Source organism: Trachypithecus francoisi, unplaced genomic scaffold (genome assembly GCF_009764315.1).
Source record: "Trachypithecus francoisi isolate TF-2019V2 unplaced genomic scaffold, Tfra_2.0 Lachesis_group1, whole genome shotgun sequence".
NCBI classification, from domain to species: domain Eukaryota; kingdom Metazoa; phylum Chordata; class Mammalia; order Primates; family Cercopithecidae; genus Trachypithecus; species Trachypithecus francoisi.
The window spans coordinates 86,746,203-86,818,291 of NW_022681454.1; the positions used below are offsets into that span (position 1 = coordinate 86,746,203).

Sequence of the window (72,089 nt, forward strand, 5' to 3'; positions counted from 1 at the left end):
ACATACAAACTTTCTGGGTACCCTTTACTAATATACATGAGCTCACTCACGCTGATCCACATTTCTTCAGTTTCTACTTCTAGCACCAAGATCCTCCAGATTTTTACTGACTTCTCATCTAGGGACTTACAAATGTTTTCAATTTCCTTTTACATAATTCAGACAAGAAAAATGAAATATAAAGTATTAAGAAAGACATTAACTTTAAATTTATATGAAACTTCCAAATAACATCTTTCTATTTTTATTTCCTGAGAAATTTGAACTTGATTCCATGAACACAGTATTTTTCAACCAGGTTTTATTCTTAATACAGTTACAAATAATTGCTGATAATGACGTTTTAAAAGTTATTTAAGATTTAATAGTCACCCTTTACAGAGAGCAAACAAGTTGTAACAACTAGCAGAAGAAAATACATTGCTTTTTTACCAACCACAGCAACTCATTTTTCAGCATTAGACAGAATTTGGATAATGAGATTTTATTGAATTGTATTTGAAGGGGTCAACCATTCTTTAAATCCAGCTGAGATCATGCATAGGGATTTGATTTACCCTCTTGACTTACTAAGGAATGGGACAAAATGTATGAAACAACATATTTGAAAACATTGGACACTGGGCAGTGAAGGACAGAGATTCCTAAGTGATGGGGAACAAAAAAAGAGCCCTAAAATTGTCTTAGATTAACGTCTACAGAAAGTTTCCATGTTTTAGTATAGGGCGAGGAAACTCAAACAGAGACCCACTGTCTCTCTGTTAAGAGGACAGAACTGGGAGTCCACGAAAGCCAAGGTGGCTAAGTTTGTGAGGCAAAGAACCAAGAGGAGAGAACTGTACAGAAAGAGAACTCTGGAGATCTCTGCACAGAAAGAGAACTCTGGAAGAGTGTTCCCCTGGACTATTCAGCTGAGTATTGATGAGCACAAGTATGTGAGGAAATTATGTGAGTCTAGGGAGACAGACACTTGAAAGGTTAGAGAACAGTATCTGAGGCACATATAGGGAAAGACATATTGTCTTTTCCCACAACTAGAAGAGAAAACACCATAATTCATGAAGTAAAGGTTAAAATACTAAGAAAGTTCTTACTACTGTAGTGGGGAAAGTTAACCCTAGAAAAAAGCCCTGCTCTAATCCTACCTAAAGACGCATAAAAACAAGACTGAAATGGACCAAACTATTTCCTAACAGTTCTAAGTAACTTAGCCATATCCTAGAACAAATCTCAAGGATATTTTTAGGAAAACAATAATATCCAGCACTCAAAAAGGTAAAATTCACAATGTGACTATCAAATGGAAAATCACCAGTAAGGCAAAGAAGTAGAAAAGTATGAACAATAAGAGAAATAAAAGTTGATCAATTGAAAGATAATCAGAAATAACACAAACGATAGAATTAGTAGATAAGAACATAAAAACATTTATCATAACTCTGTTCCATATTTTCAAGAAGTTAAAGAGAAAAATTTCCAAAGGAAAACCTAGCAAACTTTATCAAAATCAACTTTTTCAGAACTCTAGATATTAACAAAAGACTGGCAGAAACCTAGGGATGACTTATTTAATAAAAGTGGCTAAATATTAGTAAGAACAGTAAGTTCTGTCGTGTTTTAGCATACCCTAGGCACATCCTCACGCCCCAGATCAGTGACAGAAACAGGGCTGCAGCACTTTCAAAGCCTCATTTCCAAAGAATAGCCATACTTAGCCTGTGTGTTTAAGACAGAAGAACTCTGGAAGAATCTACTGAAAGACTTGTCTTTATTTTGCTCAACTCAGAACTCATCTAGTGATAAAGTCACTACCAATAGGAAGGAGACATTTGTCAAAAATTCTTAACAGGCAAACTGTTTAGTTGCTGCTAGCTGAGTTGATGGTTAATACTTGGGGTAAACAATAGATCAACCAAAACACATGGAAAGGCTGGGGAATAAGATATCATTGGAAACTTGAAAACTCCAACATGTTCTTTGGAATCTAGAATGTCAAACACATGCATAGGTTGATGTACATGCTCAAGAAAGACCCGAGAGACCCCAAGCTCTCACCCATGGCTAACCTATAGGCTCTGTTCAAGGAGGAAGTAAAGGCTAAATCAGAGTTGTAAACTGCCTGTGTTGCAGGTGTGTCCCAACACACATACACACACACACACACACACACACACATACAATCTCTCAGCAAGGACTGTGGAATTATTCAGACATTTAAGGGAATCTTTGTGTAATCATTATCTGATCATTAGGTTAACAGAACAGAGATTTCAGTGGCGACACACATGAAAGAATTTACTTGTGACTTTTGTGCAGAAAAGTCTCTAAACAAACAAACAATAACTACAAACATCAACAAAAAACTTCGTGTGGAAACTAGTAAAAGAAGAGAAACCTAAAGCCGAAGCAAGCAGAAGGAAGGGAATAACAAAGAGGAGAGTAGAAATAAAAGAAATAGGAAATAGAAAAATAATGCAGAAGAATCAACAAAATCAAAAGTTGGTTTTTTTGATTCAGATCAACAAAACTGATAAATGGGGAAAAACAAATTATTCCAATAACTAAAATCAAGAATGAAAGACAGGATATTTCTACCAACCTCACAAAAACTAAAAGGATTAGAAAGACTGAATGATTATATGCCAACAAACTAGGTAATCTAGATGAAACAAATTCCTAGAAATGCACAAACTACCAAAACTGACTCAAGAAAGAAAATCCAAATAGATCAATAGTAAGCAAAGAGACTCAATTAGCCATCAAACAACTTCTGACAGACAAAAAGCCCAGGAACAGACCATTTCACTGGTAAATTCTAGGAATTAACACCAGTTTTTCTCAATAAGAAGAGGAGAATGAACTTTCTAACCCATATTACTCTGATACCAAAGCCAGACAAAGACATCAAACGAAAAAACTACAGATTAGTAGCATTATGAAGATAGATGTTAAAATCCTCAACAAAACACTAACCAAATCCAGCAACATCTAAAATGAATTGTACATTACCAAGTGAGATTTAGCCCAGGTATGTAAAGTTAGTTCAATATAGGAATATCAGCATAAACACCACTTAATAGACTAAAACAAAAATCCCAATAGTTATCTCAACAAACACAGACAAGTAACATAATTCAATACACTTTTCTTTAAAAAAGCACTCAGCAAACTAAAAATAGAAGGGGACTCCCTTAAACTGATAAATGGCATCCATGAAAAACACACAAACCTCATGCTTAATGGTGAAAGACTGAAAGCTCTTCTCCAAAATTAGGAACAAAATAAGGATGTCTTGTATTAAATATTGTTGTGGAGGTTCTAGCCAGAGCAAATAGCATGAAAAAGGAATAAATGTCACTCAAATTGGAAAGGAAGTAAAACTATATATAATCTTACATATAGAAAATCCTTACACACACACACAGACACACACACACACACAACCATTATAGCTAATAAGCTACTACAGCAAAGTTGCAGAATACAAGACTGACATTTAAGAATCAATTGTTTTTTGTCTTTATTTTGCTTATTAACCCAGTCCTGGCTTTATTTTTATTTTTTAAACACAGTTTAATTGAGAAAGGAATTATTTGCAAATCTAGAAGTACTGGCTTTATGGATTGTTTTAGGCACCATGATCTTTGATATATGAGTATTTTCATTTTGTTTTGCTTTCCTTTTCTTTTTGTATTTTGTTGTTTTTAAAATAATTTTACTTATTAGATTAAGGGGTACATGTGAAGGTTTGTTATTTGGGTATATTGAGTGACACTGAAGTTTGGGGTCTGAATGATCCCATTACCCAGTAAGCATAGAACTCAATAGGTAGTTTTTCACCCCTCCCTCTCCCCACTAATAGAACCCAGTGTTTATTTTTCCCACCTTTTTGTCCATGTGCACTCAAATGTTTAGCTCCCACTGATAAGTGAGAACATATGGTATTTGGTTTCTGTTCCTGCATTAATTTGCTTAGGATAAAGGCCTCCAGCTGCATCCACGTTGCTGCAAAGAATGTGATTTCATTCTTTATTATGGATGCCTTGTATGCCATGGTGTGTATGTACCACATTTTATTTATCCAATACACCATTGATGAGCACCTAGGTTGATTCCATGTCTTTGCCATTTTGACTAGTGCTGTGGTGAATGTACAAGTGCATGTGTCTTTTTTGGTAGAAAAATTTAATTTCCTTTCAGTATATATGCAAGTAATGGGAATGCTGGGTTGAACAGCAGTTCTGTTTTAAGTTCTTTGAGAAATCTTCAAACTGCTTTCCATACTGGCTGAACTAATTTAAATTCCCACCAACAGTGTATCAATGTTCCCTTTTCTCCATAGCCTTACCAGCATCTGTTATTTTAAAAAAAATTTTAATAATAGCCATTCTGACTGGTGTGAGATGGTACCTCATTGTGGTTTTGCAAAATCAGTTGAGTTCTTATACATTAGCAAAGAACAATGCAAATATGAAATTAAGAAAACAATTCCCTTTACAATAGCATCAAAAAGATAGGAATAAACATAACCAAAAAGGCTCAAGACTCATATGCTGAAAACTGCAAAATGTTGCTGAAAGAAATTAAGAGCCAAATAAGTGGAAAGATATCCTGTGTTCATGGACTGATCGACTTAATATAGTTGAGAAGGTAATACTCACCAATTGATCAATATATTCAGGATAATTAATATAAAATTCCAATGGCCTTTTTTTTTTTCCCAGAAATGGTCAAGCTGATCCTAAATTCACATGGAAATACAAGGTATCCAGGATAGCCAAAACAGTCTAAAAGAAAGACATGGAGGACTCACATTTTCTGATTTCGAGCTTTACTACAAATTGATCTCAATCAAAATAGTGTGGTACTGGCATAAAGATAGACATGTAGCTCAATGGAATAGAACTGACAGCCCATGTTTCTGCGGTCAACAAGTTTGCCAAGACCATTCAAGGGGAGAAAGAACAGTCTTTTTAACCTATGATGCTTTTACAATTGAATATTTATCTGTAAAAGAATGAAGTTGGACCTCTACCATATACGATACATAAAAATTAACTCAAAGACTTAAATGTAAAAGATAAAATTATAAAACTTTTATAATAGATCATAGGTGTGAATCTTCTTGACCCTGAACATCGGAAGATTTGAAGTCACCCCTTCCCTTTCCTCCCCAGTTAAGGGAACAACTCCCACAGCAGTTGCTCATGACCTGTTCCCTGACTCATCCCTTCCACCCTCGTTCCCTCGGCACCCTGTTTTGGCAACTGTGTAGGGCCACAAACATACCCTAAATATTATCTAGTGTAAACAGGATAGGTCTCAAAAACAGCACTTATCAAGCTATCTGTGGTGAAAGATAATTTTTTTTTTTTAATTTTCAATTTGTCACAAACCAGTGCTTTGGTAAAATACAATAAAAATGAATAACTGGAAAAATAAAAGGAAAAACAACACAAAATACAAGCCCAAATTTTTCTAGTTACATAGCTAGCACATCAAAATCATGACATCTGAAGAAAAAGTAGATGAACTGAACTTCATCAAATTAAAAAATGTTTTTCCTTCCAAGGACAGTATCAAGAAAGTGAAAAGATAAATCATAAAATGGGGAAATATTTCTAAATCATATATCTGACAAGGATCTACTATTGAGAATATATGAAAACCTCCTATAATTCAACAATAAAAAACCAAATAGCCCAATTTAAAAATCAAGAAATGATTTGAATAGACAGTTCTCCAAATATCAAAAGTGCAATAATCACATGAAAAGATGCTCAACATCATAAGTCTTTAGAGAAACGCATATTCAAATAATTTCATACCCACTAGAATCACTATAATAAAAAAGATAGAAAATAACAAGTGTTGGCAAGGATGTGAGAAATTTTTAACCCTCATGCATTTTTGGTGGAATATGAAATGATACAGTTGCTGTGAAAACATTTTGGCAGCTCTTCAAAAAGTTAATCATGTAGTTACCATATGGCTGAGGAATTCCACTTCCAGGTATATATCCAAGAGAACTGAAAATAAATGTTCACACAAAAACTTTTGTTTAAATGCTCATCGCAGCAGGAAACAATCCAATGTCTATTAACTAGCAAGCAGATAAACAAAATGTGGTATATCAACACAATGGAATATTACTCTGCAATAAAATGTGACGAAGTACAACATGGATGGAGCTTGAAAATATAGTGCAAAGCGAAAGAAACAAGACACAAAAGGCCACATGTTGATTCCATTTATATGAAATATCCAGAATAGGCAAATCCACGGAGAAAGGAAGTATACTAGTGGTTGCCAGGAAATGAGGTAGGGGAGGGAGAATTGGAAGAGACTGCTAACAGGTGATGAGGTCTCTTTTGATGTGGGGGTGGGGGACAGAAATAGAAAAATACAATTAGATAGTGGTGATGGTTACACATCATTGTGAATATACTGAAAGTCACTGAATTGTATACTTTAAAAGCCTGAGTTTATAGTATGTGAATAACATCTCAATGAAAATTATGTAATAGATAACCTGAATAATCCTGTATTTATTCAGGATATTGGATTTGTAGTTAAAATTTTTCAAAAAAGAAAACTCTATGTACATATGGCTTCTCTAGTGAATTCTATCAAGTATTTAACGAGTAAATTATATTATTACAATTCAACACAAATTCTTCCAAAACATTGAAGAGGGAAATTTTCCCACTCAATTTATGAGTTTGTTATTACTATGATACTAAAACTAGACAAAGACTTCACACACAAATAAAAACTACCAAACAAAAAAACCTATGGACTGATATCCCTCATACATATAGGTGTAAAATTTTTAAACAAAATTTTAGAAAATTGAACCCAACAATAAATGTATAAGAAAGACCCTGACCAAGAAAAACAATGACCAAATCGAAATTTCCCCAGCAATAAAAGTGTACTCAACATTGAATTCACCAACATATTAAAATGGAAAACCATACAACCATTTCAATAGATACACAGAAAGTGCTTGACAAAATTTAACATCCATTGTTGATTAATAAAACAACTATCAGCTATTAGTGAAATGCCTGATACCAAGGCTGGGCAGGAAAAATACAAGGTACACTCAGAGTAGTTCTGTGTTGGAGTCTTCCTACCATACGGTCATGCACCACTTAATGATGGGGATACATTCTGAGAAATGCATCTTCAGGTGATTTCATTATAGTGTGAATGTTATACAGTATATGCACACAAACCTAGTATATGTACACAAACTACACATATGTGGTATAGCCTTTTGCTCCTAGACTACAAACCTGTACAGCATGTTACCGAATACGGTGAACAATTATAACACAATGGTATATATTTGCATATCTAAACAAATAAAAGGTACAGTAAAAAAGTATAAAAATTAAAAAATATTAACAGTACACCTATATAGGACATTTACCATGAAGGGAGCTTGCAGGACTGGAGGTTGCTCTGGGTAGGTCAGTGAATGAGTGGTGAGTGAATGCGAAGACCTAGGACATTACCGTATACTACTGTAGATTTTATAGACAATGTACAGTTAGGCTACACTAAAATTATAAAACAATGGTTTTTTTCTTCAATAATAAATTTACTTTAGTTTCCTGTAGCTTTCTTACTTTATATTTAAATTTTTAAAAAACTTTTTGGCCAGGAGTGGTGGCTCATGTCTGTAATCCCATAACTTTGGGAGGCTGAGGAGTGGGGACCACGGCGTCAGGAAATCAAGACCATCCTGGCTAACATGGTGAAACCCCGTCTCTACTGAAAATACAAAAAATTAGCCGAGTGTGGTGGCATGCGCCTGTAGTCTCAGCTACTCGGGAGGCCAAGGCAGGAGAATTGCTTGAATCCGGGAGGCAGAGTTTGCAGTGAGCCAAGACTGTGACACTGCACTCCAGCCTGGACAACAGAGTGAGACTCCATCTCAGACAAAAAAACTTTTTGACTCTAGTAATAACATTAAGGTTAAAACACACATTGGAGAGCTGTCCAAAATATTTCCTTTCTTTATATCCTTATTCTATAATTTTTTTTTTTTTTTTTTTTTTTTTTTTGAGACGGAGTCTTGCTCTGCCGCCCAGGCTGGAGTGCAGTGGCCGGCTCTCAGCCCACTGCAAGCTCCGCCTCCCGGGTTCACGCCATTCTCCTGTCTCAGCCTCCCGAGTAGCTGGGACTACAGGCGCCCGCCTCGTCGCCCGGCTAGTTTTTTGTATTTTTTAGTAGAGACGGGGTTTCACCATATTAGCCAGGATGGTCTCGATCTCCTGACCTCGTGATCCGCCCGTCTCGGCCTCCCAAAGTGCTGGGATTACAGGCTTGAGCCACCGCGCCCGGCCAATTTTTTTTTATTTTAAAATCTATTTTTAATTTTTTTTTCCTGTTAAAATTTTTTTGTTAAAATGAAGACACAAACACACACATTAGCCTAGGCCTACACAAGGTCAGGATTATCAATATCCCTGTCTTTCACTTTCACATCTTATCCCACTGGAAGTTCATCGGGGCAATAATACACACGAAGCTGTCATCTATAATAACAATGCCTTCTTCTGGAATACCTCCTGAAAGACCTCCCTGAGGCTGTTTTACAGTTAACTTTTAAAAATATAAATAGGGCTGGGCGCGGGGGCTCATGCCTATAATCCCAGCACTTTGGAAGGCTGAGGCAGGCAGATCACCAGGTCAGGAGTTCGAGACCAGCATGGCCAACAAATGAAACCCCGTCTCTACTAAAACTAAAAAAAATGAGAGGGGCTTGGTGGCAGCCGCCTGTAATCCCAGCTACTCGGGAGGCTGAGGCAGGAGAATTACTTGAACTCAGGAGGAGGAGGTTGCAGTGAGCTGAGATTGTGCCATTGCACTCCAGCCTGGGCGACAGTGCAAGACTGTCTCGAAAGAAAGAAAAGAAAGAAAGAAAAGAAAGAAAAGAAAGAGAGAGAGAGAGAGAGAGAGAGAGAGAGAGGGAGGGAGGGAGGGAGGGAGGGAGGGAGGGAGACAGAGAGAGAGAGAAAGAATATACTCTAAAATAATGATAAAGAGTATAATATAGCAAATACATATACTAGTAACATAGTCATTTATTATCAAGTATTATATCCTGTACATAATTGTATGTGCTAGACTTTTATGAGACTGGAAGCACAGTAGGTTTACACCCATGTAGCCACAAACATGAGTGATGTTACTCTACAGCTTTACATTTACTACAATGTCCCTAGGTTTTCAGTTCCGTTATATATATTGCCAAATATCCAGTCCATTCCTTACCTAAACTTCCTTATGTGGTACATATCTGTAATTCAATCTCCACCTTTCTACAGCATTCTTTCTAAAACACGTATGTTCTAGTCTCTTATCTCTAATTCATAAAGCTTAAGTGACTCCCTATTGCCTACAATACAAAGCCTAAATTCTATGCACAGGCTACAAACTACTTCATCATTTTACCTCAATCTTTTTTGTAGAGACAGTGTCTGGCTATGTTGCCCAGACTGGTCTCCAACTTCTGGGCTTCATCCATCCACCCGCCATGGCTTCTAAAAGTACTGGGATTACAGGTGTGAGCCATCAAACCTGGCCAAAAATCGCTTTTGCAAACTTACTCAAGGCTATAGTACTAACAAAGCTATTATCAGTATGTGAGCAATGTTGCTGTTTAAAGCTAAATCAACGAGAATGTAACATCCTGCTCTTGACTAAAGGATGCACGAGGAGTCATTTCATCCAAAGAAGCAGGCTGGAGTTACAATCCAGGTGAAGAACTTCATATAACGAGTTTGAACACAGCGTTTTACAATTTTTTAACTTGTAGTTTCCACGGAAATAGAACCTAAAGTCGGCTAGGAGTCAAGATTATATTGTTCCTAATAGAACTCTAAACAGTGTTCTTAATGGAACAGTGTTTCTGGTGGAATATGGTGAAGATACAGCAACCTTTTCTCCTTTTGAATGATTGCTGCTTTCTTTATAATAATTTCCAAGCGCTACTTCCTTCCCACTCCTTTATAAACATCTGTGATACCCAGCTCAAAGCTGATTCCAGCTTCCTCTATCCGTTTCTTAGACTTATTCAGCAAAAGCCGGTACCCTATTATAGTCTCTGTTTTCTCTTACTGAGACGCTCCCGATTTCCCATTGTACTGTTTGCCCTTTTGCAAACTTGACTTTGATGAGTTTTTTGACACAAGACGCTTATCTGTCATTGCATTTGCAAATATGCATTCAATAACTTGGAATAGAGAGAGAAATGTATTCATAAACGGCAAATGTATTCATGTTGCCAAACAGCAACATAAGCAACAAAGTATGTATGAGCACTACGGTACTACACATGAAATCTCATAAGCCTAAAGAATCTACTGCAAATCCCTCTCTGAAAGATGGCGGGGGAAAGTAGCGGTAAAGTGATGCCCTAGAAACTGCGGTCTTCCAAGCAGGAAGCGCGCCTCGCTGCACCTCACTCGTACAGACCTCCTAGCGTCTCAGCTCAGGCGCCCAAAAGGCAGCGCGCATGCGCAGCGCCTACCGGCTGCGCCGTCGTTCCTTCCTGCGCCTTTATCTGCATCCGGGTCCGTGGGATTCGCGCTCCACTGGTTCGCCGGGGTCGCTCGCGGGTGGTTGGGTGTTGCTTGTTCCCGCTGTTCCAGTGTCGGAAGAGCCATTGGATCTGCCGGTAAGCTTAAAGGCGGGGGGACTGAGGGAGCGCCTAGAAGGGGACTCGGGCCAGGGGACCCAACGGCGACTTCGCCCTGTGCGGGCTTTGTGCCGAGACGGGGACGCTGGGCCGGGGCGGAATGGGGTCTCAGGAACCTCGAGGCTGGGGGCGCGTGGGGTCCCCTTCCTGCCCGTCGCGGACCTGGTTGGCCTCTCAGGATTTGTGCCTACGGGAGGAGGCGTCCCTGTCCTCTCCTCTCTCGCGGCTTCCTCCTGACACCTTTTCCTATACTAGTTAAAAATTCCTAACAGTCATCCTCATTTGCGTTTGCTGTCGTTTGCCGAGTGAGGGCCAGGCAAAAGCGCCGCTGAGGGTATTTACAGTCCCCGCCTCCCGGGCTGGACCCACAGCCTTCTCTACTGTCTCTCGTCCCTCCTCTGGTCGGTCCCACACGCGCGGCCAGGCCACCCTTACCCGTTGAGGTTAGGTCAGGTTGAGTAAGGAAAAGCTCGGTGCAGAGGTTCTGCAAGTGTAGATTCTGGTCCTGGCCCCGCCATTAACTAGTTGTGTAACTTCACGCGTGTGGAAGTTGCCATCCAGCTTTGAAGTTTTGCGATTTATATTCAGCAGCCCTTTTTCCTAGCGATGCACATCCAAAATGAATCAGCACCTGAAGGAAGACGAGGGAAAGGGTGGTGCTCTGTTGGGTTTTGATGCTGTCTTGTCGTGATGCCAGGGAATTGCATAAGGCCATAGTAATTTGGACCTCTGAGGATTGGCAAAAACGGGAAAAGTCAAATCTTAAAAACTTAAATAAGTGTGAAGAAATTCTTCTTTCTTCTGGGTGAAGGGATTCATTTGGGACTTTTGGAGATGACTCTGCGCCCTCCAGAGAGTTCAATAAAACAAAAAGTTGCCTGTACCTTGGTCTGAGAGACTTGCTTGAAATTCGTTTCAGTGAGGTGTGTGGTGTTCTTAACATATTTCACCTGATTATGAATATCACCTGTGATAATTTGCAAAAGCAGAGATTCCTTGAACTTCCAAATCTTTGCAACACTGTCTAGGGAGAGGGACCTGCGAATCTATATTTTTAACTAGCATCCTAAGTGATTCTCAACTGATAAGACATCTTTGGCATATGGGTCTTTGAGTCAGATACACTTAGTTTTAAAGTCAATTCCCTGGGCCACTTTTTAACGTCAGCAATAAACTTGTAGTTGCAGTTTTCTGTATCTGAAGAGTGAGAATAATAATTTCAATCTCAGAGACAATTAAGTGATACTAAGCACTTTGACAATAGGATTCTTAATCATTTTTGTGTCTACAGAACCTAGCAGTGCTTAGTATATAATAGGTCTTCAAATGTGTGTTGAAATGAGAAAAATAACATGCCCAGGACGCAGAAGACATTGAAAAGCTCTAATGCTTCTCGTCCTCCTTACCTTACTTTTTCCCCCCATTTTATTAACAATTAGCTTGCCATATATTCTTGTTAGAAGTAAATGTATCTTGATGGTCATGACAGCCAATAATTGCTTCTGATTCTTTGCTTAAAGTCTAAAATTGTTTTTGACATTAGATGATGGATATATTTAAGTGGAGGCTGAGTCCATTTGCTGGACTGAATTTATGACTTACTATGTAATTTATTTTCTGTAAATAAATAATTGTTATTGGGCCAGAATTCTAGATCATGGTGACCATAATATTTTGTTGTGTGTCAGAATTCGAAACTGTTATCTTCTTAAAGACATTTAGATTCCGTACAGTTATTTTAATAAGACCTTTAATCTCATTAATTTAGAAAATTTGACTTATTACTGTATGTAAAGTGTGTGGGTACAAAAGTCAGGAATGCTGAAACCATGTTATAAAAAGCTTCGTATTGGTGACTGATGCATTTACATATAAAACTAAGAATTAAAAATCTAAGGATTATGGGAATTGTTATAGAATGTTGAGTAAATGTTATAAGGAGACGTTTATAAACTATTGGTGGTAATGTCAGTTAGTTCAACTTCTGTAGAAAAGAGTGTATGAAGATTTCTCAAAGAACTGAAAATAGAACTACCATTTGGCAATCTCACTACTGGGTATCTGCCTAAAGGAAAATAATTCATTATATCAAAAAGCCGCACTCATTTTTATCTCAGCACTATTGACAGTGAGGCAGTAGAATAGGGTCTGGAGGCGGGGAACTTAAGGCCAATTCGTGCTGACTTCCTAAAGCTGAATCAAGGGAAAACACCAAGGTCTGGAGGCAGGAAATTTAAGGCCAATTTGTGCTGACTTCCTGACAGAGAAAACACCTGCGTGTGGGGGCAGGGAACCTAAAGCCAGTTAACCAATTAACGGAAACTTCCTAAAGCTGAACCAAAAGGGAAAAACCCATCTCCCCATACCCAAGTAGCAAAGGACCAAAGGCTACTCTCCCTACAATCGACTACCTTCCGCCACCTCTCAGGTGGAAGGGGAATGTGCCTTGGATTGGCGGTGGACTGAGCATGGGCCATCCCTTCATCTGCATAGGGAGCCAATTCACCTCAGCCTTTAATTAGCCACGGACCAAATCCTTCATGCAGATACGGTGTAACTGTTAAGGGACCTCAAAAGGAATACTTAAAACCCAGAAAACTTTGTAACCGGACCCTTGAGCGGCTTGCTTGGGCACACTCCCACCCCATGGAGTGCTTTTCTTGCTTCAGTATCCCTGCTTTCGCTGCTTCATTCCTGTGTTTCCTTCTTTTTGTGCAGTTCTTTGTTCAAAATGCCAAGGAGTTGGACACCTCACACTTACGACCTTCCTTCCATTAACAACATTAGCAAAGATAAGAAATCAACCTGAGTGTCGATCAATGAATGATTGGATAAAGAAAATGTGGTATATATACACCGCGAAATTCAGCCGTTGAAAATGAAATTGTGTCCTTTGCAGTAACATGAGTGGAACTGGAGGCCATTAACAACTCCAAAACAGAAAGAAAAATACCACATGTTCTCATTTATAAGTGGGAGTTAAATAATGTGTACACATGGTTGATGGAAAGCAGACTGATAGATATTGGAGGCTCAGAAGGGTTGGGGAGTAGGAGTGGGTAGATGATGAGAAACTGCTAGGATCAATGTACATTATTCAGGTGATAGATACACGAAAACCCCAGACCTAGTCACTAAACAATATATCCGTGTAACGAAATTGCATTTGTACCCCTTAAATTTATACCATTTTTTTTTAAAAAAAGGAAAACAATATGTCTTACAGATATCAGAAGCTGTGAGTTACTGTAAGAATGCTGATTTCCACATCTTTCATGGTATTAACCTACATTGTGTAAAATGGAATTATGTAGCTTTTAAGTGACTGATCTCTTAATATATGTATAATTTTCTTAACTTTAGAACAATTTTTGAGGAACTAAAATTGCTTTTTGTGAAGAAATTTCTCTTCCAGAGATCAGTTTATTTTGTTCACTTTGTTTTCTTTTTTTCTGTTGAATTCTCTTATTAAAAATAACATGTCTAGTGTGATCCCATTGTTACAATTTGAATTCTGACCTTGTTGCTTAACTACCTGTGTGACCTTAGTCAAATCATGTGAGTCCATTTCCTCATCTACAACTGGGCATTTTATTTACTTCACAAGATGGCTGTAAGGATTAATATATGTACACTTGTCCCTGGTATCTGTGGGTGGTGTCTGTTGGTATCTGTTAGGGATTGATTCCAGGATCCCCCTTCAGATACCAAAATCCACAGATGCTTAAGTCCCTGAAATTATATGGCATAGCACTTGCATATCACCTGCACACCTACTCCCATATACTTTATCTCTAGATTACTTATAATACCTAATACAATGTAAATACTATGTAAATAGTTGTTATACGGTATTGTTTAGGGAATAATGACCAAAAAAAAAAGTCTGTACCTGTTTAATACAGATGCAAACATCTTTTTCCCCTGAATATTTTCAGTTCTTGGTTGGTTGAGTCCTCGAATATGGAATCCACAGAAGGCTAACTATACTTTTAAATGACTTAGCCCACTGCCTTAAACTCCGTGTCTGCTCAAAAGAGAACAGCTATTATTACTATTTTTAAAATTCAGATTGTATATGTGCATGTCGTTCTTCAGTAATGTACTTTTAAAAATCATCACTATATTCTGTTTCAGTGCTCTATTTATTATTTACATCTTTTAAAAAGTTATTAAATTTAAATTATCTATTTATTATGTAAAGTGTTCTAAAATGGACTTTTCTCAGGTTTGAACTTCTTGTTCTGGAAGCTCTGCGTCGCCATAATGAGGCTTGTAATTCTTGATAACTATGACTTGGCTAGTGAATGGGCAGCCAAGTACATCTGTAATCGCATCATTCAGTTCAAACCTGGACAGGACAGATATTTTACACTGGGTTTACCAACAGGTAATTAACTACTTTTTCCATTTTATATTCTGATGTTACCCACATTTAATTCTGGTGGAATTGAAGGGTTTCTCTTAGTAAGATACTTTCCCCATTCATTTTTGCCATATCACTAATTGAACATCGTAGTATAAATGGCTAGAAAAATGCATGTATATAAAATCTACTATCTATAGTGTGTTACTAGGTCTTGTGCCAAAGTTTAGTCTCACCTATCACTCCAAAATGCAATAGGATATATTGTAACTTAAGTGTTGTTCATATTTTTTGTACATTTTTCCAGTAGTCCTTTGTTTTGGGGAGCATTGCTTTTATCATTCATACAAGTTTTTAATTGATTGGCTTTCTTATTAATCATTAAGAGGTACCTAAGTTATGTACTGTTGCCTTTTAATTTAACTTCACCTGCCTTATAAATCTTTATTAATATAGAAGTTATATATTATGTAATGCTTATTAGCCTTTTACTATTTATGTTGCTTCTATTATAGATATATTACAAGTGAAAAATATGTCTTCATCACAGTTTAAGGAGAAGCATTAATTACATATTTTATTGAATTAAGTTTTCCATTAAGCATGCTCTTAAAAAACAACCAGGTCGTGTCATTTGATCTTATGACACTTTATTTGACCCATGATTTTCACAGAGTATTAGACCTGGAACTAAAGTTGCTCCTTATTGACTACAAGGCATTTGTTCTATACCCCTAAGCCTTGGTTTCCTTACCTATAAGAAAGATATGGATAATAACTTAAGATGCTGTTTTGAGAGTCAGCTAAGATAGTGTATGTGTAAGTCCCTTGTATACTGTAAATAGTCTATAAATTTATAGTTTCTGTAAGTATTTTATTTAAACAGACTATTTTCTCCAACTCCTCCCCTCATACATGCTAATTACATAAAAACTACAATTGTAATTTTTTCCCACTTGAGTAATTTCCATGAATGGTACCCTTCAAGCTGATTGTTTTGTTTTGCTTTTTCTCTTTTGGTCCAGGGCAGTAGATCTTGGTGAGAATGGCAAAAGGTGACTTTTTTTCACTGGACACACCAGTACTACACCCCCAGCACCCTCAGTTCTGATATGTGAGCCCTTGGGGTTGAATGTGGTTTCTGTATAGTTTCTATGCTGTTATCCTTAGTTGCACTCCACCTACCTCTGTTAATGGCATTGTGTTAATTATGATGCAGAAAAAACAGTAATTTGAATGGGGACAAAAAGATTTAGAGAGTCTTAAATGTCATCAGCGCTAAACATCTTTTTGTGTATTTAGATCTACAGCTTTGCTTTATTTTGGATAGCATAACTGCTAGTAATATACCTGCCAAGGGAGTATCTCTGGAAAACCTTGTTGAAATTTTCCATTACTCTCCTTCATTGACCATTGACAAGGTTAATTATGTCCCCTTCCACCACAGCTTTTGAGACTTGAACATACATGTCAGTAATTGCTAGTACCAGGCTGTATTGTAATTATCTCCCCATCAAGCTCAATTTCTGGGCAATATCTGTTCAATTTTATATTTACTCACGTGATCTTAATGAGGGTGACATTTAAAGCCTGTATGCTGTGAGCCTGATCTGCTTCCCAAAACTTATTCCCACCATTTCCTTACCCAGAACTGGGCTAGGCAGATTTGACTGCTTGCAGTTCAAGAATAGGCTTGAACTTGCTGGCTGCTTTGCTTTGCTTTCACTCATATTCCTCGCGTGTTATTTAATGGAATCTGTATGAGCTCTGGCACCAGACGTATCTAGATTTGAATCCCTGGTTTCACAGCCATATGATATTTGGCAAATTCCTTAATCTTTTTGACCCAGTTATTCTGTCTTCAAAATGGGAAAGATAATGCCAGTTTCTCAAGGTTGTGAGCTTTATGTGAGGTAATATATAAAAACATCAGCACAGCATCTAGCCACATGGTAGACAGATGTCATCATTGAATCTCCGGCTCCATCTTTGCTCTGTTCTGAGTTAGTTTCCTCTTTGTCGAAATTGTATCCCTTCATCAAGACTGAATTGAAATGCCATTTTCTTTTATTGTTCTTCCAACTAGCAAGATTGTAGTCTTTTTTATTTGATATTCTGCAATACTCAAACTTCTTTTAGATTATAGCGTTTTTCCTGTGTTACCGCTATTTTGTACTTGCTTATCCTTATATTGTGAGTCCTTACAGGAAAGAAAATGTCTTAATCTTTGTTTTATATAAATCATAGTAGGTACTTGCTAAATTGTGTTAGTAATGACTATTACAAAGCAAATATTAAAATTGTTTCTTTAACCAGTTATTTTTTCTTCAGTCTTTTAGCCACGTTGATTACAAAATAGAAAATGAATTTTTTTGTCACCTCAGTTGTGACAGATCACCTTTTTATTCATATATCCTTAAATTGAGAGAATCCTATAACTCGTCTCTTGACACTAAAAGAGAGAAGAGATTCATTTATCCTTCCAGAAAGGAAGAGGGAAAGCATATTTATCCATCTTTTAGGCAGGTTTCATGTTAGTGGGCTATAGCTTATTGAGAAAGAAATGTAAAATTTTACTACATAATTTTTAAATTAATAATTGTAATCTAAAACAACATATGTGCTAAGCTTTTAGAAAATCTTTTATTCTTCTGTTCTGTGAACCTGTGTGGTATTTATTTATAGCCTTGTCTATTCTGTCATCTCAAATGAGAGGCAGTCTTTTTACTATTCTTGAATTTCCTTTGTATTTGTTTTTGTCAGAGACTTTAGTTTTATCAGATTTCTGTATGATACTTGGGTTGGAATTTTTTGTGCAGCCTTTTGTTTTGCACTGTTTTGTTTTGTGATGGTGGGTTAACTAGGAATCAGTACTCCAACTAGGATTGGGAGGGCCAGATAACTTGTTATAAGAATGCAACCTGGGCCGGGCGCGGTGGCTGAAGCCTGTAATCCCAACACTTTGGGAGGCCGACACGGGCAGATCACGAGGTCAGGAGATCGAGACCATCCTGGCTAACACTGTGAAACCCCGTCTCTACTAAAAAAAAAAAAATACAAAAAACTAGCCGGGCGAGGTGGTGGGCGCCTGTAGTCCCAGCTACTGAGGAGGCTGAGGCAGGAGAATGGCGTGAACCCGGGAGGCGGAGCTTGCAGTGAGCTGAGATCCGGCCACTGCACTCCAGCCGGGCAACAGAGTGAGACTCCGTCTCAAAAAAAAAAAAAAAAAGAATGCAATCTGGCCTTTCAGTTTGAAGTTAAAATGAAAAAAGAAAAAAAACAACAACAACAAAAAACAAATTTAGAAAGCAAAGATGAAGGCCATCAAGTGGCTAAATTAATTTATTTTTATTCTGTCATACCATGAAGCACCATCTTTTCACATATCAAAGTGTAATTTTATAAAACAATAGAATCAAGAACTCAGACGAAATATTAGAAGATCCTCTTTCCTATAAATTCTGTCCTAAGCAAAAATAACTTCTTTTTCTCACTTTACACATTTTAGCTGATACATGCTGAAGTTATCAAAAGATGAGAAACAGGAGCTTCATTTAGAAAGCTGTATGGCTAAAGTCCCTACTCAGTGTTTGCCAGTTTGAGATTCTATTTTGAAAGTAGGGGCAATATTTAAATTTAGCTCTGTTTTCCCTTTTGATTTCAATAAATAGTCAACACTTGACCTATTTATATATCATTTGTGCAAGAACTCAAGATTTTGTTTTCAGAAAGGGAGATTTTTAAAAATTCAGGTATATACTCTAGAAACTTCTAATCTTAGAATTTGTAATAGTATATCCTAGTACCCAACAACTCAAGGATAATTTTCCAAACTTCAGTTTTTATTGACAGATTTCCAGCTTTATTCAGCAAATTCTAGTTTACCAAAATTTTAAATACTTGTTAATTGATTATGTATTTAAGTTAATAATTGCCTAATTAATCGGAACGACAGAATATTATTAAGAAAAACATAGGTAAAGTTAATAAAAAGTTTTTTTAATAGATTATTAAGTCATGTTAGAAAATGGAATTTTTATGTCTTTTAGGGAGTACACCTTTAGGATGCTATAAAAAACTAATAGAATATCATAAGAATGGACACCTTTCTTTTAAATATGTGAAGACCTTTAATATGGATGAATATGTAGGTAAGCTATACGTAAAGATATTGACTATTATGTGGGTATGTTACATTTTGAATAAAATGAATGTAGTTTTAGAATATTAGTATATTTGAATTTATGTTTTGAATATAATATTAATGTATGAATATATTTCTAAAATGTAATGTACTGCTTTGAGATGAGATTGGGAGTTTATATAAAAACCTGTATTTTTGTGATAGTAGCACAGAATAGTGGAAGGAATGAAGGACTGGAAATCAGAAGATCTGCATTCATCCGGGGCTCTGCCACTCACCAGTGATGTAACTTTAAGCCAGTCTACTCACATTTCTCATTCTCTTTTTTCTTAAAGCAGAGTTAAAATCAGTGTTGTCAGGATAATCTAATGTATTTGTAAAGGTAATTAGTTAAGTAGTTTTTCAAATCAAAAGCTATATTGGTAGCCCTGAAACTTTTATAATTCATTGAGTGTTAACTTGCCTGCCTGAAATCTATGATGTATAGAAACTCTGTTAAAATTTAAATATAGCAATACATATTTAATGGTAGCATAAATGATAGCCAAAGAAGTGCTGTGATTCCACATAATCTGCACACATATAGTATGAATAGAGGAGGAACATGACTATCATTTCACTTGAATGGCTGATTATTTTGAGCTTAACATGAAAGTCAGTCTCATTGATTAAAATTGTGTGTGTTTGAGAAGAGTATAGTGATGTAGTGCACATGAACTAGACTTTCTGTGTTTGAATCCTATCTCCTTTGTGAACGATGGAACCTTTGGGAAAGATCCCTGTGTTTCAATTGTTTACCTATAAAATGAGATAATAGTATTCCATACATGTTTTATGAATTAATGCATACGTTTAAGGTGATTAATACTGGGCATATAATCATGTATTCCACATAAAAATGCTTTTAAATTGAATATGGTATAGAGAAGTTACATATATTAAATAACACTTATGACTTAAACAGAAAAATAAACTTTAGATTTATTTCTGGGAATACTTATATTTTTATTAACTTCATCTTTAGGACTTCCGAGAAATCATCCTGAAAGCTACCATTCTTATATGTGGAATAACTTTTTTAAGCATATTGATATAGATCCTAATAATGCACATATCCTTGATGGGAATGCTGCAGATTTACAAGCAGAATGTGATGCTTTTGAAAAGAAAATAAAGGAAGCTGGAGGAATAGATCTTTTTGTTGGAGGTATGTAAAAACCTTTTGTCATTAACTATTTGTTAGTGTTTGAATTAGGGAATTTTAAATTTATAAAAGAAATCTTCTCATTATGTAATGTGAAGAGCACCTGTGGCTGTCCATAATACCCATTAATTCTGCTACTGATTTCTGTTTTACTTCATTTTCTTCAGAAAATAATCTTAAAATTCCCATCTTAATCTTCAAATTGACAGCTGGAATTATTTACATTATGCCTTGAGAGGTACATCCCAATCCGTGTTAAACTCTTACAACTACCTCTTTAAAGTTGACAGTTTACCACATCTTTCAAAATGAGTAATATGTTTCTTTACCTAAATGATAGCTTCTTTTTACTATTTCTTTAAAACTCTAGCCAACCTACTTATCAAATTCCAGAGTTTAAACGATTGCATGAGGAACAGGTGGATTTTAGTAGATCACTTTAATTGTTTCATCTTACTGAGTAATCAGTTAAGAATGATGTAAAACTTTTTATTTATCAGCCTTAATATGAGTTAAGCTGTATAATTGTCATAAATTCCAAAATTAATGTTTAATTTGCCAAATTCCACTTGTAATTTTTATATGTGTGTGTGTATACATAATCTACAGTTAAAAATAGGAAGTTCTTTCCTTTATAATGACAATATGGTTTTCTATTAGTATAAACTATCGCAGGCAGCTAGCTAATTGCTATAAGAATAACACAGCATCAGCTAAACTAAAATCAAATTTTTTTGCCATATTCTTTAATATTCAACTAAAAATACTAATGCTGTAAATTATCTGTATATAACTTATTATTAACTTAATAGAACACTGATCAAAATTACATGAATTTGATCTTCAATAGAGCTGTACTGAGGTTAATTTATACTTAAAGTGGCCAAGTATGGTTGAGATAGTTGATTATCTTTGGAGGAAATTTGGTTTTAAAGTCAGATGTAAAATTGTATCCTGTTTTAACCACTTAGTATCTGTGTGACCTTGGAAAGTTTATTGAAGTTCAGTATAAGTACATCGTTTGTAAAAGAGGATTAATATTAACCATTCCAAAATTTGTGAGAATTAATCATGTTGTAACGTGTATAAAATGCCTTACACGGTGCTTGGTGTGTAGTTGGTACTCCGTAAGTGCTACTTCAGTCTTCTCTTTGTCTCTCAACTGTAAATGCTGAAATAATTGTCCCTTAGAATTACTGAATTCCTTGGGATTTTTACCGAATTCCCTCTAAGGACATCCAGTTGGATTGAAATCTTCTCTGTAAGACAGTTTTTACTTCTACCTAGCTGAGTCAATAACATTTACTTTCTTGATAGAATGGTTGTTTATTGGAGCAAGAAACCAAGTTAGACTATTGCTTTTCAAATTAGAAGGTTATCTGTTTTAAATAAAATTTACTAATACTACTTCTGTAATCCTAGAAAATATGCATACTCCTGCTTTGTACGTATGGCTCAATTTGGGGATAATTAACCATTTGTATCTTCCAATATTCAGGCTAAGACAGTAGATATTTGAGAGTATCTGAGGGGTGCATAGACCATCTAATCTTTAGATTTTCTAAACTCCACACCAGAATCTAGTAGAATTACTGGATTACAACATACTGCAACTGCTTATATAAAAAAAGTTTTCACTCATTTACTATAAGAAAAAAAAGGCTTTTAGTTGTTGGAGGTTCATTATTAAGTGACTGCTTGAAAATGTCTTCATTTGTGGACTTTCTTTTCCCCTTGTTAATTTATTGACCTTACATAAGTATGCATATGACAAACCTCTTGTAGACTCAAAGATAGGAAATCGATTTTACTATGGGGAATAACACTGATAAGAACACTTGATTTTGTTCCTTTGCCTGCCTTCCAGAAAGCATTCATAGCATAAAATAATGTTTAAGCCTGTAACTCTTATTCAAGATGTCTGGTAGAACTTCCTCTTTCCTTATAACTTTAAATCATTTAGTACTTCTTTTTAGCTAATTTTTTTTGGGGGGGTTATGTTTCTTCAGTATAAACCACCTCAGTTCTCCTTTTGAAATATATGTTGCATAGGTTGTAATTATGTTGGTCACTGACACCACTAAAAATAATTTGATTTGGTTTTTTAACCAATTTGTCTTAAGCTTCCTGTAGTTCTTTCTCCGCTCCTCCCCGCTCCCAAATATATTTTAAGAGCGTTCCCGTGCCTCTTACATTAACATCTTTACTGTAGTCATGGATGATCCAATGCCTGACATTTTATATGTACCATCTAAAGGACATACTTGTGCATAGAGAGAAAAGGATTATTGCATTTTCTTTGAACTTTTCCTTATTTGGGATGCCCTATTATTGGATATTTATTCATGAAAGAATCTCATTTGTTGATCTAGGTTTATCATCATTGGATTTTTAGATGAGGATTGGCATCTGGGTCTTACGACTACCCTTCTTTTGTTCCAGGGTTTGGTTAATAAAAACTCTTAAGAACTGTGCCAAATGGGATCAAAATATCAGCTTTATTAAAGGTAAAGTTGAAATAGAGATTGCAGTTTGGGCTTGAAGCCAGAATGGGGTTTTTCACTCCTACCCTTTGAATTGAAACAGTAGAATGAGAAGAGCTTAAAAATGTTAATCTGCTATTGCTCATTCCAGGGAATTAGAGCAGAGTTCCCTATCCTATAGGGAAGAGGAAAAGAAAAAGAAGGAAATACATACTTAAATGTTCTCATTCTTCCTCTTGATGGCAAACATGTTGAGAGAAAGGGTAAAGGTGTATCATGCAATTCCTGACTTAACCCCAGCAATAAGATACACAAACATGGATTTTTAAAAATAAAATCTAGGGCTGGTCCCAGTGGCTCACACCTATAATCCCAGCACTTTGGGAGGCCGAGGTGGGCGTATCACCTGAGGTCGGGAGTTCGACACAAGACTGACCAACATGGAGAAAATCTCTACTAAAAAAATACAAAATTAGTTGGACGGGGTGGCACATGCCTGTAATCCCAGCTACTCGGGAGGCTGAGACAGGAAAATCGCTTGAACCTGGAGGTGGAGGTTGTGGTGAGCTGATATCATGCCATTGCACTCCAGCCTGGGCAACAAGAGTGAAACTCCATCTCAAAATGAATAAATAAGTAAATAATTTTAAAAATCTAGTTTTACAGTAAAATCTTAAATATATAAACTTTTAAAATATCTTAAGGCAATAGTGTCTTGGGTTTTTTGTTGTTGTTGAGATGGAGTCTCATTCTGTCGCCTGGGCTGGAGTACAGTGACTTGATCTTGGCTCACTACAACCTCCACCTCCCAGGCTCAAGCAGTCCTCCTGCCTCAGCCTCCCGAGTAGCTAGGACTACAGGCACCTGCCTCCATGCCCAGCTAACTTTTGTATCTTTAGTGGAGATGGGATTTTGCTATGTTGGCCAGGCTGGTCTCGAACTCCTGACCTCTGGTGATCCACCTGCCTTGGCCTCCCAAAGTGCTAGGATTACAGGTGTGAGCCACTGCACTTGGCCTAGGTGATAGTGTTTTTAAAAAGTAAAAATTAGACAGTGGGGAGAGTGTTAACATTCTGATTTGGTTGCATGCTTGGATTCTTTGCTTTGCTAGAAAAAGGAAATAATGGGATCAAAAGTAAATTAACTGGAATGATTCTAGGTTAACTCACCAACTGAAGGAAAAGTTGAAACAACCAAGTCTTTGGAAAAACAACCAGAGAACCTCAGATCTCAGAAGTAGAAACTCATCAATCTTCTCCCTGCAGTGCTATCATCCAGTACTTCAGTTCGCCATGCCTTCCTTACTGTATCCCTGGTCAAGATTCAGATCCACACAGAGATTCTGATTGGTTAGCCTGAGACAAGTGCTTGTCTCTAGACCACAGTAACTTTACCTAAGAGGGATATAAGAAATTAAAATTGTTCCAGCCCCTCTGGTGAGGGGAGCAAGGCAGAAGAGGACAAGTTGGGAGGTGGAAGAAACTATACTGAGCTGACCAAAGAATAGCAACCATGCATTCATTTATCCAGCCATTATTTAATAAGTGCATCCTGTGTGTCACTTGTTGTTCTAAATGGTAAGAATATAATGATGAAGATAAAGCCCGTACTTTCATGAAGAGTATATGTACACTACCATTAGAACTGTAGGAACACAGGAATGACGTTTACTCCAGACAATGAGTTTTAGAGATATTTCATAGAGGTGCTGATATCTTAATTTAGACTTAAAGGCTGAATAAGAATTAGCCACATTTAAAAAAATAATTTTATTTCAGGAACCTCAATTTTTGACAGTTACAACCAACAAGCAAATATCTTGACCCAGCTCTATTATTAACCTTTGCTCATAATTTCAGCTTAGCTGTACTAGCTGTACACTTCTGTAAGGCCCAAATCATCAGTGAGGTCACTAGTAGTAGATCTTAGTAGACTTCATATTTTTTCCTGAAGCTTGTATTTTCCTGATCCCATCCTTCCCTCTTTACACATATGTAGAGAAATATGTTAGGGATATGTATACCTAAGAGGAGAAACAGAACACTTTTACAAATCTAGAGAATTTAATGCCTATAATTAATATATGTTTATAAGCAGATACTTAATAGTAGAAACAGTCAGTGCATATTAACCACATGTAGGTCTGGTCTTATGTCTCCTTATTAGAAATTCATAAATTGTTGTACTTTGGCATCTGTACCTGCTTCAGAAGAGTATTCTTCATTTTTCAAAACTGGGTTACTCTGTCATATTTTATATAAATTTTGTTAAAATTGTGTGCTGTCAGTACAATACAGATATCATTAAAGTAAATACGCAGAATATAAATGTAAAAGATATTTTAATGACTCACGGAATTGGCGGATTTATTTTTTATCTGAGGTTGCCAGAAATGTGACTAGCTACTAGGGTACTTATAAATAAAACTCGATTTATGTATGTCATGGAAAGACTCTTAAGTTTGTGAAAAGAATTACCTTCCATTTCCTTCAAATAAGGATGTCATATTCCTGTCTATATTTTAGAGGTAATCCTAGAATATTAGAGTTGGCACTAGATCTCTTTAAAGCAGTGTTTTTAAAACTGGTTGTCACCCATTATTATATCATAAAATCAATATAGCCAGTTACATGCAACATTTTCCTTTTGTTAATGAAATGCAATGTAATAGAAAACAGCTTGTATGGTTCCTAGTAAGGGTAAGTATGATTTCATGCAATTCTTGTCTTAATTATATTTTATATGTTTGTGTTGTATATGTGTATATATATACTAGATTGCAACATCAAATGTTAGTTCTTACAAGGGTTACAGTCAGAAGTTTGAAAAAGAAAAAAAAAACTATTCACCTAGACATTATCTTGTCCAATCCACACATTTCTATAAGTGAGGAAACTATCCTACAGAAAGGTCTACTAGTTAATTGCCGTATCTGGACTACAACCAAGTAAATTAAAGTGTGACTATAAAGATGTCCAAGTAGGAATCAGAAGACAGATCTGAGTCCTGTCTCAGTGTTTACCCAGTTGTGACGTTGAACAAGTCACTTATTTTTCTTGAGCATCAAAATTTTCTTGTGTATGTAGAAAAAGGTGGAGGAAATGAGGGAAATAGATATGGCTAATTTGACCATCTCATAAGATTATTAAATAATATTTAATAATCTGTTGTGATGATGCATGTGAACGGGCTTTATAAATTATCAAATGTTATATTAATATAAGGTGATACTTAATTTTACTATTAGAATCATGTCAGCTCATTGCTAAGCATGTAGAAAACGTTGAAACATTTGTTGAATCAATACAGAAACAAATATTTTAATGCAGTAATAGGAATTCAAGTATAAAATCAAACAAGGTAAGTGTTTTGTTGTTCTTTAACGCACATTGAACTTTGTGAAACTTATTTACATCATGTGTATATGTATGTATATTTCTTTTGAAAGGAATTGGTCCAGATGGTCATATTGCTTTCAATGAGCCTGGATCCAGTTTAGTATCAAGGACAAGATTAAAGACTCTAGCAATGGATACCATCTTGGCAAATGCCAAATATTTTGATGGAGATTTATCAAAAGTGCCAACTATGGCTCTAACTGTTGGTGTGGGGACAGTGATGGATGCTAGAGAAGTAAGCATTAAATGTTCTTTGTTGTTTTTCCTTTGATGTCAATATATTAATATTTTGCAGGGGTTATGATGCTGAATAAGTGATATTTTGATTGCATTCTGTTTGCAGTATAAATTGTTTTCTAGTTTTCAGTAGCTAACTTTTGTCAGTCTCATTGATATGTTTAGGGATCAATTAAGTCTTTTGAAGCTGTAAACTAAGAATTAAGCACCACCACTTTTGAGGTGCTACTTGCCTGTTCCTGCTCCAGTTTGAGGTCCTAAAATCTTAACTGATCAAATGGTTTTTTATTGTAAGTGTCTCATGAAAGGACTGCTGGGACAATGATGCATTGCTAGTTACACAGTATCTTTTTTGGAGCTCTCAGGATGATTTAAATGCTTTTTGACTGTATGTTATGTAGGATGATAGAGCCCTGTTGGTTTCCAGGAGAAAAGGAACTCAGCTGGGGCTGCAACTATTCTACATTTGGTATATTTAAGCATGGAAGAGCTCTGAACAGCCAATTCTGTGTAATTTAAGTTTTTTTAAAATTGGGCTGTCATTTTCTTCCTTGAGAATACAGAACAAATTGTAGTCAGTTCATGGTTGTATGTAGTTAAATTATATGGAAACCCAGAACTCGGTTCCTTCCTGGTAGCCAGATCGGACAGGTTCAGAGGAAAAATGTATAGACAAGGTATGATGAATAAGTAACTTATCTTTTTTTCTTTTCTTCCTTAAGAATACAGAAAAGATTAACTTATCTTTTCTTCCTTGAGAATACAGAACAATCTGTAGTCAGTTCATGGTAATATGTAGTTAAATTATATGGAAACCCAGAACTCTGTTCCTTTCTGGTAGCCAGATTGGACAGGTTCAGAGGAAAAAAGTATAGACAAGGTATGATGAATAAGTAACTTATCCAGATATAATTAAACTTGAACATACAAATAGATACAAACTGCCAATCAAAATATATGAGAAACCTAAAAGTCATAGGTATATGAAAAAAGACCTTTCAAGGACTGAAATTTCATAGTCAATAAGTTGAGAAAAGGATTTTAGAGCAATCTTATTTCTAAAATATGAAACTGAGTTATGTAATACATTACATTTAACAAGATGTAAGTTTTAATACAGTTTTTATGCTGTTTTTTAGAACAAACAGAATTACTCAAATACTGAGTTTTTTTTCTTTGGGTCAGTTTTTGCCTAGACAGGAGTGCAGTGGTGTGATTACAGCTCACAGCAGCCTCAACCTCCTGGACTCAAGAGATCTTCCCACCCCAGCCTCCTAAGTACCTGGGACTTCAGGCGCACACTACCATGCCTGGCTGATTTTTCAATTTTTTTTTTTTTTTTTTTGGAAGTGACAAGGTCTCACTATGCTGCCCAGGCTAATTTCCTCATTTATTAAAAATTACATTTGACTTAAAAATTCCAACCCAGAAGGGATATGGAGGATTTAATATGAGGTTATAAATTTTTGTAAATCATTTATACCAGTTTATGGGATGATTAGATGTTGATGATTATTTAAATTAGCTTTTTCATAACCTTTTAAAATAGTGTTACTGCTACACTTAAGTAGCATAAAGCTGTATCAGTGCAACATCTGCCTGAGCACTGGTTCTCAAACATTAGTGTACATAAGGATCACCTGGTATCCACACCTAGATTGATTATTTAAATTTAGGGATTCTGCAGTTTGAACAAGCATACCAAATTATTCCATATAGTTTGTCCTTTCCCATGATATGAGAAATAATCTCCTTGAGAGTAGAACAGATATAACTAATCACAGATCAAGTCTATTTAGAGAGCAATTTGTTTTATCTACACTTTAGCCGTAAACACCAATAATGAATTCTTCATCCTATACTAAGCTTCCAGCAGCCTCCTTTCCTCTAAACTCCACTCCCTTCATAACGTTAATGGTAGGTATGTACTTACCTTTTCTCGCCAATAAAAGTTTGGTTGTCTTTTTTTTTCTCAGTATATATACTTGATGTTGAGATTTCTTGCCACCTGTCTCATTACCTTTTTATAGAGTGTGCTTCAATAATGAAAAGACTCTTAGCTCATATTTTCTAATTGTTAGAACTTTTACAAGAGGCAATGTAATTGTTAATCGCTAAGAATCTGGGCTGTAGAATAAAACTGCTTGTTTGTATCTTACCAAAACCTTGGGCGAGTTACAGAATATGCCTCAGTTTCCTTATCTTTAAAATATGAGTAAGAATAGTATTTCTCTCATGGTGGTGTTTTGAGGAGTTGATGTAATTCAAGGAGAGTGCAGAGTATTTCCTCCCATTTTAGGTCTAGTTACAAAATATGTAATACAAAGTTTGTTATAAATATTTTAGAACTACATCAGTTTTAACATTCTTTGTTAAAACAATTGTAATGAGAAAAAAATGTTTAAAGATTTATTACATTACAAAAATGTGTGTGTAGATGAGGTGTTAAATGGGATCAGTTTCCAGCTGAAAGGTTATAAAGACAAGATTCTGACACATACATTCACATTTGCAACATGTCATTGCATTATTTCATTGGCAGTTAGGGACTGGGGACCAAGATCTTGGATTTTCTGTAGCTTATAAGGGTAATATCAGTCATATATGCTTATAAGACAGTTCCTGTGTTTAAATAGATCCCTAATCCTTCTTTAAATCCAGTTTTTATTCTGAGTCAACTTTGAATAGCACATGTTCAGTGAAATGCTCTCCAGGCATTTCTTGGTAACTCTTCATATTATCTATTGTTTTAGAGTCTTTGCTTTTCTGACATAATATCTATTGCTTATCTAGACTACAGCAATTTGGTGTATCATTCTACATTGTATAAATTATTCATAGATTTGTAAGTCTGCTTTTGCAAGACAGTCCTTTTTCTTCATCATCCCAGGTTTCTTCTATACATCATTTACTGTGTTAATAATTACAGGTATTATAATGTTTGCACTAATACCCCATAAGAAGGTGCTGTTTTGCTTTGTTAAACTAGAAGCAACATTTTGTGCTTGTTACCTTAAAAAGTAAAAATAAATACCTTGAACTATGATGTGGAGCTATGTATTTTTCTTTTTCTTTCAGAAAAAATATTGGTGCTGAAGTCCTTGTTTTAAAAAAAAAAAATAGAGCTCATTACTCATTTGGAACAAGTTTTACCAATTGGTGTTCATAATTTTTCAGGTAATGATCCTCATAACAGGGGCACACAAGGCATTTGCCCTGTACAAAGCAATAGAAGAAGGAGTCAATCACATGTGGACTGTTTCTGCTTTCCAACAGCATCCCCGAACTATTTTTGTATGTGATGAAGATGCTACTTTAGAATTAAGAGTTAAAACTGTGAAATACTTTAAAGGTGAGCACTGAATTTCAAAAGCCGACTGAGATATTCTGTTGTGGATGAAAATTGAAACTTACGGTGACTGTGGAGTTAAATCTCACACTGTGAAGTGTTGAAAAGTGGCAACACACAGCTGGTTCTTTCAAGGAATGGAAAGTTCTCAGATAATAGTGTCTCCAAAGTAGTACCTTTTTTTTTTTCTTTTTCATGAAGAATCTCTTCAGTCTGTATTTTCAGTAAACATTTTTTCTTGAAATCCAAGGTTTAATAATTTACTTTCATACTGAATATATAAGACCAAATAACACAAAAGAAAATGTATCTTTGTTCATTCTGGATTTCTTTTCATGTTTACCAGTCCCACCTCAATCCCTCTCCCTCACTCCCCTCTAACCTAAATTTAGAACCTAATCAGTGGATAATAGAGATCTCCCACTATCTAATTTAATCTTTACAATTTTAAGCCAATTTATTCCCATATATTAAAGTTATAATGGCTAAATGTTAAAACAGTATGGAATAAACTCTGCAAGTAAGCAGGAGTTTGATTGCCCGGACTTCATGTTGATTTTCCTTTTTGCTTTTTCCTGTAGTCTAGTTCAGTAATTCAGAAACCTTACTGTACCAAGCTGTGTATTACAAAACACATATGCTTGATGTAATGGTTTTAAGAGATTTTCAAGGGACATTTTGCCTATACCCAATGTAGAACCCATTCTCCAAGAGTCAGCTCCACATACTACACATATGTAAGCAAGTGTACAAACAGGTAATTTTCATAAAGCACCTGTATTTACATAGCTGATATAAAAAGTTACATAGTTGATCCTATAGATAGGTCAGTGATTATGTAGTAGGTATGCTACTTTTGCTACATGATTATACTTTTTAATCTTTTTTACTCTAGTAACTAGGTATTTATTTTAATGACTATTGGAAAATACACTGAATAAATGAAAGCTGTATTTTTTGGATATTATTACTTAAGACAGGGTCCAAAAAAGCTACCATATTTGATTGGCTCTCATATACATTGATCTTGCTGATGTTGGACTGTGTCTTAAAATTGGTGTCAGATCATAGCTTACCGGGTAGCATTTTTTTTCTCAGTGGTACATAAAATGATGTGTCTTACAGTCTATAGCATCTCATATTCAGAAATAAAGTATATAATCTTACATTTTAATTCAATGCAAACAAAACCAGTAACTCATATTTCATGTAAATGTGTGAATATGGCAAATATCTTGAAGGTGTTATACAAATAACTGACATTTGGCAAGCATAAAATAGTCTATTTTTAAAGAAAATACTGATCGTGCTTTGTATATAGTTTTGTATTTGTACTTATGTTTCATGAGCATTTGCCTCTTCTAAATATTTGGAAGCATTTTAATGGATAGTCAAGTACATAAATCATTATTTAAACATTTCCTTATTGTTTAACACTTAAAGATTATTTCTAGGCATTTATATTTTTAGCATTTAAATTATTAATTTACCAAGCCACAAATATATCAGATTAAACTGAAAAATTGAAAAACTGAAAAATTTGTGATTTGTGAATAAAACAGAGCATCTGATGGAGTTTTAACTCTATTTTCCCATGTAATCCTTCAGATTTCATCCCAAATAATAGATTCCTTGACTACAAGGAATCCTTATTATCTACAAATTTTAATTCCAGTTTTAAGGAGATTCGTTTAACATGGCCGTTTTCTAGTCCCAGTTAAGTCCCAGATAAATGCCTGTACCAATCTGATTTTGTCACAATTTAGTTTTTATCAGATTTTTACATTTTGGTGAATATTTAGTAAGATATTTAATAATAGCCAATATCTCTATGACCAGGCACTATTCTAAATGCATTTTACTTTTTGATTTACTTAATTATCACAAAAATGTTATGAAATGGGTACTCATAGTCCCATTTTTAAATGAATTAATAGGCTTAACAGACAGAGATGTTAAGCTACTTACCCAAAGTCATACAGCACATATTTGGGCAGAGCTGGGTAATAGAAATCAAAATCAGGCTGATCTCTGGAGTATATAGGCTTTTGTCTATTCTGTTATACTGCCTCCCAGAATAAACTCTAGGTATGATACCATCTACATCAAAATCATACTTCCATCTGCTTTTTCCCCCATATCATAACCACTGCTTCCAAAAAAGGTATATAGACATATGTTAGAGAATTTAAAATAGAAGGGTGGTAGAAGTTTATATGTATTTAGTTCTTTTAGTTCATCTAATTGTAAGCTCTTATGAAAAATTTTGAAACAGACCATTCATGAGAGGATAGCTGCATTACCTAATGAGGACACAATATTTTTCACTATTTCTGAAGAGGTTTCAGGATATCAGCCTCTGTTAGGATACCTCCTTCAATATGAAGACAGAATTTAGATATTCTGGGCTACATATGGGCCTCATTTTATAGTATTTTAGTGAAGGGTAGAGAAATTGAATATTCTTAAATAAACACATTTCAAATGTAGTTTTTATACTTTTCATACCTCCATTGAGTTACTAGTATATCAAAATACTGGAGTATGTAAATTCCTAAAATTGTCATCCATAACTCTTCAAATTCCATTCATATCACTAGCCTTTCTTCTGTCATTACTAAAAAGTGCCAACCAGAATCTTAAAGGGTTCTATTTAGTGCCTAGATAAGATCTAGGTTAACTAGATCCAAAACAATAGAAACTGTCAGTAAATGCAAGTTTATTTCAGTATACACCTATATAGTAGTATATACCTTTTGAAAGATACAAGTTAATCACAAGACAACAAGTTTAATACCTGCGGATTTATCTTATTCATTCTCGCTTTTCATTTTTGCTTTTTAAATAGAACAGCTTTATCTTTGATTTTAGTATATTTTCATGACATCATATGAATTTTTTTTCTCTTACTTTGTATTTAGGCTCCACCTCAGTAGTTTGACAAAGGTAGAATGAGTTCATTTTGAGTCAAAACCATAAAAGTTACTTTGTATAGACATTGGTTAGAATCTGTGACATTTAACCTTTCTTCTGGTAAGGTTTCAGGAAGTCTGGTGCATTTTTATCAGAAGAATTATTTGTTTGACTTAAGTAGCAATTATTTATTTATATAAAATTCATATGTAGAAAGTTGTCAATTTTTGCCTAAAGTCACAGTAAATATCTGACTTAATACCTAAAAAGCAATTAATAGAATTTTCAAAATAATTATTTCTAGTTTGGAAGCAGTCCTACTTGATGTGTAAAAGATATATCCAATGTATAGTAAAGGAAAAAACTTTATAAAGGAGTTGAATTTTTAATGTTTTTCCTGATATTTTAAGTTGCATGTATTTTAAAGCTGTGTATTCTTTCCATAATCAAAGTTGTTAGCAAATGACAGATGAATACTATTTAAGTAAAAAAAAATGATTCTCTACAAACTGATACTCCGGAAAATGTTACATCTTCTAAATCATACAGCTGATATTACCCTTATCTTTGTTGTCCCCTCTCCTACTGGACATGAAGTTTCCGGTGCTAATACGACCTTCAAGTAGGCTGTTGAGAAGCATTCTCTCACTTTCAGTTGCAGCACTAGTGAATGGAATGCTTCCCCCTTCCCTCCTTTAGAGTCCTATTCTTATGGTTAGAATTTCTCCTACTACACAAACACTTCCCAGTGCTCTTTGCTTGTCCCTTAAAAGTGAGTCTTTCTCAAAGTTGGGATTTTAGAGTCCTTTTTGCAGCCTTTCTGACAAGGAACATCTGTTCACTAACAAGCAACCTCTCTCTCCAATCCAGTAATTCCATTTCCTGCAAAACCGCATTGTAAGTGCCTTTCCCCAGCCCCCCATGTTCTTAATAACCTGGAAAATTTAACTCATTTCTTTACCCTCCAAAATATAAAATCTCTGGTTCACTAATTGGGTCAAAGACAGTCTTTTTAGAACTTTTTTCTCCCCAAAGTAGTATAGTACTGAGGCATTAAAACAGGAGTAACTGGAAGATCAGCTATTTCCCAAGCAGCTTTCATAGCTAAGAGCAGTCTGCAAGTATATGTACCAGTTACAAAATGTAAGTTATAATCTACCTGATTTAAAATCTAAATTTCTATTCTGAATTAAATGATTTAGTACAGGTTGTTTTCTGTATTGTTTTAGTAACCCTCCCTCAGTGTAGAATTTATAATCAACCTTTGTCAAAAATACACATGCCAAACTATTAGAAAATAATTTGCCAGATGAATGGATAGGGTAATATATTAAGAGTGAGACAGCAGTTCTGAGCCCCTGGCTGGAGTCTAGTAGAGGAAGTGCCAGAAGATCAAGATCAACATAGACTTTTAGATGTAATTAAAACATATTATCTAAGTCAGTATTCAAATTTGTCATGCTGAATCTCTTTGAAGACAAGAACTGCTCTTCTGTTTACTCCCAAAATACCTGTACACATTCTAGATCTGTTAGGTAATTATAAATTCATATTTGCTAGGTAGGTAAAAGACATTCTGAAACATTTCTATTTGTACTTTTCTAATAAACTTGACTATCAAGATGGGAACTAAACAGCTTACTGTGTCTTATGAAAAATACTTTGTTGTCTGAAGTAAATGAAATAGTTCAAAATTAACAAAACAACTAGAACTGTGCTTTTTTTCTTTAAGGTCTAATGCATGTGCACAATAAACTTGTGGATCCACTATTCAGTATGAAAGATGGAAATTGAAGGAGATTGGAGCAAAATTCTGCTTGAACGAACAGAGCACTTTTTACTAAGTAGTAGATGAATTTTCAGCTATGCAATATGACAAAACATGGGGAATTTTGAAGACTGTCATTTTTTCATTTGAGTATCTATGTTAAACATTCCATAATTTGAATATTTATATCTTGTACTTGGGCTTAAGAGAAGTAGCTGGCTCTCAAGATTGACTGGCTATTATAAAGTACTGAAGTCACATAGCCACCTATAAAACAGCATAGAAATGTCTGCCCGTTTAAAGTCATTTTAAAGGTAGAGTGTACACATCAGGTGCCATTTGTGATATGACTCCAGTGGCATATATTTCATTTTTTAATGACATGACACTCCAAACCTTTCAGATCAAACTGTCATTGCAGACCTTCACTTTTGGAATGCGATCTTTATATTTTCTGTGCATCACACACATGCTTTTCTGCATGTGGTTGCCTTGGTCATCTTCCTACAGCACCATCTAGACATCAAAAATTGTGCTATATATCGTTGGTAAAAGAAAAGAAGAGATGACAGTGCCTAAAAGTAGTTTACATCCTTTCGGAAAGTATGTGTAAGTGCATGTTTTTTGTGCACCTTCTTCTATAGCACTTTTTTACAAATATCTTATTTTTAATGACTTGGGTTCATGTCCCTAATATAAGTATCTTGACAATTATGAGCTTTATACCTAGCAATCCACTTCAGGAAATTCTTTTGGAGAATATTTTCTGATTATTGTTAAACTTAATATACGACTAGCCTTATTCCTTATGTCTAAAATAGTAATATGAAGTATATATAAAAAGAATTACTGTAAACTACATTGCCATAGCAATTTACATAAAAGTATATTGTTTTCTATCTTTAACTCAAAGCGTGTAATAAGTTATCTAAATTTTATTTCCAGAAGTGAAACTGAACACATACATTCAACTCTCAACAATTATAGTACATGTGAACCTGCGTTTATTTTGCGTTTGTTGCCATCATGCATCAGGAGTTAGGTTAAAAGATGTTTCTGCCTCTGTGGGGAGCAAAAATAATGCTCCTTTTGCTTATTTTGCATTTCATAAGCCCACCTGGTAGAAGAAGCCTTACTACGTGCTTGTCTATGTGATTAAAATGTATTTAGCTTCTTAAAATATTAAAAGAGCAAATAAATTAATGAAATGAAATTGGTAATAGGATTTTACGGTTAAAAGTGGGGAATGGGGTAAATTTGCTGCTTTAATTCCAGATGTTTTAATAGCCTTATGTTTTTTAAATAACTAATGAGTCAGTAACATTCCACATACACTTCCAGTAATAAGAATCATTTACTACAAACTATGCTGACTACCTTAGAAAGTCATACAGCATCACAGTGAAAAAGCTAAAGGTACCTGTTGTGGTACATGATTCACCAGTTATTTCTGTGCTTTAAAGGTCTAAAAATTCTCCTTTCCTGACCTTGATGTTAGGGGCTTACTTGAGGTTGATGTACTCAAGCTCCTCCACAAGCTGAGTAGCGAAAACTCTGGCCACTTTCATTCCTGCTTTCATTCCCTAACTCAGGAGTTAAGCTGCTGTTAGACAAAGAACTTAGCTTTTTGAGGAAGGAAACCATTGAATCCCAGCTCTGTCAACAATGGTGACTTTGGAAAATAAACTCTGCTTCTTCCCCAAAATTTTTAAATAGATTGAATGAGGGAAGCATACATAGGTCAGCATAGTGGTCGTTACATATTAAATTCAATAAATGGTGCTATTTTAATATTGAGAACAGTGTTTAAACATATTTTAATGATTGCTAAAATCTTAATAATGTTAGGTCCTCTGAGGAATACACTTATAAAGCACACAACTCCAAGTCACTAAAGTCATCTGACTGAGAAAGTGGGACGGGGAAAGAAATTAAGCTTACGGAAAATGCTTTTTTGTACTATTATAACTAAAACTATTTCCTAAAGAGTCATAGGTTAAAAAAAAAATTAGTCTGACTAAAAAAGGCTAATATTGGTAAATTATTAAATAGCAAGCACATAGTACACATTATGTTCCAAGAACCAATTTGTAACTTATCCCTTGGCAGTGATAGAACACTCTGTTTTACAATTTTTTAGTTTCAAATACCGTCATTTTCAAAATACTGCTGTCATGGTCTTTCATATTTCATCTGTTTTATCAGAACCTGGAAGGCGGAGGGAAGATACATAAGATGATAATATATGTATCTAGGACTACATCTCAGGCTACTTCTACACGTGATTTTTAGTAAATCTCTACTTAATTTATAATTAAGATGATTTCACAATAACTGGGAGCTCAAAATATCTGAGACAGCTCTCTTCAGTTTAGAAAGTTTATTTTCCCAGGGTTAAGGATGTGTCCGTGACACAGCCTCAGGAGGTCCTTGCCACATGTGCCCAAGGTGTTTGGAGCACAGCTTGGTTTTACACATTTTTAGAGACATGAGACAACAATCAGTATGTGTAAGGTGTATATTGGTCCTGAAAGGAAGGACAACTCGAAGAGGGGCGGGGGCTTCAAGCATAGGCAGGTAAGAGAGAAAGAGTTGCATTCTTCTGAGTTTCTGATTAGCCTTTCACTGAATATACAATTTACGTGTGAGAGGAGGGTAGGGGAATACTTATACCTTAATCTGGCTTAGTGAGACACGGGGCACAGGAAGCAACCATGTATGCATTTGTTTCATGTGAGCAGAAGGAAGACTTTGAGTTCTGTCTTTGTCCATAAGGAATTTCCTTTTGAGCAAATTTTATCTTTGTGACTGTCTTCATTTAGGAATAAAATGAGAGGCAGGTTTGCCTCAATCAGTTCCCAGCTTGACTTCCCTCTGGCTTAGTGGTTTTGAGATTTTTTTCTTTCACATAACCTTAGTATAAAATTCATCCTTGACAGTGTTTATCCCTAAAAGGCATTTTCTTCATTCAGTTCATTCAAGCAAGGTAGAAGATAAAAATCAATGGCTAAATAATGTTATCTTGCTATAATATAGTCTGCAGTCTGGTTTGTTCATTGGCTGAATAAACATGGCAGCTGAGAACTTTGGAGAAATACAGCCATTTAGTGTCTCTGAAATCTCAAGTTAACTACTCTAAAATCGCTTCAATTATGAAATTTAGACAATAATTATTAAAATGTCATTAAGAGTTCCTGGTAACACCAAACACCTGTCATTTTACACAAATGTGTTTTGAATGTCTGAAAGAGAGCTCCTGCCCTTAATTTAGATGTAAACCATTTAGTTTCAAACTAACAACCTGATAAAATCTATAAACATTTTATCATGAACTAGAGCAGATGTCTAGTTAGTATGTTATTTGAGTTCTGTTTAATAAATGAATTCATGTCATAAATTAATCCTGCTAACAAATTTGACACTTAAGGTGATTCTGAAAATCCTTAAAGTAGATGGAATCTTAAGTATGCAGCCTTTTAGTGTCAGTAAGGAAAAACTGCACGCAACAAAATATAGCAGGTCCTCACTTGTTAAGATTCATGGAAATTGTGACTTTAAATGAAATGACACGGCTGGGCATGGTGACTCACGCCTGTAATCTCAGCACTTTGGAAGGCCACGGCGGGTGGATCGCGAGGTCAGGAGTTCGAGACCAGCCTGGTCAACATGGTGAAACTCCATCTCTACTAAAGATACAAAAAATTAGCCAAGCATGGTGGCGCGCACCTGTAGTGGAGGCTGAGGCAGGAGAATCTCTTGAACCCGGGAGGTAGAGGTTGCAGTGAGCCGAGATTGTGCCACTACACTCCAGCCTGGGCGACAGGGCAAGACTCTGAATAAATAAATAAATAAATAATAATGAAATGATTCATAAACCAATTTTTTTTCCTCATCAATGTTATAAACCACTTAGAAGGAAATGTCATCATTCAAGGACCTGCTACATGACATTTTGCTTAAAGTCAGTTTCTTTTTTTTTTTTTTTTTTTTTTTTTGAGACAGAGTCTCGCTCTGTCGCCCAGGCTGGAGTGCAGTGGCCGGATCTCAGCTCACTACAAGCTCCGCCTCCTGGGTTCACGCCATTCTCCTGCCTCAGCCTCCCGAGTAGCTGGGACTACAGGCGCCCGCCATCTCGCCCGGCTAATTTTTTGTATTTTTTAGTAGAGACGGGGTTTCACCGTGTTAGCCAGGATGGTCTCGATCTCCTGACCTCGTGATCCGCCCGTCTCCGCCTCCCAAAGTGCTGGGATTACAGGCTTGAGTTTCTAAGGACCTTACAATGCATTTAAGGATGTAACTGCATTAAGGACTTAACAACTGAGTGCCTACACCTCTGAATATTTAATGTATTACCTCTTTTAATCTTCACAACAACTTATGTAGGTAGTATATAATCTCTGTTTTACTCAAGTGGAAACAAAGGTTAATTTGGCAAAGGTCACCTTACTAGTGAGTGGTTGGAACAGGTACTTGAGAACAGGCAACATGGCTTCAAAATCTAGGCTCTTAACCTACCCACTCATTACTCCCTTTCAACGAAAGGCTTAGGTTATTTGAACCTGAATACCCTGAAAGTAACAAGCAAATTTTATAATTACCATTCTGTTGTCAGCATATTACAAATCGAAATGAAAAGCAGATAGTTTTTAATTTATGAAAATTCTTTGTTTTCCCACCAATTATTTAGAAGATTGTGTTTTCAGCACTTTTATAAAAGCATCTTTTGGAACTTCAACGTTGCCAATTTTCCTCAGCTTTTTTTTCCCTTCTGCTTGTCTCTTCAAAAGCTTCATTTTTTGGGTAATATCACCACCATACTGAAAAATATTTTTAAAAATTGGAAGTCTGAGTCACTCTAAAGAGAAAATAATCATATGAGTACAGAGGCATCAGTACAATCTTAATAACCATACCAAATTATTATCCATAAGGCAGACATCTCTCTAATCTTCCTAGCAGATCCTAATTTTACTGTCAAAGAATGATAAAGGCTTTAATTTGGATTAAGTGAAGCCTTAATTTGGGGAGGTGAAGATCCCCAAGGAAACGTAGTATTATAATATGCATGTCAAGGAAGAATTATCACTCTCATTACTGATTCCAGGCTTGGAATTTTGACTATAAAGCCACAGTCTAATATAGGAAACTCTTAATCACATAGGAATGAATGTGCCAAAAACTATACTGAGCATTTGGAGAAAGAATTATCATTCAATTCTCACTATATTTAAGAATATTTTTTCTTAATTTTTGAGATAGAGTTTCCCTTTCACCCAGGCTGGAGTACAGTGGCATAATCTCTGCTCACTGCAACCTCCACCTCCTGGGCTCAAGCAATTCTCGTGCTGCACCCTCCCGAGTAACTGAGATCACAGGCATGCACCACCAGGCCTGGCTAATTTTTGTATTTTTAGTAGAGATGGGGGTTTTCCATGTTGGCCAGGCCTGGTCTCGAACTCCTGGCCTCAAGTAATCTGCCCATCTTGGCCTCCCAAAGTGCTAGGATTACAGGTGTGAGCCACCAAGCTCAGGCAAGAATAATTTTTTAACAGCTGAATAACAGCAAACTGGCAAAGCATATATCAGGAGAGAGACATTTCAACTGTAAAAGCCATTGTTTTCAAAATCTTTCATTATATGTTAGATCAAGAAAACATGTTACCCAGATCATAGAAATAACTATTATAAGAATCTTCCTTAGTATTACATGGAAGAACAATTTTCATAATTCTTTTGTAAATTTTTATTTTATAAATAAGATGAAAAAATATTTAAGGATATGGGCAAAATGAACCGGTTGCCGTGGTCAAGGTGAAATTTACCTATTCAAAAAGAAAACTTGGAAATAATGTATAAAAACCAACAATGGAAATCAGTAAGTTTATGCTCCCTTTGATTTAAAACCCATAAAAGTTATAAAGTAGAATAAATACAACTAGATACATACACATTTTGCCAAAACATTTTTCCTGTAGGCTTTCACACTGTAAAAGAGAAAATTTTGTTTAAGTACATAATTACATTATACTGTTTAAAAGCACTTTCTTACCAAAAACAATCTCCCCTTTACTAGAAAATTTTAATGACAGTATCATTACCTATGTGAAATTTCCATAAGCATATTAATTAGATACTTCAAATGCTCTTGTATTTATTTTCATGTACTTGGCATAAAAGAACAAATTCAACATGTTTGTCAACACACATTAAGAAAAAAAGGTCAAGGCTTGTGGTAGGCTTGATTAGGCCAAATTCAAGCATGATGTGTCCTTGATTACAAGAAATATTCCGTTATTTTTTACTCAATCTAAAAATACTGTTACCACTACTACTTCAGAAAAACAAAACATGTTTATTATCTTATTGCCTCTACTGAATGTGGATGGAGTGGCTAGGAAGATTAATATATCTGCCCCACCAGTTATAAACTAATCTATTTCTATAATGTTTGAGAAATTTCTAGATCACTCTAATTTTGAAAATAGCTCCATCTTTATGTATTCCTTTAGAGAGAAAAACCTGTTTTTTTAAGGTATTCTCTCAACACACTTATGTTAGAATGAGCATTTGCTAACTGTCTTAAGTTGCACTTTCCAGGATGTTCCCTGGTTATCATCTCCACTCTGCCTGATCTCAGTATTTATGAAACACAGAATAACCGAAGCAAAATTGTGTTAGGAAATGAAATGTATTTCAAACAGTGGGCCTAAAATTAACCTCAAGTCTATATTAATATGATAGTTGTATTTCCCCATTAGGTTTGAGTAAAGGTAGACTTTAATAGCAATTTTCAACTTTTCATAACTGAGGAGATACTTCCTATTTCCCAGAAGTCTTAGTATCATTAAGGAAAGGAAATGGGAAGTGCTACAAGACACACCCTGCACCTGCTGTTACAAGCTGAGCAGCTTATTCAGTGTTCTTCATTGCTATTTTTGTTTTTTTGTTAAGAAACAGGGTCTATGTTTCCCAGACTAGTCTCAAAGCAATTCTGCCCCAGCCTCCCAAGTAGTTGGGATCACAGACTGTGAGCCACCACACCCAGCCAGTGTTCTGATTTATGTATTACATTTCCGTGTCCTACAGAAATTAGCCTATCTTCCATGTCTACTATAATTCATGTAAGGTCCCTAATCTAGAATGCAAATCCTAACATGGTATTGGCATTCCTTGGTTTATAACCTCCCTAGCTCTGGGGAAGTGGGGAAGTGGTATTAAATACTTTGGGTTAAAAAAAAAAATTGTAATTTTTTCATTTGGAAGACAAAACCTTTTAGTTTCAGTTTCTATTAATTTATAATCTACCTAAAAGGATAAAACCATAAAGAAATTCCTTACCTGGGAAATTCAGTTATAGACATTCATATGAGTGGAAATTAAAAGTTCCTCAAACCCATATACATTATACTAACTGCAAATCACATCACCCAATGGTGTTATCCAAGTAATTCAAACTAACAGTCATTACTTAAATCAGAAAAATGGAGAGCACTATCATACTGTTTCTACAAGTAAGAATAAAGCTTAGGCCAAGGTTAAAATGTTCAATATTCTTTCACTTTTTAGGTATATCATTTCTGAAACTGGCTCAAGAACAAAAATCAATTTCAACTCACGTTTCTCTTGCAATGATTTTACTTCCAATAGCAGCTTGAATTGCTATCTCAAACAGTTGCCTAGGAAGAGAATCCTTCAGCCGTTCACATATGGCTTTGCCAATTGAGTGTGCTTTGTCTCTGAGACAGAAAAATACAATTGTTTATATATCCTAAATAAGAATATTTCAAGTATTTTTCTAGGCCAGTTGCATAATCAATGTAAAGGTGATCTCTTAAGGAAGTTCAAATGGAACTTACTTATCGTAAATATCTCTTCCTCTCTGAATCATGAACAACTTCTCTAAGAAAGCAATGTATGATTACAGAAAATTTAGAAATACAACATTAGAGAACAGAAATTCATTCCTGATTCTCTTTCCTTAGCCACTGAAAACGGTAAACATTTTGGAATGTTTATTTTAAACATATATCTTTCTAGTCATTTTTTTGCATATTTTTGTTATGATCAGTATTTATGATATATTCTACCCTCTTATTTAATAGACATTTTTGTCACTAAACACTACTCCACAAGTTTTAATGGCTGAAAATAACAATATGGGTGCTTTGTAATTCATTTTAACCAATCTGCTGTTTCTTGAACACATGGGTTTTTTCCTTTTTATAATTTTTTTACAAATATAAAAGGGTGCAGTGACTCACGCCTATAATTCCAGCACTTTGGGAGGCTGAGGCAGGCAGATCAGAGGTCAAGAGATCAAGGCCATCCTGGCCAATATGGTGAAACCTCGTCTCTACTAAAAATACAAAAATTTGCTGGGCATGGTGGCACACACTTGTAGTTCCAGCTACTCAGGAGGCTAAGACAGGAGAATCGTTTGAACTTGGGAGGCGGAGATTGCAGTGAGCAGAAATTGCGCCACTGCACTCCAGCCTGGCGACAGAATGAGACTCCCATCTAAAAAAACAAAACAAAACAAAAAAACTTGTTCCCAATTCTAAATCCATCATTATAAAATTTTTAAAACATTTTTTGTTTTAACGAGGTAAGGGGAAACATTTCTATTACACTATTCTTTTTGACTATTATTATAGCTCTGTTCTATTTTTAGCAGTCCAGAGAGAAGTGTGGAAAAAGAAGAGAAAGCAAAGTGAGTAGGGTGAACTCTATTTTAATTACCTTTAAAAGTTTTTTAAATGCAGCTGCTCAAACAAAAATAAGTGAAAAACATATCAAAAGTATTTTCACATTTCATGATTAGTTTCTATTCAACTTACTTGTGTACAACAGTTACTAGCTCCTCTACATTATTTCCATTCAGTAGAATATCCATTTTCACAAGTTCTGCAGTCTGGTAGCCTGTATCTTCGTAATCAAAACTAAAAGGAAAAAAGTCCAAGTGATAAATATTACACTTCCCAAGAGATTACCTTTTTTACTCTTTACAGAATGTCTACTTTCTACCACATTACACTCCCCAAAGAGATCTAACTTTCCATCAAAATATTACACATACAATTTCTTGTGAATGTATCTAAATGTTATCTTTTTATGTTTATTAAATCAAGGGCAAAAACAAGGGGAATATGTTTATAGGGGAAAGGGAAATAAATTGGTGAACCTGACAAAGAAAAGGGTTTATTGAAGACAAATATCATGCCTTCCCATGTTCCCAGCAGCTGGCAGGCTTCAGACAATACTATATATTAATGGATCATTTTCAGATTTATGAGTTGGGTTTTTGTTTAACTTTCTATTACCAATGACAACTCTGTGTTTAAATAAATGCTATGACACTCATAAAATGCCATTAATAAATGAGACCTTTGAATTTCCTATTTGGCTCTTCAGTTTGCACCTCCCTTCAGAGGGCTTTTGTGAGGATTAAATGAGTTAATACATGTAAACCACTTAGAGCAATGCCTAGTACATAATATGTGTTTAAACAGAGCCAAACAGAGCCTAGTTTAACATGCAAACAAGCACTTAGTTTCAGCTGTTACTTTTAACAATGTGGTCAAAGCTTGCAATGTTAGTCAAAACAAGTATTTAAATGTTTAACTTATAAAACTGAAGTCTAACAAGAAAATTTCAATTAGGCTTACAAGTTGTCCCAATCACAGACAAGAACATGTATACTCCTACTGTCTTAATTTTAAAACAACTGGTGCCCAGACTTGCAAAATTATGTTTGGTTTCTAAAGATTTTCAGCAGAAAGGTCATAAAATGACAATAATACACTCTATTAACATTCTTTTCAGAAGTACTGTTAAAATCCTTTCTTCAGAAAGCATCACTTATTAAACATTTAGTGTATGAAAGATACCATGTTAAGTATCCTGCAGAATACAAAGCAAATAGGAAGAGAATAAAACAGACGTGGTCCTTAACTTTGAAGTTGTTACAGCTCCAGCTATGTTGTGTTCCAAAATATTAAAAATCTTAAAAATTTCTTAACTCATTTTTTCAAAAGAAATCATTATAAAAAGTGTGTTTTCTTTTTCCAAGGAGCCCAATCAATTCCTAACCTCTATTGAAAACACTATTTATTGCGGCACTATTCACAATAGCAAAGACGTGGAATCAACCCAAATGTCCATCAGTGACAGACTGGATTAAGAAAATGTGGCACATATACACCATGGAATACTATGCAGCCATAAAAAAGGATGAGTTTGTGTCCTTTGTAGGGACATGGATGCAGTTGGAAACCATCATTCTTAGCAAACTATCACAAGAACAGAAAACCAAACACTGCATGTTCTCACTCATAGGTGGGAACTGAACAATGAGATCACTTGGACTCGGGAAGGGGAACATCACACACCAGGGCCTATCATGGGGGCGGGGGATGCATTGGGAGTTATACCTGATGTAAATGACGAGTTGATGGATGCTGACAAGTTGATGGGTGCAGCACACCAACATGGCACAAGTATACATATGTAACAAACCTGCACGTTATGCACATGTACCCTAGAACTTAAAGTATAATAATAATAAAGAAAACACAGGTATTCTGGTGTTCCCTTAGAATGCAGGAAACACATCTGCAATTCCAAAAAGCTACTGGGGTTATCGGTTGAGGGCAAATGCCTGTTTGATTAGACACCACTACAGTTCTTGTAGAAGGACTCCCTGCTCATCTGACCTAGTTGCAGTTGATTCTTGCCTCCTGGTATGAAATAAATTTTTCCCTGATCTTAATTCATAGCCCATGATGACTTTCTGTTAAGTGTGGAATTGACTGCATATGTAAAACATCCATCTTGAACATAACAATTACCTTAATGCTGGAAGCTGGAATATTTTATTTTTATGTAGTTCAAAAATCATGTTCTCATTAAATTCAAAATGTATTTAAGTTTCCAAATGAAAAGGGTTTTTAAGACCACTTATAATTCAGAAAGTAGTACCCAAATGCAAACTAAAATTGACAGACTTCTGTTAAAAATATTTATAAACATTAAACCTAGTAATCTTCCTTTCAACTCTAGTAATTTTAATATGCCCCCCAATTCATTTTACTTTAAATTCCATAGCTACTTACTTGCTCAAGGTCTTGTCTGAAAGAAGACATAAAAGAAAAAAAAAAAAATACTGGGTGACAAAGTAGAAAAAAATTCTCAATACAAAGGAACATGAAGATTCCTTGGTAAGAAGAATTATATATGCTCTCTTCACTGACAAGATGATTAAATAAAGTTAAAATTCCAAGTCACTGTAGCATGTTCGTTAAACACTGAAATTTGTCTCTGCACGTTAACATTAATATTCATGCACTGTGTGGGAGTTCTATTGATGTCAATGTTCATTTTTCCCCTTCTGCTTCCCCATGTTTCATATCTATTTTCTACTATATACTATCCTGTAACATAAGATTTTAGGGCATAGTGAGGGTATCTAGAGTGATATGCCCCAACAACAACAACGACAAAAAAACAGCCTCTCAGAATGCCATGCCCTGAGTTCCTTATTTGTTATTTAATAGTAACTCTTCTTTCATTTTTATCTGGCTTTTCTCCATGTACTCCTATGAGATACACAATGGTTTTCATGATGTGGACAACCTGTTCCTGGAAAGACTAAATTATTAAAGTGTTCACGAATGGAGGAGCACGCTTAACATTTTTTACAGACTGAATATGCACTTTTATTTTTCAAATGTAAATAGATTCTCTTGAGATTGCATAACAATACAAATATATTTTAAAAGTGCCACTGAGGTTACAGTAAATTTTTGAAATTAGGTCTAATTCTTAACAGACAAGGAATACAACTCTTCATGAAAAGGAGAGTAACTTTTTTTGCTAAGAGAAATAAAAGTTAGAAAATAAATCAAAGGAAATTTTTCTCCTATAAGCAAATCACAAGTAGTCTGTAACACCTATAAGATTGTCCAAGTCATTCTAACCTTAGCGTATGATTCTCAACTATCTTCAAGAAAGCTGAAATTACTAAATAAAGAATTAGTGTACTCTTGCTCATCAATATTTCAAAAACGTTGGTCAGGCATCTTAGGTTCTCATTAATTTTTTACCTAGCATATCCAGAAGATAGGGATTTCAAAGAGTCATAAAAATCTACCACAATTTCATTCAAAGGAAAGAGATATTTAAGCATAACTCTATTTTGATCAATAAATATCATATTCTTCTGAACTGCTCTTCGAGCCTAAAAAGGGAAGGAAGAAAATGGGTTTAATGATAACCTACTCAAATACTGAGGAATAATGTATTTCTCTAATGGTCTAGTAAAAACTTATAGGCAGTATTTATAATCCAGGGAGAAACATTTTATATTTCAGTTACCTTAGGCTTGCTACCAAAGCTTTTAATCTTTACCTAACAATTTTATATTTTAAAATAAACACTATTGGCCGGGTGCGGTGGCTCAAGCCTGTAATCCCAGCACTTTGGGAGGCCGAGACGGGCGGATCACGAGGTCAGGAGATCGAGACCATCCTGGCTAACATGGTGAAACCCCGTCTCTACTAAAAAATACAAAAAATTAGCCGGGCGAGGTGGCGGGCGCCTGTAGTCCCAGCTACTCGGGAGGCTGAGGCAGGAGAATGGCGCAAACCCGGGAGGCAGAGCTTGCAGTGAGGTGAGATCCGGTCACTGCACTCCAGCCCGGGCGACAGAGCGAGACCCCGTCTCAAAAAAAATAAAAAATAAAATAAACACTATTTCATTTATCAGTAAATCAAATGTAACTACATATAAAGTCAAAAATCCTAATTTCTTGTTTTATAAATAATTAGGTCCAGAGAAATTAAAAGTGTAAGACCAAGATTACAATCTAGTTTTTAACCTAATTAAAACTCAAGTCACCATTTGACACTTTCCAATATGTATCTGAGTATTTCAGATAAGTATTTTTAAAGAATATAATTACATACCATTTGTGGATTAAATCATTTATTACAATGCGGTGAGAACTAAAGCAAAATGGGAGTACCTTCAAATTTATGGTCCTTGAAGTACTATAATCATCTTTCAAACTACTCAAAAAGGCGAAAAGAAATTATACATTTAGCTAATTATCAAATTTCTTTCCTTTGGGATAAAATATCAAATCAGTAAATTACACAAATTATCAGAAATATTTTTATTTGAAATCAAAATAATTTTAAAAGTATACATATCTATATCTATGTGTACAGATACAGACAGATATATATATATACATATGAAAATCTCATTAAATTCAGTATGCTCAGCAGAAAGAAATCTTTTAAAACAAGTTGGAAATCACTATTTCAGAGGACTAAAACCTAATTTTGTATTAAATTGTATTACAGTTATACCTCGCAAAGCATCATTATTTTTCCAGTGTATTCATCTGGTGTGATAATAGTGCCCAAAACAACTGGCTCCAAATATTCTGTTACTTTTGATTTATCGGGGAATTGTGCAGGATTGATAATTGTAATTTCTTTTTCTCTATATTCCTAAAAATTAGAAAAATCAGCAATACTTAAAAATAAATCTTAATATAATGATCATTTTTCTTGTTTGCTTTATATTTTAAAATCCCGCTGAAATCATTTAGTATTAATAAGTATTAGTAAACAATATATTCCAATTATTGATATTTACTAAACATATTTCACGGACCATTTAGAAAAAGTATGACAAAAAATACATTTTAACCTGACATTTATAAAACATTATAGTTTAATAGTTAATTTTGTTGGAAAATATTTAGATTGCCAAAATCATTATTTGCTTAAAATGAACAGATTGCCACCTACATGGAATACAATATTGTCTTCATCACTGATTTGAAATTTAGAATTTCTCAGTCACCGGAATGAATGCTTCACTTTTTATGAGAGAAATTACTTATGACCAAAATTACATTTTTTATCTTTGTGCTAGAATCAGAACATTGTTTTCACTACTAATTTTACTTTTTACTATCAGCAATAGACTAGTTTTGATAATGTGGAGATTATATCAGGTTAAGAAAAATACTGCATCAATTAGTTTTCAAAAAAGTTCTTCATTAGGCATAGAGTAATTCAATGTTTATTACTACTAATCAATAAATATTTAATACTTAATCAGTTACTGGTATAGTAAAAAGCTTCTCCTGCATTGTATATATACACATTTATTTTTTCCAAGAGACTAATGCAAAACAGTAGTAAACACCAAGTACCTTTATCAATTTTGATGATGAAAGTACAGCTTTATATGGAACAGTAGGGGTTGTTAAAATAACAGAAGCATTATATTCTAGCTCCAGTCGCTGGTTGAAAACTTCCATGTGCAAAAGTCCAAGAAATCCTAGCCTGGAAGAGGAAAAGATAAACTTCAAAATGTTTATGTTCCATGGGCTTCATTTTTTTTTCTTTTTTTTTTATGAACATATTGTTACCTTAAGGGAGGGATGGAATTGAGTCAAAGAATTCACAATATAATTAAATGCGAGCATAACTTCATTAAATAAGATTAAAATCTTCCATTGGGAATCTATTTTAAATCACTATAAAACTTGCCCATTAAATGTCAATCCACAACGTGAAACAGGCAGATAAAAATTGTTTTTGTTCACTTTACACTAATATAAACTTATTTTCAGTAAATGTTCTAGAACAATGCACCATTTTATACCTCCCATACTTGATACTTTAAAAAAACCTCCCTTTCTTATAAAAATATTTTTAAAATATACCATTTATACCTTTCTTTCCTATAAAAATAGTGAATGAATCTTACCTCCAGCCAGCACCCGGAGCAATGCTACTATCCCGATGAACTGTCACACTGGAATCATTTAAAGTTAGTTTTTCTATAGCACTCTTCAGGTTGTTATATTCAGACTGGTCTACAGGATACATTCCTGGGGATACAGTGATTTCTAATTATCACGTGATAAGCTGCCTCTAGACCAATCAAACCACATGTGTAGTGCTGCCAAGTTCCAAATTAGTCATTTACCTTTTAAATTACTTTCTTGTATTTTATGGACCAAAATACTGGTTTGCTAAAAATTTATGATAATTTGGTTTCAAAGTATCTTACAAGTCATTAGTCTTAAAGAATATATAACTAGATTGGCACGCCAAATAATGTTTTTAATGTTTTTGAAAAACTACAGGGAAAAGAAAAAAAATAAATAAATAAACCATGGGAATTAGGCCTATTAAGAAAACACACTGTAATTGCAAAAACAAAAGCACAAGACATCCCAACAACCCAAATGAAACTTTATTATTAGATAAAAATAGGAGTAGAAATGAAAACTATACTCCACTCTCAATTCTCTAAGGCAGATTATCTACTTAAAACCATAGTTAAATTTTGCTTTTTGGTATTTACTTACAAAAACTATGGGAATCACTACTGATTCTCTTTCATCTGACAACTCTAAAGTCCTCTAAAATCCAGATGACTGACTTTGCCTAAAGGTAGGAGTAAACAAAGTTCCTAATTCCCAGTGAGAGAGACTGTAGGGTGAAAATCAAGGATTAGATGCTCGGCACAGAGTAACCTGATGACCTTCAATCAGGTTTTCCTTTCTCCAAAGTAAAGGAAGTAACAGATTCTGAAATTATACATACTTGAGGCAATACCATTCTCTGTCATGTCTACGAGTACAATACAATATTAAATAAACTCTATCGAAGATGAAGGTACTCAGTCAGTGTCTAACGATAATCAGTAATAAGAACATCCTAATTAGAAAAATGTTTCAAATATAATAATGAACTCCCTAGAAAAATAAGAAAGAAATTTATATTACTGTATTCTATACATCACAGCTTCTTCCTTAGGAGCTTATTTCTTAACACATCCTAAATGATCTCCCACATATAATTTCATCATACATATGAAATTATAAACTGATAAACAGCACAAAGAATTAAGTGAAACAATATGCTAGAATTAGTGGTTATTTAACATAATCAGAATGTGTATTTTTTCCTTAACCACTGAGACAAACTTTTAGTTTAAAAATATCATGGCCCTCAACCTTTGAATTTGTGAGCTCCTCACCTGCAAATACCATTGGTTTCGCTGATTTAAACCCAGGCAAGGGCTCCACTGCTTGCTTATGTAAATATAATGTATCTCCTATTTGCGCTTCAGTGACATTTTTCATCCCAGCAATCAGATAGCCCACCTGTCCTGCATATCTAAATAAAATTATTATGTGCAAATATTTACTTCTTTAATGTTTCAAGCACATAACTCACAATTAGTTCTACCTTCCCAGGAAACTATCATACACTTTCCAAACTTTCCATACACTTTGAAAATAAGTGCTACATATCAATTATCAAACTCTGAAGCCTGCCAGCAAATGAACACACTAGGTCTTACAATCCATTAGACCTCTCTACTTATAAACCTATCACCTTTTTCATGATTCTGCCAACCTTTGCAATTTAAACAGCAGTTTCTAAAGTATATTGTAAATACAGTGAAACTAGTAAGTACAAAAGCATTACAATAAGTACACTATTTGTGATGTCTTTTATTAATGAATTGTGTTGCAAATGCTTTAACAAGGGAAAAAAAGGTAAATTTTTATCCAAGAAAAATGTGAACTCTCAACAAACTGGACATCTGATGTTCCTCCTTTAGCAAAAGAACGAATCCTGAGTTCAGTTGAAGCTTAGTTTAAAAAAAAAAAATCCCTACAAAGTTAAAATAATTTACACTTAGAATGAGCTTTAAGAACCTTAAATGAAGATGTGATAATGTTCAGTATATATGGCAGAATATAAATAGATGTTAAAATATTTCAGTAAAATAAAAATAGACTTTGACTCAATATAGTGCTGTTTTTAGACATACAACACTAAACACTCAAATGTGATCTGATAGTCACATTTGGTTCACATCTGGTTCAATAATTTCTACAGATGAGGAAACAGGACCTTACAAGGCTCAAATTATGTATCCAAGGTCATGTCTCATCAGTACCTGATATGGAGTAGGCACTAAATAAATAGTTCTTTTACAAGTCAATTCAGATGTGTTTTTCTAATGCACACTACCCTTGCTAATCCCACTCCCCAAGAATTTTAATCAAAGTTTTACCATGAATTCTACACTAAAGATTTATTAAGGTTTCTATTATACCACCTTTACAATGGAAAATCTAGTTATGAAGAAATGTCAAAAATGATACCCAACATGGATATGGGTGGAGGGAACTAACTCTTTCATTGTCTCATCAAATACATCAATATAGGATCCAATCTACCCTTGATCATAAACCTAGTTATAATTAGTCATTTAGAATTAAAAAAGTATCAACTGACATTTCTATTGTCCTTCACCCAAGATTCCTTCTGACAGAGCATTTACTGTATAGTTGCATTAAATAGTTTTTTTTAAGTTATCAAATGAGGATCATTCTAAGCATACCAAGTTGAGAAAAATGCAGAAATAGAACCACATACAAATGCATTTTAATTACTAATGCAGATTACTTACAATTTATGAGTTGGTTGCTCATTAGGATTCAAAACTCCTACTTCATAAACTTCGTATGTCTTTTGAGTATGTGCAGATACAATTTTATCTCCTTTGGAAACCACTCCGTCAAATAATGCTACATTGGCTATCACACCTCTATATTGGTCAAAGGTGGAGTCAAATACCAAAGCTCTCAGGGGATTTTTGCGATGCACTTTAGGACTAGTAAATATAAGTAAAAAGTAAATATATATATATATATATATATACTAAATTAAAATCTTAATAAAATTCCTGTTTTCAACTTAGATATTGTACTTGAGTTCTTGAGAAAGTTTGATACACAACAGCCTAAATAAAAAGACCTTTTTATAAAATATATTAGATTTAATAACCCCCAGTTTTAACAAATTATTTATAAATATATTCAGCTTAAAGCAAAGGAAAATAACTGCCAATGTACTGAGGTATATTTTATAATGATTGTCATGAAAAGACCTCCATCAATCATCTTTGCTTTTTCTTTACTTTACTGTACTTGCCTTCTATATTTTACTAAAAGCAAATAAATTTATTCTCACTCCCTGCAAGAATATTTGCCACATCCGTTAAGCTAAAATAACAGTTCAAGCTGATAAAATCTTTGAACTATTAAGCATAGACAGTTTTTGAACTATTAAGTAGAGACAACTAGTACAAAAATCACCAAATACTCACGGGGGGATTCTTTCAATAACTGCCTGAAGAACACTCTCAACATTTGTTCCAAGTTTAGCAGAAATCTAAAAAGATACATGTAAAAATATAAGCATTTAAAGTTGACTATACTTTTCTATCTTGATAACCTGTGACTTATGATCAGAAGGAAGAAATAATTCCAGTAGTTACCAATTTGAGAAATATAGCAAAAGGAAAAGAACAAAGCAAACAGTATATTGACAAATACCTCTTTTTCTATTATAATTGGGTAATTCTACAGTTCTAGAATTGAATTACAAGAGAGTCCTGATTATGGCATTGAAAGAGGAATAGACTAAGAGTTCAAAATCTGGGTAACAATCATGTCTCTGCATTGAATGCATGTATTTCACCAGTATCTATCTCCTTGAGTATAAATTTCATCGTCTAAAAAATGAAGTGATTATTCATATTCTGCCTAAATCTCAAGGTTGTTGTGTGAATAAACAATGTATGTGGATGGCATAAAACCATAAGGCATCTTACTACTAACTTTACTGTTCTCACACCAGAAAAGCAAGCCAACACTCAAACCACATGGTATGACTGACCTTTATCATCAGTAACAAATGGACTATCTCTGAAATCCTGATTTCAAACTTCTTACCCTTGACATTCACTCTAGACCAGGAATTTTCAGTTTCAGCCCTACTGACATTTTGTGCCAGATAATTCTTTGTTTTGGGAGGCCGTCCTGTGCATTATAGGATGTTCAGCAGCAACCAGGGCACCTCATTTACCCACAAGATGCTGGTAGCATCCTTCCCAAGATGTGAAAACCAAAAATATCTCCAAATATTTGCCCAGGGGCAAAAACCACCCAACACTGACAACTACTGCTCTAGACTGTAGCACTTTCTTTACAACAGTCCTTAACTTGTAACTACTGAATATACTATTTGATGCTGTCCATCAGCTCCACCCTCCACTCCATTTCTATTCTTTCCCAGATGGGATTCCAAGATCCATCATTTACAATCACTCTAGTTCAACCACTTTCTATTCTCTCCTTATTAGAGGCAGCTGGCAAAACCTCAACCTTGACTGCCAATTATGTTTCTTCTATGCCCATACAGAGCAGCTTAACATTACCGGAAAAAAGAAATCAAATGAACGGTATGGTTCATTTCTTGTATCTGACAACAAGCTATCTTGCCTCTGGGCAGCCGTGCTTCTTATATACTTAACTCCAAATCAAGAAACATCATTTAATGCAATGCAGATTTTAAAATTAAGTTTATTAATTTTAAAGTATGAAAATGGAGGTTTGTAGACAGTGCTCAGTTTAGCAATGAAGTGTTATGTTTTATGGGTTATGTTGTTTCCTCCTGGATCATAATCTCCTTTTCTTTTCATATGGATAGTTAATACTTAAGATATAATAATTTCACATCTGGGCTACTATTCATAGCTGGATTCCCTGTATCTCTTCTTACACCTCTTTGATTCATTCTCTGTAAGGCTACCTGGATTTATTTGTTTCTCTTGCTTTAAAATCCTTCCATTGCCTCAGAATAATTTTCAAGCTCTTCAGCACAAGAGTCCCAGCATAACTTGATTCCTGCATACCCCTACAAAGCCTTCTCATCCAATCTACCTTTCTGATCAGTAAACATGGCAAATATTTTCTAATTTAAGTCCTTTACACATGCTCTTTTCTCTTCTTGGAATGCTTTTCTGAAAATTATTCATTCCTCCATGTTTCAGTTTATCAGAGATGCTTTTGCTAAGCTATTCCATGTCATAACATCTCTCTAAGAAAAAAGACTTTTCACTGTTCATTATGGTATTTCACCTAGAATAATAACAATTTGTCAAATGAATTTCCTCGACAAACTCTATCCTAGTCAATAATTCCTATGGTTACTTCTTTGTTTACTTATTTATTGACTGTCTGCAGAAAGGAAGGGGTCTTGTCTGTCTTGTTCACTGCCATACTCTTAGCTGGCATATACCAAATAAGAATCTGAATGAATTTTATTAAGATTAAAATCAGAATAGTTAATTGCATTTCAATATAACACAATCCAAAATATAAAACCATGTATAACTTGCTCTTTTGAAAATTAAATGAGGTGGCCGGGCGCGGTGGCTCAAGCCTGTAATCCCAGCACTTTGGGAGGCCGAGACGGGCGGATCACGAGGTCAGGAGATCGAAACCGTTCTGGCTAACATGGTGAAACCCCGTCTCTACTAAAAAATACAAAAAAAAAAACTAGCTGGGCGAGGTGGCGGGCGCCTGTAGTCCCAGCTACTCGGGAGGCTGAGGCAGGAGAATGGCGTAAGCCCGGGAGGCGCAGCTTGCAGTGAGCTGAGATCCGGCCACTGCACTCCAGCCTGGGCGACAGAGCCAGACTCCGTCTCAAAAAAAAAAAAAAAAAAAGAAAGTTAAATGAGGTTGAAAGAAAAACATTACAGTGCTGCGCTGACATACTTTACACTACCATGTAGCATAGCAGTTTGGCAGTGGCCGTTTAACAAGCAAATCATCATTTGAAAGGTAAACAAAAATTCAAATTTATAATGGTAGCAACTTTGATATAAATAAAATCCATTGTTTCCTAGCACTACTATAGCTTTTTATAAAATAGGTTTTTGTCAGTTCCAAGAATGATACACACAAATGCCTTGAAATTAGTTTGAACCTGCTCTTCAAAGACAATATTTCCACTGGGCAAAATGACACACAAGAAATACCGCAGGGAGTTTCAGAAGGCATGTGTTTTAGTCCTGGCACATTGGCTAACTAAACCCATGATCTTAGGAAAGTGATTAAAACCTTTGCACCTCAGTTCCTTTAACTACTGCATCACAATAATTTCTGTATGTCCCAACAATATAAAAGGAACTTTTGGTAAGGATCAAAGGAAATTAATAGTAAAAGAAATTTGCAAAACTATAAAAAATAGCATATAATGTCAGGTTATCAAATACCATGAAATTTCACTTAGCCTAATTTCCTGCGACTTTTTTCAAAGTATAATCTTTTTAGGAAAGTATTTTACCTTAATACATTCATCACTTGGAATATCAAACACTTTCTCAATTTGGTTTTCAACCCTTTCAGGATCAGCATTCTTCAGATCTATCTTAAAAAAAAAAAAATCCATTATGTGTTAGTATAATAAGGATAAGATGTATTACATATTAACAGTATTCGGAGGTAGTTAAAAGCTTACTCACTTCAACCTAACTGACACCTCTATGATATTTTTTCAAAAGCAGTAAAATAATCTCTATATTAGCAGTACAATTTAATAACCATGATTGAAAAAGAGAAGTTAGGTAGCAGAGCATGCAAAAAAACCTTAAGCAGTTAGCTACCCAGGGCAGCAGAAGAGATCAGTAGTAATTTATCAATTAAGCAGCATGTGAACTGATTTTAAAAGTTAAATATAACATTAAGTCTGACAACAAGCTGTCCTACCTATAGCCTTCTTTTAAACTTAACTCCATTATCAATAAATATAATTTAAAGCAATGCAGGTTTTAAAATTAAGATTCTAAATTAATTTTAAAATATGAAATGGAAGTTTATAGACAGAGCTCAGTTTAGCACTAAATTGTCATGCTTCATGTGCTGTACTGTTTCTTCCTAGATTATAAATTTCTCTTCTTTTCCTATGTATGGTTTAATCATTTCATCTGCCCTGCATCCCTTCCCTACAGAAATGGCCCTCAGTTACTGCAAGATAATTCAGGGGAACTATCTTCTCAACTCTGTGCAAGGGTGAGTTTAAGTTGCACTTCTGTTACACACAATTCAAAGAGATAAATCCCACCAATATATTTAATAAATAGCTGGAGATCCCTCATATAATAAATAGCACAACTGACATTTAAACACTAATTGTACTTTTAGAAAGTGAAATAACAACACTGTTGTCTCATTCTCATTACCTTATTTATAACTGGAATTACCGATAGCTGTGCTTCAAAGGCAAGAAAGAAGTTTGCTACAGTTTGGTCTTGAATACCCTGAAAATATCAAGACACAAGACACTGAGATGACCATTCTATTATCTATCACAAAACTTGTAATTTAAGACCATTCCACACATCTTCATCAAGAGATTTTGCATCATGCTAATAATAAAATTTAAAAAATGCCACATAGCTACCCTTCATACTTTTCTCTCCAACTTACATCTTTGGAATCAAAATGAAAATCGCTGATGGTAAAGCAATAACCACACCAAGTAGAGTGAGCCAACAGACAGTCTACTAAGTTTGAGACAAGAAGCCTTTAAGGAAAGGTACAGGGCAAATCAACTATGATAGCTATTTTTCCATGCATCTGAATCATTCTCTGTAATATTTCGTTTCAGTTCAGAAAGCATTTATTGGAGGGCCTTTTCTGTGCCAGGAAATACATCAGGCATTGGAGAAACAAAAGATGTAACGTGGACTCTCAAGGACCTCAAAGCTTAGTAAAGAACACAGTCATCAAGGCAGTTTATGAAGCCCAGTACTGCCTATATAAGGTCAAGACTGACTTTCCTTGATGGGATCAGGAAAGGCTTAACACAACACCATCACCACCACCACCACTAAAAAAAGCTGGGTTTTGAATGAAGAGTTTGTGAGAAACATGTATCAAAAGCTTACTTTAGTATATTCACAGCTCTTGTATGGTCATCTGCTGAATGTCTTTATGGTTTACACCACAAAAGAGCTTAGTAATCTTACTGATTTTTTAAAAACCTAATACTTCCCAAATTATCACCTTAAAATCACCTAAAATGATCTGAAACTAATGATTTATTCTCCAGATCTGCTAAAAAATGGTTATAGAAACCTCAGATTAAGAAATGCGAAAGTTGGTGGGGTTTTTTTGGTAAGATGCATTGATAACATGATGTCACACTTCAAAGAAAATACAATAATCTTTTGAACAATTCCAATTTAAAAACTAGTTAATTCCAGAGAATGCTTTAGTGTAATAATATTTCAAGTTAATAGGACGAAACCATATGATTTTCAATAAGTAATAAATCTATTTTTCAAACACAAAAATTATATTTCCAAAACACATTTTAAAGAAAAACTCTTGAAACAACCAAATAGTCATGTCATATCACATGTCACATCATACAAAATGAAAAATGCCTACCTCATTTGCATCAACCACAAGTAAAACACCCTGGCAAGCAGAAAGTGACCTGGATACTTCATAACTAAAATCAACATGGCCCTGAGAAACAAAAATATTGATACCTGTAAATCTGAGGTAGTTTTTTAGGAAAGGGCATTATGTCAAATTTATTGACTTGATAAAAGTTGTTAAATACTTGTTTCTTTTTTGTACCCTACACTTTTGAAACAACTGACACTAAAACAAGAACACTGAGAAAACAAAAAGCAAAGGCAGATGCTTAATATTCAGTTCAAAAATTAAACAAGGATCTATCTGCACTACTGACACAATGTTGACTTTAATAATAAATGCAAAATTAATATTAAACTTACCGGTGTATCAATGAGATTTAAAAGGTACTGCTTTCCTTCACAATTGTGAAAAAGAGATGCTGTCTGTGCTTTAACAGTGATTCCTCTTTCTCGTTCCACTTGCAATTTATCAAGAACCTGCTTATTATTCTTTGTTTTATCAATTGTCCCTATAAACAGAAACACTGATATTTCTCTGGGCTTTTTTAAAAAAGAGAATATTACGTATAAAATTAAAATGTAAGAGTAAAAGTAATTCTCAATAACTCGCAGCCATCAGTTAAGTATGTAATATAAATGAAATACCTGTAAGTTCTAGGAGCCTGTCAGCTAAAGTACTTTTGCCATGATCCACATGTGCAACGATACTGAAATTTCTAATATTTTCAACAGGAAACCTAGACATGTCAAGTTTTTCCTAGAAAGGGGAAATACCACATTTAAGAGTATAAATTTTGCATACTATCAAACAAGTATAAGAATTCAAAGAATATTCTTTTAATAGTTGAACAATATCATTTCTAGCATTTATATTGTTTATATTGTTCTTCTAAGAATAAAGACATATATGGTTAAGTTCATATTACAAGAAACATCAGTTTAATAGTCAAAGGTAACTATACAGCTAAATAATAATCCCTTAACATTTCTACATCATTTTTAGGGCCAACCAGGAACTGATTATCGTGAATGAACTTAAGATACTTAGAACTTCTAAAGACCTGAGAATACCTTGTCCAGTAACTTTTGAGGCAATGGAGCTACAGAAAAGCTGAAAGAAATTTTCTGCTCCTATCACACATTTAACCAGGAATCAGATTTATTTAAAAATCTGTGTTTCTAACTGAGCCTCAAAATTTTATTTTAGATACCACTTTGCTACTTTGCAGCTTCTCTGGTGAGAAAGAAAAATAGATGACATCCAACAAAAGACTTTCACTTAAAACTTAAAAATATTTTTAAATGGAACTCCTGGTTTTACGTGTACACATCTTTAACGTTTTTACTAAAACACATCACAACCTGCTAGAGATTGTTATCAAGCAAAATATACCAGTTTTTTGTACTCTAAACATTTCTTTCCAATCAACTCTATATTTCACAATCATCAAAACCATAAAATTAAAATGAAATATAAAATTCACATGAGCTTTAAGTTTTTTTTATAACAGCCCCATATAAGACAGATAATAAAAGCACAATTATAGCTGAAAGTCTGCCCCCCCACCAAAAAAAGACCAATTCTGATGGCAGAACCCCTAACTGTGGCTGTTTCTGGTGTCTTGCCCAGTGGACAGAGCGTGCTGGAGCCTCCGTGGTCCTCTGTGGGGTGGGTGGAGCACATGAGCTGGGTGCTGCTCGGCCGTGGCCGGCTCCCCAGCCCGGGATTTATGCAGGACTCGTTCTGAAGACAACTTGGAACCCAGAAAGCAGCACGAAGAGCACGGATTTGTGCGTTTCTGGATTCTTGGTGCTTCCCAGTCTCAGACGCTGCGCAGGCTCTGAGGGGTCTCGCCAGGAAGAGTTGCACAGTCGGCCCCTGGGGTGGAGTGGGGCTGCAGCGGGTCTTGCAGGAGCTGGAAGTGGGGGTGAGTGTCTCTCGCAAGCGGGACCTTTCAAATGGACCCAGCAGGAGGCATCTGTGGAAATGGTGCCACCTAATGCAGGGCTGCAGCCAGCAGGGCCTGAAAGGCTACAGCGGGCTGTGTTTCTGCTCTCTTGAGAGAGTCTCTGCAGGGTTTTCCTTGGTTTTTGTCTGTTTGGAGGACACTCCCCCTTTCTTGGGCTTACCTAGCCTGAGCTTCCTTGTTGAGTATGACAAAGCCCTGAGAAGGCATTTTTATCGCATAATTGTGTTATCCTGGTGGCTGGATAAATGACCTGAAAATGTGGGTGACTCAGTAGCTCTGAGGGTGTTCAATATCCAAGACAGAGGTGGGAAGGAAATGTTCAGGCAGGCGTCAGAGGATCTGTTCTCTGCTTCACACTGGGGCCCTGGTTTGCTGACAGTCCTCACACTCGATCCAAAATGGGGATAATGAAGTGCCACGGATTCGGCTTCAGCTGAGAGCTGCCTCCAGCACAGTCTTGTGTGAGTAACAGTTTCTATGTTTGGTGGAAAGGATGGACATCAGTTGATCTTGCTTATGGTGGCTTTTTCGTAAGGAATGTAGACTTTATTAGCTTTGGCAAGGGAATCCTGAGTGATAAATTGGAAGATTGTTTCAGGAAATTCTGGAACCTGCAGTGAATCTGGAATCTGTATGAAAATGAGATTTGGATTCTCATGATTTCCTAATGCTACCCCGAAACCCAGTAGTTGAAATAGTCGTAGAGCTTCAGTTGTGCTGCCCCGGTTCCCCATTTTAAAAGGAACACGTTGCTTTCATCTAGAATGTTCTGAGCTCTGAGTGCTGCCGGCGGAGTGACCAGCTCTCTGCATCAGAGGGGAAGCCAGGGCTGTGCTCACGGCATCGTGGCAAATGGGAGCTGACCCTGGACCTCAGGCTCATGTGATGCTGACCATTTATTTTCTGTAAACTCCAAGGGTGCAGTGGTCTCCTTGGCACTTTACAGTCTTCTGAAGCTTTGATATGTCTGCACTTTATAGATTTTTTCAGAAGTAGACGGCCTTTTCCCACACCCTTGGGCTGAGTTTCATCAGAGGCTGGTGTGTGGGAAGCACCACACCCACATTCTGACAGGGAAGACTCTGGTGCCCAATTGAGATCAGTAGAAATTTGTTTTTCCTCCTCTCCAGTCTGGTCCAGAGGCTCCCTGCTTGGCCAGAAGAAAATCATGCTTATCCAAGTCGTAGGCAAACCCCCTAAGTCAAACATTTGTCTTTTTTCTTCTTAATATACCCATTTAGTTCATATGGGACATTAGATAGAGAAATGTCTTTTAGGGGGAAATTTCTTTAATTACAGAGAACTTTTTGGATATAAACTGCAATCAAGAGGCTATTTTGTAATAACATCTAGTTAAATACTACAGTTGAAAGCTCCTTATATTTGATCTTAAACTTGGGCCCAGTGTGCGTGTCCGCTCGCTCGTGCTCCTGACACCAGGCTTGGCTGTGAACTACAGGCACCTGTACATACTTTCTGGTTGCTTTTTTGAAAGTCTTACTGCTTGGCCTTTCCGACTCAAATGTTGAGTTACGTTGATTCTGTTCAGAACGTTCATCCCTCCGTCTAGGATCCAGTTGTCTTTCAGGGAAGAACTGTCTTCCTCATCTTTGTCCCCTATAGTATTGTGTATTTAATAGTCAAATATTTATAGGTTACATGGGTAACTGATCTGTTAGGAGGAAAACAATGCCAATTTTTACATCATTATAATGGACTGGTTAAATGATTATGTTAGTATAACGAAGTTTACATGGCAAAAGAGGCTTGGCAGATGTGACTGTAATGGACAGTGAGATGGGGGACCCCACCTGGGTTGTCCAGGTGGGGTCCAGTGTCCTCACATGTATCTTGATGAGAAGGGAGTACGAGGGTCTGCCTCAGAGGAGGTGACCTGAGGACGAGATTAGAGGCCAGAGGTCTGTGGGGTTGAGGATGGGGGTGGGGCAGGGGCCGGAGGGGCATGGGGCCAAAGGTGGGGCAGGGGCCGGAGGGGTGCAGGGCTGAGGCTGGGGCAGTGGTCAGAGGGGTGTGGGGCTGTGAGCCAAGCTGCATGGTGGCCTCTATGAATTGGGAGACTCCAGGCAGGAGCATAACCTACTCTGACCCCTTGACTTCAGCCCTGGGACTCCTGACTTCCAGGGCTGAGAGGATGTTTGCATTTGCCGTAATTTGTTGCAGCAGCAATAGGAAGTTAATGCATTGTTTCACCTCCAAATCTTTGAAAAGTAACCCTGTTGTATCAGCCTTTTGTGTGTCCTAAATTCTAATGAGATGGTTTGTAGGAAATAATGGACACAAACGATGGCAGAACAGAAAGTTAGACAGAAGCAGTGTCTTCTGTGGTTCTGTAGTTTGGGTCTGTGAAGTTAGATTTCAGTCACAGTGTGTGGTCTTGTTCAGCGTATACCTGGAATACTTGTTCAGAGCTCCTAGGGGCATGGTCTTTAACACTGTTAGGATTAAAACTTCACATCAGGGACAGAATTCCTGAGTTAGTGTTAGCCAACCTTTGAATAAGAGTTGACATGTAGAATCTGCCCACTTTACTAGTATGAAGCGGCAAAATCTTTTTTTTTTTTTTTTTGAGATGGAGTTTCGTTCTGTCACCCAGACTGGAGTACAGTGGTGCGGCTCGGCTCACTGCAACCTCCGCCACCTGTGCTCAAGTGATTCTCCTGCCTCAGCCTCCAAATTGCATGATTTATTTTCCTGTTTTATATACTTAGTATATGAAAACTCTGCAAACTTTATTAATACAAATGACATGCCAGAACTTATGGGAATCCAGCATTTTCCCATGCAAATTAGTAGTGATGTGGAATTCCTGGGCTGGTTTGTTTTTATAAGATGTAGGGCGGATTCTTTGCCTCATATCTGCGGAGCTAACAATTGCTAATCACCCAGCACTCTTACCTCCCCCAACAGCCCAGGTGAGGGGTGCTACCCCCGCTGTCATGTTGAGAGACGGGAGACTGAGGCTTAGATGAGCAGGTGACATGTTACTGTCCAGCCCCACCCACCCTGTCTTTTCCTGTCATGGCTCAGCTATCTTCCTGCAAGAAAGGACAGACCCTGGTGCTGGGTAGAATTCCTTGTGAAACCCTTTCCATCCTCCAGGGAGTTCCTGCTTTTTATGATGGTGGCTCACGGGAGGCCTTTGGGCCACTGAGAAAGTGACTGATGTTGTAACATGACTGTCTCTCTGGCTGCTGTCAATTGGGTGATATGTAAAGAGACATTTATTGCTCAGAGCTCTGGAGGCTGGGAAGTCCAAGGTCAAGGCAGTCCAAGGTCAAGGTGCCTGCAGATCTGGTGCCCCAGGGCCTGTGGCTCACAGATGGCAGCATCTCGCCGGGCCTTGTGTGGCAGCGGGCGTCTCCTCAGGCCTCAAGTGGTGGAGGAGCAGGAGGGCTCCTTCAGGCCTCCCAACAAGGACACCAACCCCAGTCCTGAGAGCTGGACCTCCCGAAGGCCCCACCTCTTAATGTATCCCATCGGAGATGGTTTCAGCATGAGGTTTTGGGGACATTCAGGCCAGAGCCATTGGTCTGCTGTATTGTTAGGGCTGCCATGGCATCATTACTGCAGCAGAACCACAGCCTTCTCATCTGCGTTTGCTGCAGGAGGAAGACGCAGGTGCCTGAGCAAGTTGGGGTTCGGTGCAAGAAGTGGAGACCCTCTGGGAATCTTAGCAGGAGGAACTTAAGGGCTTTGAGAACTGACACCTTAGGACTGTAGTTTTCTTCAGACTGTAAAAACCTTGGTTTGTGACAATACTGAACATTTCCTAAGCCCTGTGATCCTGTAAAACAGTGATGGTTAAGACATTCCCCTTCCCACAACTGTGTCCCCACTTTGTTTACTGCAGGAAGCTCCTTCCCATGTGGCTTAGGCTGACTTGCGAATGACCACTTACCAAGGACAAGGCCAGACACAGGCCTTCAAACCCCCCTTCTCTGCCTTATAAGTGATTAGCTAAACTGCCTGTTCCCATTGATCAATCAGAACAAAATGCTTATTGGCCAAATCTTGGTTCTTCCTCTCTCCTTACCTGAGCCTGAAGCCCCTCTGAGGAAATCTGATCCCCGATGAGCCACCCCATTTCTTGTGTTCCCAACCGCTTCATCCTGGCCTTGTTTTCCCCTTCCCTGTGAAAGGAGGGAGCTGTTTTAGCTGCTCTGAGATGCCGGCAGGCCTGCCATTGGAGCAGTGGGCACCTCCCACCTTGAAATTGTTCTTCGTGGTGCATTTGCACTTAGGGGGGTGGACTTGTCTTTGACTGTTGCCTTCCACAGAGGACGGTTAGGGCGGGCAGGAAGGAATTCTCTGCCACAAGTCTGCAATCCAGGCTGTTTCCAGAAGTGGGAATTCTCGTGCCCTGGAGTCTGGGAATGGATTTCTAGTTTCCCAGCTTCAGGTGGAGTTGAAATTGAATGAGGCAGCCCACCACACCCATCTGAAGCCCGGAACTAGAGCTGTTTTTAAAGTGGCAGTTTCTCCATAAGAGTAGCAAAAAAATGCACTCGGCACATTTCTTCCTGTCGCATATGCATTTGGCCATCTAAAATGGAAATGGTGGTTTTTGAAGCTTGGATGTAGTTTTGAGTATTATAAACCTTAATGTAGCTTCTTAAAATGTTTGCCTGATTATCTGGAGATTTGCTAAGCCTTTGGAGTGGTAATAATGACTTGATCTATATGACTTTGCTTTATACGATGCAGTGAAAGTACTATAATTATAACACCTCTGCAGTTGGGTGTAGCAGGTGATTGGCCAAAACAAATTCTGCCTTTTGGTTTTCTTTAACCAAACAAGGGAATAGAGTGTAGGCTGAAGTGGCAAATTCATTTCAGAGCACGCCAGAGCCCTCAACGATTGAGCAGTCTTCTCAGGTGAACGTGTAATGTGCCGTGAGTCTTGGCAAGCCTGGTTACTGATGTGTGCACGTGACATCACGGAGCCACACCTAGGAAGATGTGGTTTCTGTAACAAGCTTTGGAAAACCAAAGTTCAGCTTAATTATCCAATTTTGTTACAGAAAAATCTTTGACCAGGTGGCCAAAGACCTGATTGTCTCATGGTCGAGATGTGGTTATAAAATTGCCCTTACTTGGTGCCAATCAGTGTTGGTCCACAGTGATACTCCTCCAAACTCCTCCAACCTCGCTGAATAGTTTGGAGACTGAAAATCTTAAGGTGAAAATGGTTCTGGGGCACCTGGGAATATCCGCACACCCGTGGGTGTCCTCTTTAAGGTGGAAAGGGCTGCAGGGGGGCCCAGCAATATCCACACACCCGTGGCCATTGTTCCTGTCCCCTTTTCTGGTCAGTCACCTCTGTGTTCCTGCATTCAGGCTTTGGGACACTCATGAGCAGCTCGTCCCCTGGGCTGGTGAGGAAGGAGTGGGAGTTTGTTCTGAGGCTCTGTCACCGTCTGCCCTGTTGTGAGCTGGGCAAGGCAGCAGCAGTGACCCCAGAGGAGTCTGGTCAGTGAGGGCTCCGACAGGAAGTGCCGAGGCTTGAGGTGGCTCTGCCAGTCGTAACCAAATGTCGCCCCTCTTATTTCCATGATTCCTTCTAGTTCTGTGCCTTGCACTGCAGAGTCTCTGTGTGTCTATAAATACACATTGGTTTACAATACAGGTGTCTCTTTCCCCTCTGTCTGGGGCTGGGCCCAGGGAGTGAAGTGCAAGACCCCCTTACTGCTGGATGCCCACCAGCACAAGGCACTGCCTGCCCTGCTAACGAATGCCTACAGCGAGTCCTGGAAGCCCCCTCCTGAGCACCTGGCCTGTTGATGGTGTACACGGGAGACAGATGAGTTCCCCTTGACCCACGCTAAGCAGAGACTGGGGAGGTGGTGGCAGCACTGTCCCCCATGGTGTATCCTTGGTGCATGGAGGAAAAGTCTGTTCATGCTTAAAACAGCCCATCCTCTCAAAAGCAGAGTGACAACCACATTTACATCTGGAATCTTAACAAAGGGCCCGTCTCTGAGAGAAGAACGTGGGATGTATGTGTGTACCTCTTTTTTTTTTTTTTCTTTTGAGACAGTATCCCTCTGTCACCCAGGGTGGAGTGCGATGGTGCCATCTCAGCTCACTGCAAGCTCCACCTCGCGGGTTCACTCCATTCTCCTGCCTCAGCCTCCTGAGTAGCTGGGACTACAGGCACCCGCCACCACGCCTGGCTACTTTTTTGTATTTTTAGTAGAGATGGGGTTTCACCGTGTTAGCCAGGATGGTCTCGATCTCCTGACCTCGTGATCCGCCCGCCTCGGCCTCCCAAAGCTCCGGGATTACAGCCTTGAGCCACGGCACTGGGCCGTATATGTGTACCTCTTTACAAGTCTTGCCCCACCTTTGCATTTAAAAATTATTGAAAAACTTAAGGATGTAACTGACAAGAACTTTATAGGTTTCTCCAAGTAAAAATCTGGAAAACTTAAGTGAACCCATAATGTGTTTATTTCTGAGTCCCACACTTAGATTTTAAAGGTGGGCAAAACATCTCTAAGTTCTTCAGCCCGATTTCCGTGGAATCGTGAATGAAACATGCTGAAGCTGCTGTGTGGATTTTTTGTGGTGGTGACAAGTGCGGCTGGTCATTAAACAACTGGAGGAATCCCTGTCCTTTCTGTGCTCCTGTTGGACACTAGGCACGTGCTTGGGTGTTCTCTCTCTCTCTCTCTCTCTCTCTCTCTCTCTCTGTGTGTGTGTGTGTGTGTGTGTGTGTGTGTGGACAAGATGAGGACAGAATTTCTGGATGATCCACACGGTGGTATATTCTCTTTTCTGTTAAAACGTGTCTTCTGCTGCTTCTACATAGACCAAGTGTGTGTTTCTTTTGCCTGTCTACATAAACGCTGTTGAACAAAAACTATTGTAGACATGTGAAGCTGAATTCCACACTATAAAGCAGATAGAGATAACTGAGTATAGTGTTTTGTGGAAGGAAGGTTTAAAATGATTTTTAGCTTTTTCCCTGAAATAGGGAATAATTGTAACTTTTTTCCTGAAATAGGGAATAATGAAATGGGAAAATAATTAAATTTTCCCATTTAATTGTTAGATTATATTTAATTATTTGTTAACTTATTCATGTATTGCAAGGGAAAAAGGAACTAGATCACCCCATGTACTCATGAAAATTTAAAGGGTATTGGCGAATTCATTTGAACTCCTTTAATTTTTTTTTTTTTTTTTTTTTTTTTTTTGGACAGTCTCACTCTGTTTCCCAGGCTGGGTGCAGTAGTGCAGTGACAGCTCCCTGTAACCCCAAGCTTCCAGGCTCAAGTGATTCTCCTGCCTCAGCCTCCCCAACTGCTGAGATTTACAGGCATTAACCACCACACACAGCTTATCACCTCTTGGAGACTAGCTTTGAGTTTGGGCATTCAGTGAACTGTATTTTGGTTAATTCCCAAAGTTTCTCACTGTTTATCTTTAATTTGCTAAAAACCTAAATGTATTGTGAAATGCGTTACATTTCCTTAGCATTCACGGATTCCCTGTTAGTGAGGCAGAGATACAGAAGGGCAGAAGGCGTTCAGACATCATCAGGGTTGCAGTTGAGTGCTTGCCCCGAACACCCTGGAGCTCTGGGCTCTGTGGCCCCACGGGGGTCCTCTGTCCACTGAGGGGATCGGGTTACCTGGATGGTCCCTCCAGCCTCTGCAATTTTGCCCTTTTCAGGTTAACATCTCATCCTTGTCCTGGACAGCATTGCCTTTTGTTCACTGACCCACGAGTGAACAGCTGGTTGGTGGCCAGTGCTGCTTCCTTCAGCTGGGAGGTGGTGATGTGATTACACTTCCATGGAACTTGGTTCTTGGTGTATTAAGTGTTCAGTTGTATCTTGATTTTTAATCTGCACCTCTGAATTGGTCTTTTCATTGCAAAGAGATTGCTTGCTGGATTTGTTTCTGAATATTTCGTGGATAACAGGAGAACCTCGTTCATCTGTGTGTTCTTTTAATGTGTTTTTGCCGGACATTTAAATGGGTGTCTTAGCCCTTAGCCCACTTTCTGTGTGTGGTGGATTCATTCTAATCGTTGATGTGAAGTCTCTCTTCTATTAAGGCCAGAGGACGTGGGGTGCTGTCTCCCTAAACTCGGGGGAAATGGCATTGTTCTGCCCTCCTCCCTGGGAACGCTGGGGTTTCCAGGTCTCTGGACTTGACTCCCACACTGGGAGAGTGGCTGTGGCTTCTGGAGCCCGTTTTGTGTGGGACTGACTCCTTCACTTGCTTTATTCCCCACCGTCTTTGCTGCTTTATGATGCAGGGGTGAGGGAGTCGGGCCCGGGGGCCGCGTCTGTGTCTGAAAGGTTCGATGTAGAAACTCCTCGTGGGAAGAATGTTCCTTGAAGGCAGCTTGGAGTCTTTTCCTACTTTTAACAGAGCAGTAGCTATTCACATGGTTCTATTCTGCTAGTGATGTTTCAAAATAATTGGTGTAGGGTTACAAAGATGTCCGAGACACCCATGATCCACGCTGGGCCAGTGCCAGGCATTGTGCTCAGATGCCTTCAGACCACATTCAGATGCCAAAGATTCTTGCTTGGTTTTTCTCAAACTTATGAGAATCTAAAACACAAGCCACTGTGGATTTTCTCTTGAGCCCCCTGTGCCTTTGTTTTGTATTTTGGGAATGAATGACTTCATCAAGGGGAAAGAATTTGAGGAAGGAGCCTCTGAAACTGGGAGGGGGTGGGGAGGGGCGAGGGGCAGAAGGAAATGGAGCTGTAGGGGGAGGAGCCGGGCTGGGGTGTCTCCGCATGATGCTCTCCCACCCCCGGCGTGAGGCCCCAGGGACTGACCAACTTTCCCACAGGAAATGTGTATCATGATTGCGTGTCTGTTTTGTGGGCTGGCCATTTGGATTGAGGGAAGGTCCGAGTTGTGATTCCTTATTGATTCGAAGATTGAAAAGGTTTGTGCTCAATACAGGGGGCTCTTAGTGCGATGGGAAATGTGATCACAGCCGCCTTCAGGGTGGGAAGGGCCCTCGAGGTCCTCAGTGGTGGCCGGTGTCGGCCTTAGCCTCCCTGGGTGAGCTGCCCTCAGGGTGGGAAGGGAGGTCCTCGGTGGTGGCCGCTGCTGGTCTTCAACTCCCCGGGTGAGTGCTGCTCCATCCCTGGCGTCTCCGAATCCTTCCCTGGCACCTTCCTCGTTGGAGGCCGTGATCCATCAGCCTTGTCCACGCGTGTGCTGCAGACTAGTGCTGACTGCAGGCCCAGGGGTGGTCAGAGGAGGCCCTCGTGATGCGAAGCTAAACATTTAATGAGTGCGCTGCTGAGTGCGTGAGCCGCCTCAACCCAAGAGTCTGGGTAGGAGGGAACGGCCGGGTGGAGGGAAGACTGGAGAGATGGGTGCTTTCCTTGGCCCCTGGGGGCACGGCCAGGTCCATGCTCAGACCTCCTGGTTTCTCCCATATTTCCATCAAAGCAAGGGAAGGACTCAGGGCACCCAGGGACCTCATGGGTATAAGCCGTGTCCTCGCGTGGCCCCAGCTGTGGCCAGTGACGTTATTCTCTTGAACCTCAGGCTTATTGTGTATAAAAACACAAAGGGACAGAAGTAGTTCAAGGGCCTCTAAAGATTTACGTAATTGTTAATAGGCCTACTTTTATGATTTCTTATGTATTAAGAGCAAACCGTGAAACAAACTCATTTCTGTTTGAAGAAATCTTTACTGTTCTCATTTTTGTTGCAAGCGACATTGATTCTTTGCTTAGTGAGAGCGTTAGTGCCCTCCTGACCAGCGCCGCTGCCTGGCGTGTCCTCGGCACACATTTCTGTCCATTGGTCTCCATTCACCTTTCTGCCTAGAATTGTGGGAGGGGCGCTGGGATCTTAGGGCTAGAAAGAAACTCTGAAGACCACTTCTAGGGGCAGCTTTTAGTCAGGGCTCTCCAGAGAGACAGCCGGGTGTGCATGTGTCTCCAGGGGGGAGGCTTGTTGCAGGCCCTATGGAGTCCAAGAAGCCCCAGGACCCACAGCCTGGAAGCTAGAGTCCTGGGAGGGTGTGGTGTGAAGACTTGAGAAGCGGAGGGTGCAGATCCCACCCGGGTCTGAGGAGCTGAGGCCCAGGAACACGGGCGGCAGAAGACGGATGTCACTGGCCCACAGCCAGACAGGTGGAGTGAGCCCAGTCTTCCCCACCTTGCTGTTTTACTTGAGCCCTGGGTGGATAGGGTGGTGCTCCCCACACCGGCGAGGATGAGTCTCCACTCAGTCCAGAGGCAAACATGCATCTCACACAGAAATAATGCAGAACCAGCCATCTTGGGCACCCCGGGCACGCTCAGGTCAATGCACAAAACCAACGCTGCGCGTGGCCCTGACGTCTGCGTGTTCGCATCACTCCACGCACATTGCTCAGTCATCTCCTCGGTGAGTTTGTAAGCTTGTTGTGTGGTTCTGGGGGTCTTTGTTCCGGGTGGTGGTGTGACGACAGGCTCCCCAGCGCCCCAGCTCAGGTGCGGTAGGTGATGCCACCAATGGCTCCTTATTTCTCAGACACTTGAGCGGGTACTCTGTGTAGCCAGTTCCACCTGGCAGCAGCATCTGTTCCCTCCTCCGATTCCATCTGGAGTGTGTGCCTGCCTTCTGTTGGGGTGCAGCTGCCTTTCAGGGAGGAACTGTGTCCTGTTCACATATGTCTTCTGTGGTGTATCTCATGGCTGAATAAGTACCTATAGGATATCGCAGTGTCTGAATGAAAGGTTCATTGGAAGGAAAACTTTATACATTTTTTTCTTTTTGAGATGGAGTTTCACACTCAACGCCCAGGCTGAAGTGCAATGGCACGATCTTGGCTCACTGCAACCTCTCTCCCTCCCAGGTTCAAGTGATTCTCCTCCCTCAGCCTCCCAAGTAGCTGGGGTTACAGGCATCTGCCACCATGCCTGGCTAATTTTTGTATTTTCATTAGAGACGGGATTTCACCATGTTGGCCAGGCTGGTCTTAAATTCTTGACCTCAGGTGATGCACCCACCTCAGCCACCCAAAGTGCTGGGATTACAGCCATGAGCCGCCGCACCCAGCAACTTAATACCCCCCCTTTTTTAAATCATAATGGGCTTGTTAAATGCTTATGCTAATGTTTATTTTTTAAAATGTTATCTGTGACCTTTCAGGTTTTCATAGCACTTCTTGTGTGAATATTTTAAAAAGGCCCTTTAGTCGTGGGGGCGGGGAGAAGGGGTTATCCCTTTCACCAGAGGGAGATGAAGGAACCAGACTCTGGTGGATCTGAGCCCAGGCAGTCACTGTTCTCCGTTCACCATAGCAGCGTCCACTCTCATTGTCAGCTTAAAAATAAGCTTTTTCCTTTTTCTAATCAGAACAGTTTGTTAACCGTCATGTTAAGGTATCGAGAATGATGGCTTTCAGGCCTCAGATATGACACAAGTAGTAAATACAGCTGACCCTGAACGACATGGGTTTTGAGCTTCGAAGTCTCACTTATGTTAATTTTTTTTTTTTCCAACCAAACCCTTATTGACAAAACCTGACTTTGTGGAGGGCCGATGTTTCCCACATGCAGTTCCATAGGGTGGCCGCGGGGTCCTGTGGATATGTAATTTGGGTAAACTTGGGGGGTGTTCTCGAATCCATGTCCCTGTGTATACAGAGGGACAACTGTAGCTTTTTTAAAGTTTGTGTCCTGCCTTGTCCTAAAAAGGCTCCAAGGTGGATGCAAAATTATTTCATTGTCTTGTTTTTCTTGGTGAGATATTGATGTTTATTCTTCAGTGTCTAAAATCCTGAGTGAAAAGAGTTAGTGCTTCAGGAACAAAGCCAGTCTGGAAACACATATTGAGATATCCACCTTTTCTTCATGGTTTCACAAAAGGTCATGATCATATTTTATTCAGTTGAACCGTAGCAAGCTGCCAATATTTGCTGATTTTGGCCTACAAAATGGCAAGTTCGTACGATATTAAAAACAAAGGCTTCTGGATGGGGAAAATAGGAATTGGTAAGAACCTGAAGTTGTCTGTCATGGCCTGTGAGTCACAGGTAAATAAACCTGCATGAGGGGACGTTGGCTGTACAGTATTTTCCTTCCGTTTTGAGACTGGTAGAAAAAGGTCAGTTCTATTCCGTTGGGTCCCTGCGCCTCACCTTTGCTGCAGAGGGGACTTGCCATTAATACTTCTTGTCCCCAGTGCCCAGGAGGCTGA

At 37.2% G+C, this 72,089-nt stretch overlaps 2 protein-coding genes across 7 annotated transcripts; one reads left to right on the forward strand and one right to left on the reverse strand.

The window, feature by feature from the left end:
• The first annotated feature begins 10,536 nt into the window (after window positions 1–10,536).
• GNPDA2 (glucosamine-6-phosphate deaminase 2) lies at window positions 10,537–35,512 on the forward strand. 3 transcript variants are annotated; one of them, XM_033214777.1, is made up of 7 exons: window positions 10,549–10,693; window positions 14,943–15,104; window positions 19,130–19,231; window positions 20,249–20,431; window positions 26,360–26,544; window positions 29,724–29,898; window positions 34,541–35,512. In XM_033214777.1, the coding sequence occupies exons 2-7, from the start codon at window positions 14,981–14,983 to the stop codon at window positions 34,600–34,602; spliced, it is 831 nt and encodes a 276-aa protein (XP_033070668.1). In that variant the 5' UTR covers window positions 10,549–10,693; window positions 14,943–14,980; the 3' UTR covers window positions 34,603–35,512. The 3 variants fall into 3 exon arrangements, with proteins under 3 accessions (XP_033070670.1, XP_033070671.1, XP_033070668.1); XM_033214779.1 differs by lacking the exon at window positions 19,130–19,231 and having other exon boundaries at window positions 10,537–10,693; XM_033214780.1 differs by lacking the exon at window positions 14,943–15,104 and having other exon boundaries at window positions 10,537–10,693.
• Window positions 23,876–58,725, reverse strand: GUF1 (GUF1 homolog, GTPase). 4 transcript variants are annotated; one of them, XR_004438038.1, is made up of 18 exons: window positions 58,568–58,725; window positions 58,283–58,431; window positions 57,927–58,007; window positions 56,714–56,791; window positions 55,819–55,902; window positions 52,793–52,857; window positions 52,094–52,297; window positions 50,645–50,784; window positions 49,364–49,487; window positions 48,804–48,936; window positions 47,947–48,090; window positions 46,678–46,811; window positions 43,414–43,515; window positions 42,193–42,312; window positions 40,524–40,560; window positions 39,253–39,393; window positions 37,250–37,524; window positions 23,876–24,934 (listed from the first exon to the last, which is right to left on the reverse strand). XR_004438038.1 is itself a non-coding variant. In XM_033214775.1 (17 exons), the coding sequence occupies exons 1-16, from the start codon at window positions 58,665–58,667 to the stop codon at window positions 39,256–39,258; spliced, it is 1,833 nt and encodes a 610-aa protein (XP_033070666.1). In that variant the 5' UTR covers window positions 58,668–58,725; the 3' UTR covers window positions 35,438–37,524; window positions 39,253–39,255. The 4 variants fall into 4 exon arrangements, 2 of the variants coding, with proteins under 2 accessions (XP_033070666.1, XP_033070667.1); XM_033214775.1 differs by lacking the exon at window positions 23,876–24,934 and having other exon boundaries at window positions 35,438–37,524; XR_004438039.1 differs by lacking the exons at window positions 23,876–24,934; window positions 40,524–40,560; window positions 42,193–42,312 and having other exon boundaries at window positions 35,438–37,524.
• Window positions 58,726–72,089: the final 13,364 nt, after the last annotated feature.

Bases quoted from the DNA above. Each gene is read 5' to 3' on its own strand.
- GNPDA2 (XM_033214777.1), top strand. From the start codon at position 14,981: ATGAGGCTTGTAATTCTTGATAACTATGACTTGGCTAGTGAATGGGCA. The intron at 15,105-19,129 runs GTAATTAACTAC...TATGTCTTTTAG, and splicing joins TACACTGGGTTTACCAACAG to GGAGTACACCTTTAGGATGC. The intron at 26,545-29,723 runs GTAAGCATTAAA...ATAATTTTTCAG, and splicing joins CAGTGATGGATGCTAGAGAA to GTAATGATCCTCATAACAGG.
- GUF1 (XM_033214775.1), bottom strand. From the start codon at position 58,667: ATGTCTAGGTTTCCTGTTGAAAATATTAGAAATTTCAGTATCGTTGCA. The intron at 58,432-58,567 runs GTATTTCATTTA...TTCTGTTTATAG, and splicing joins CAGGCTCCTAGAACTTACAG to GGACAATTGATAAAACAAAG. The intron at 55,903-56,713 runs GTAATGAGAATG...TTTTTTTTTAAG, and splicing joins TAATTCCAGTTATAAATAAG to ATAGATCTGAAGAATGCTGA.